Consider the following 72089-nt stretch of genomic DNA (forward strand, 5'->3'; position numbering starts at 1 on the left):
AGAATATAACTACTATAATACTGCCTCCTATGTATAATAATATAACTACTATAATACTGCTCCTATGTATAAGAATATCACTACTATAATACTGCTCCTATGTACAAGAATATAACTACTATAATACTGCTCCTATGTACAAGAATCTAACTACTATAATACTGCTCCTATGTACAAGAATATAACTACTATTATACTGCCTCCTATGTACAAGAATATAACTACAATAATACTTGCCCTATGAATTAGAATATAATTAGCTAATACTGCTGCCCAAAATCATAAGAATAAAACGACAAGGGTCTCTTAAGCTTTTCAATATCTAGCGATGTCATGGTTTCCTGCACAAATTTTAATACAGCTGCATTGAAGTGACCAGGTTTGTGTGTTTTAGTTCCCTGATGGCCGGCAGCATCATCTTGCAGGGAAAATCTGCAAAGGAGAAGACGTGCTCAACCAGTGGTCATTTTGAGGGCTGGTGAGGATCCTGCTAGTTGGACTTTCTGCTACCATATCCATTTTCCAGGCTTAGGTCTGTTACTATATCTATGTTCTAGGCTGTGTTACTCATCTATATCTGAGCTTAAACTGGATTTACACGGCCTGATGTTAAGGCCGATTACCGGGAACAAACATTCCTACGAATGCCTGTTCCTGAAAATCTGCCCATCTAAAGGTGCCACAGATCACCGATGAACAAGCTCTAGGCGTAGATCTGTTATCGTATCTATGTTCTAGTCTTTGATCCGGTACAGTATCTGTTTTCTAAGGTCTGTCATCCTATACTGTATATGCTGTAGATTTGGGTCTGTTGCCATATCTATGTTCTAGGCTCTGGTCTGGCACATTAGCTATGTTCTAGACTTAGGTCTGTTATCATATATATGTTCTAGTCTTTATATATATTTTCTAGTTTTTTTTCCATTGCATTATATGTTCTAGGCTTAGGTCTATTATTGTATCTATGTTTCTAGTCCTAGGTCTGTTACCATATCTATGTTCTAGGCTTACGCTAGTATTACACTGGCCGACTGGCCGATTGTCGGCCAGATCATCGGTAACAAGTGTTCGTAGTAACGCTCATTAGCAATGATCTGGCAGTGTAATACTGCCGTTGATTACCCGATGAACAAGCAAACACTCATTCATCTGGCAAGTGTGATCCTTCAGATTGCTAAAACATCCCGATTTGTCGGCGGCAGATTGTTTCATCTTCTGAAGATCTGCTGCTGCCTAACTAGTCTGCATGGAGACAAGCGATGGTATAACAATCCCTCCTCCCCATACTGTGGAGGAGATGAATGGAAACGCTTCCCTCCCAACAATCGTCTGCTACATCGCTTTATGTAATACAGCCCATAGGTCACTTACCATATCTATGCTCTAGGCTTAGGTCTGATATCCCAAGCTATGTTCTAGTCTTAGGCCTCTTAACATAGCTATACTCTATAGAAGTACATCAAAATGCAACAATGGCGATCTTCGGCAAGTAAGCGCAGATTTCTAGGAAGAGAGACAGGAATAAAGAAAACATGAAAAACACTTTAAGAAACAATAGCTTCATTGGCCTTTTCTCTCTGCAGCCTGAGCTGTCAACATGCCAATAGTCCCTGCACAGTAGTCCTTTTCATCACTGTCCTGTTAGCAATTTAACTAATTCTGCAGTCAATTATCACAGCAGGGCACTGACACAGTTCTATTTCAACTGGAGGATGACTATTGTTTTACAAAATGCCAAAATCTCCAGGAACGAGCCATATGGAATGGGGACTTCTGCCGAGCCAGATGGGACTTCTTAGACTCTGATCATCTTTAAAGAGCAGTTGCCAGCACACAAATCAATGATGTCAAAGGCCGGGATATACTGTACTTCTCTGATTTCCAAAGAGGTTCCATTGATGAAAAAAGTAAAACAGGGAAGAAAAAGTCATTAGCATTTTTTATTGTTTGTGAAAATAATCCTTTATTCAATTTGAAATGTATTTGCTGCCAAGTGTTCTGTAAGACGATACAGAAAAGACTGAAAATAAACACTCCCGTATTGTCACTAGTAAGACAATATTTTTTTATTATTTACTTTTTATTATTTATTTTCTTCTGTGGCACAAGGTCCAAATTTTTTAAATTTATCATCTCCAATTAAGGGGTTGGACCCCCACCGATTAGGTATCCAAGGATAGGACTTCAATGTTCTACTCCTGCAAACAAATTCTTCTGATCTGATTTTGATAAATTTCCTTCTGATTAATCACATCTTTTATAGGGTTTTTTTTTTTTATGTCATGTTTTTTTAGTAACTTTCACTTTCAAGTGAATGATTCTGAAGGGTTGGTGACAAATCTAAGCCTGGAGTTGCTGTGAAGGTGAGCAGTTTGATTGTTTTTGCCATGTTGCGAATCCTGAATTCCAATCCAAATAAAGGGAAACAACTGTATGAGGTTTGTATGTTTTCCCTTTGTTTGTGTCGGTTTCCTATGGGTATTCCAATTTCCTTCCACATCCCAAAAATATACAGGTAAGCTAATTTAGAATTTCGATTGTGAGCCTCAATGAGGACAGGACTGTTATGTGTCATGGTGGTGCTTTACACCTGCCACCAGAGCGAACGTAGGCCCGAGATCACTTAACCTTCTAATGTTGCTCTATGGCCAGCCCATACCAGCCCTCTTCTAGCAGGGTTGTTCACTGGACTCCTCTTCCCCACTGGAGGCTTCAGCCTGTGTTGGGCTGCTAGGCTTGTTTCCCTGTGAGCACACCTGTAGGCTCTTAAAGGGCTAGCACACCTGCTCTGCATTTTCACCAATCAATGACTCGAGATCTGGGGGTACCTAAGGCACCTTTCACCAGGGAGATGTGAAGGTGCGCTATTCTGACCATGTGCCCGTGTACCAAACCTCTTCCTGTATTACTGACTCTGACCCTCCTCTGTCTCTCTTGACCTTAGCATGTCTTCTATATAGATTTTTTTACTGCCTGCCTTGCCGTCATGATAGGTATTGCAACTAATCCCAAGTCTGGGACATGCACACAGAAGAAAAGATGGCCACTGGAGATCTTAAACTGGAGATCATTTGAATTTAAAAAAAAGTTTTAAAAAAATATAGAAAAACTAAAAAATTAAATTATTTCCTCATAATACAAATAAACAAAAAATATATATTTGCACTGCCGCGTCCCAAAACTCCCAAAGTAAGTCATACACACCCAAAAATGGAATCACTGGAAATTACTAATTGCTCCACAAAAATGAGCCCTCACCTGCATTGTATGGTAAATCACAGCCCCTGTGGCCCCTACTGCTGTCTACGTGCTAACGTTTCTCAATGTCCTCCTATGAATAGGGCTGAAGCCATAGGAATAAAGCATATTTCTGCCTGAAATCTATTATTAGCCCTTACATTTCCTATTCTGTCAGCATCTATTGACTCGAGTGAAAAAAGTGCAAATCAGGAGAAGTGAGTCAGTAAAAAAGCGGAACCGTCTAATCACCCCGAGACAAAGATTCAGACGTTCTGATAGAACTCAAGCATCGATTGCATGAAGTGCATTGTCCTCCGCGCAGGACAAAAATATTAAAGGAAATTGAATCCCAATTGTTCTCAAGAAATTACAGTTTGCGTGTCACCGCGCAGGAAGGTGGAGGGGACCGGTTTCCAGAACAAATAATCATTTACATTTATTACATTTCTTCCCATTTCCTTGGCCTGTTATCATCAAAGCAAAGATCCCTGAGACTTGTAGTTCCACAATCAGCTTATGTTTAAAGACTGGACGGGGGTGGGGATAGTGTATTAGGGTTTTCCATGGTTAATATTCATGACATTTTCTTTCAAGGGGTTGTCTTGCCACAGACATTAGTGGCATGTCGCTAAGATATGCCACCAATGTCAGATAAGTGTGAGTCTCTCCTCTGGGATCCACTCTCATCTCCAGAATGAGACCCCCAAAGTTAATGGAGGGCGGACGCGCATGTGAGACCACCATCCATTATTTTCTATGGAAGTTCCGAAAATAGCCAAGCATTTGGCTTTTTGACTTCGCCATTTCTGGCAGACCCATAGAGGTACACGGATTGGTGGCCGTGCTTGCGCAGCGTTTTCTCGGTCTACTTTTATGATACTTCCAAAAATTGCTGAGCTTTGAAAATAGTCCCATAGAAAAGAATGGACCGAGCCTGCACAGAACACTCTTATTCAGTTTCAGAAGCCTGTTCTGGAAATTTGTGCGGATCACAGAGGTGGGACCCACTCCTATCTAACAGTGGTGGCATATCGTATGATATGATATGAGATGATAAAACCCATTTAATTTTCAGGACTCTCCCCCTTTGCAGGAATGACGGTAAGTACTTTGTGTTGGGTTTTCTGCCCATGTTTACTGTATTATATTGAAATGCGCTGTCATGCTGTGGTCAACCCTTTTTACTTGTCATTTAATGTATATTGTAGCACTCACTCATGACACTAGGTGTCACTGTTACAGAACGTCTCAGGGCTTCATGCAGGGAATATGCAGCAGTGTGTGGCTGAAGCCACATGGTGTGAGAGATGAGGCTGCTCTAACAAGATTAGTCGTAGTAGGGAGTCAATTAGCTGGGCAGGGTGAAAACTACCAAAGAATAGAGGACTATTGTGTGGTCAGCAGAGATTCATGGGTTGGCCTAGTTGAAATACAAGCTATTATTGCTACTATACAGTCGTAGCCAAAAGTTTTGAGAATGACACAAATATTAGTTTTTATAAAGTTTGCTGCTAAATGGCTTTTAGATCTTTGTTTCAGTTGTTTCTGTGATGTAGTGAAATATAATTACACGCACTTCATACGTTTCAAAGGCTTTTATCGACAATTACATGACATTTATGCAAAGAGTCAGTATTTGCAGTGTTGGCCCTTCTTTTTCAGGACCTCTGCAATTCGACTGGGCATGCTCTCAATCAACGTCTGGGCCAATTCCTGACTGATAGCAACCCATTCTTTCATAATCACTTCTTGGAGTTTGTCAGAATTAGTGGGTTTTTGTTTGTCCACCCGCCTCTTGAGGATTGACCACAAGTTCTCAATGGGATTAAGATCTGGGGAGTTTCCAGGCCATGGACCCAAAATGTCAACGTTTTGGTCCCTGAGCCACTTAGTTATCACTTTTGCCTTATGGCACGGTGCTCCATCGTGCTGGTAAATGCATTGTTCTTCACCAAACTGTTGTTGGATTGTTGGAAGAAGTTGCTGTTGGAGGGTGTTTTGGTAACATTCTTTATTCATGGCTGTGTTTTTGGGCAAAATTGTGAGTGATCCAACTCCCTTGGATGAGAAGCAACCCCACACATGAATGGTCTCAGGATGCTTTACTGTTGGCATGACACAGGACTGATGGCAGCGCTCACCTTTTCTTCTCCGGACAAGCCTTTTTCCTGATGCCCCAAACAATCGGAAAGAGGCTTCATCAGAGAATATGACTTTGCCCCAGTCCTCAGCAGTCCATTCACCATATTTTCTTCAGAAGATCAATCTGTTCCTGATGGTTTTTTTGGAGAGAAGTGGCTTCTTTGCTGCCCTTCTTGACACCAGGCCATCTTCCAAAAGTCTTCGCCTCACTGTGCGTGCAGATGCCCTCACACCTGCCTGCTGCCATTCCTGAGCAAGCTCTGCGCTGGTGGCACTCCGATCCCGCAGCTGAATCCTCTTTAGGAGACGATCCTGGCGCTTGCTGGACTTTCTTGGACGCCCTGAAGCCTTCTTAACAAGAATTGAACCTCTTTCCTTGAAGTTCTTGATGATCCTATAAATTGTTGATTGAGGTGCAATCTTAGTAGCCACAATATCCTTGCCTGTGAAGCCATTTTTATGCAACGCAATGATGGCTGCACGCGTTTCTTTGCAGGTCACCATGGTTAACAATGGAAGAACAATGATTTCCTTTTAACAGGTCAAGTCTGCCATTTTAACCCAATCAGCCTGACATAATGATCTCCAGCCTTGTGCTCGTCAACATTCTCACCTGAGTTAACAAGACGATTACTGAAATGATCTCAGGAGGTCCTTTAATGACAGCAATGAAATGCAGTGGAAAGGTTTTTTTGGGATTACGTTAATTTTCATGGCAAAGAGAAACTATGCAATTCATCTGATCACTCTTCATAACATTCTGGAGTATATGCAAATTGCTATTATAAAAACTTAAGTAGCAACTTTTCCAATTTCCAATATTTATGTAATTCTCAAAACTTTTGGCCACGACTGTAGACTGAGCTGTGCTAAATTGAAGGGAAGCACAAGAAGGGACTTGTATGCAAGAATATGAGAAATGAATTGGAGTGGTAGAGAGGAAGTTGAGTGGAGGCAGCATGTAGGGGGCTACCTGGGAGAAAGAAGAAATTTAAGAGGTATCGGACAGTGCTTTGTGCCGAGAACATATTCGGTTAGTTGCCGTCAGCTGATGGGAAGCTAATTAGTGGAGTCGGTAAGCCTGAGCAATTTTTTTTTCGAATGATACTATGGTAATTTTGAGATTTGAATTGAATGTGTGCATCTGCATGCAGCTTATGACAATACGCCGGCAGTCAGTGGTGTACATAGAGAAGTAAGGGCCCCATAGCAAGGATCAAACCAGGCCCTCCACACAGGACAGAAGGGTTTCCGCCTAAACCCCTTTCAATTCACCTTGGGCAATTTGGGCACCGCCCTTATTTGCTAAAATATGTTCCTTTAGAGCAGGGATCAGAAACCTCCGGCACTCCAGCTGTTCAGAAACTACAACTCCCAGAATGCTTCAGTCACTTCTGTGGGAGTTAGAAGAACATCTGAGCATGTTTGCATGCTGGGGGTTGTAGTTTTACAGCAGCTGGAGTGCCGAAGGTTGCTGATACCTGCTTTAGAGGGTAGTGTCCTAACCAAGTTTTCACCTCCAGAAGAAGAGGAGATGATCCCAAGTAAGACTGGGCCCCTCTTGCCCTGGGCCCCATAGCAGTCACATGGTCTGCCACTAAGGTAGTTATGCCCCGCCGGCAGTGTTTCGTTTGGGTACCAAGACAGACCAGAAGTAGGCAGAGTCTATATGGTTAGGTGACTGAGGTTACATAAATGGAGCCATTCTAAGAGTAGTGCAATGAAAGCCGTTAGCCAAAATACTGTGATATTATGTGCTCCACCCAATCAGCAGCACAATTTAGAGAGAACTTATCTCATGGCGGCACCGTTATTAAAAGGGTCTTCTGGGATTTTGATATTGATAGCCTATCCTCAGGATATGTCATCAATACCTGATCAGTGGTGGTTTGACTCGCGGCACCCCTACCGAAGAGCCGCTTGAAGAGGCCATGGTCATGCTTATTGGTCACATGGCCTAGGTGCAGCTTAGTCCCATTCAAGTAAATATGATTGAGCTGCAATACCAAACACAGCCACTATCCAATGGGCGGCACTGTGTTTGGTAAAGCTAGTTTCACATCTGCGGCTGCCTCCATGTTCTCAAGTTCTCCAGATCTGGAATTGCTGGATACTGCCGCCTGCCTGCAGGACCCCTTTGACTATAACGAGGTCTGGCAGAGATTTGGCTACTACCTAGCAAATATGCTGAAAATCGGCCAGGCAAAAACGTCTGCATTCAACGTTTTTTGTCCGGTCGATCCCCGGCATTCTCTGCCGGACCAGCCAAACACAGATGTGAAACCAGTCTAGGCTGCAGCAGCACTCACTGGAGCACCGTGGCCTCCTCAAACAGCTGATCGACGGTGGTCTCGGGTGTTGAACGCCTATCGATCTGATATTGATAAGAAAAAAAAACTTTTAACAGCCTTTATAGAACTTTTTATTGAGAACTGTATAGCAGTATTATGTTTTCACAGTATGGCATTTTATGACACTGTAATTTGGAAGTATATGGGTGTATTATTTACGCATAATTGCATGCAGTATTATGGCATCATTACTCTTTGTCCCCAGATATATTTTCTATGCACCCCCCTGTCCTTTAAATTCTTGAAAGCGTACAACTGTATGCAACAGGCAGTTAACATTGCTTCTGCAGAACTACAAACCCCAGCATCTAATTTCCAGATGACAGGCATACTGTATATGGTAGTGTTGTCTTCTCCTCTGTATTTAGTAATTTCCCGTACGTTCCTCTACTGCTGAGCACTCAGCTGATACCTTCCGTCCAGCATCCATAGCAAGGCCAGGATCACTTTCCTGAGCTCCTGCCTCCCACTGTTTACTCCGGGCTGTAACAAAGAACAGGATGGAAGCAGATTTCCGATAAGCAGAGACCCTACACCAGGTCACGGCCTTGAATGAAACTGAAGGGGAAATGTGAGGTAGTGGATTAATAAAGCTGCTTTCAAAGAAGATTTTGTCAGTTTGACACTGCATTACTCAGCTCGGAACACTAGGGGGCGATTTGTGCCATTGTAACCAACAGAGCAAGTGACATCACCAAAGAACGTCACAGATGGCATTCTTGTCCGTGCGAGACTATATCACAAGTCTTAACGAGACACAAATCACTTAAATGCATCAAGGGGTTAAAAGGGTTTTCTGAGATTCCAACAGTGATGACCTATTTTCTGGATAGGTCATCAATATCAGGTCGGCGGGGTCCAACTCCTGTTTGAAGAGGCCAACGACATTCCATTCATCGGTTACATGGTTTAGACGCAGCTCAGTCCTGTTCAAGTGAATGGATTAAGCTGCAGTACCAAGCATGGCAGCTATCCAATGGATGGCACTGTGCTCGCTAAGCTTTGAGGAGGCCGCGGCACTCACCGGAGCACCATGGCCCTGGGTGTCAGATCCTCGTCAATCTGATATTGATAACCTATCCTGAGGATAGGTCATCAGTATTAAACACTCAGAAAAAAATAAAAAATAAAAATATTAAATAAAATTTAAAAAAAGGACAGTAACCCTTTAAATGTGCCCAGCATTGGGATAGGGAGCAATGTGAATGCATTAGATGTATAAAACTATCGAACATGCAAGGGCTCTCACTTAAAGTAATTCGCCCAGAGGTGTAACCTGAAGTTTCTCGGCCCAAATGCAAAGCTGTAACAAGGCACCTCAGCTACTATTTATAATACTGGTGCATTTTTATGTGGAAAGGGGACATTTGAGCATCACCAGGGTTAGGGTGCTAGTGCTACTTCTGCACACCCAATATGTACTCCTCTGAATTTGGGCACCTTTAATTGAATGGTATCAGAATATAACAGTTGATCATATGGCATGAGTTCTTTCCATGACAGTGGCACAAATGCTTAGTGGTTGAAGAATATTATTAAAGGCACAATAAACTTGATGGTTGCAGAACAGAATTAATATCAGAATCATCAATGGGTCACAATCGGTCAGCTCCTGCCCTTCCAACCTTGCTGCTGTGAATGACTGGGACGCAATTCCCTGCCACAACAAGAGTACGGTCCCAAAGCTCCAGTGCTTCCAGTGCTGTCCAGTCTGTTGGTCAGTCTCAGGATAATTAACATCTTCAGGTTCGCTCAAACTTACTTTGCAGCAGCAGCAAAAACACAATTGGTTAAGCTTGTCCACACGCAGGTCAATATTATCTTCACACACACCAGTTTTACCTTGCATCCGTTGAATCACATTCTACACAAGAAGGTCGCATGCCTTGTCATAAATTAGGCACATCTCTGGTCCTGGCTCCTCCCCACCCTCGCCACACCTTTTTTTGGGAAAGTGGCAGGGGCAGTGTAGAAACCTCACTTACGCCAAAATTTGCCGCAAGTGGTGTTTATAAAATTGCAAACATGGGTTTGCAACTTTTTTACCCCAGAGAAAGGGCATAGAGGGAATGATAAATTCCCCGTTTGACTCTTGGTTGGGTCTGGAGGTCTGACTGGGCGGGTCAGGAGGTCTGACTGGGGGTGTTTGAAGGTCTGACTGGGGGTCTGGAGTGGTCTAATGGGGGGTCTGGAGGTTTGACTGGGGGTCTGGAGGTCTTACTGGGGGTCTGGAGGGGTTTAATGGGGGTCTGGAGGTCTGACTGGGGGGTCTGGTCTGACTGGGGGCTCTGGAGGTCCGACTGGCAGGTCTGGAGGTCCGACTGGCAGGTCTGGAGGTCTAACTGGGGGGTCTGGAGGTCTAATGGGGGTCAAGAGGTCTAATAGGGGTCAGCTATGGGGGTCTGAAGGTCTAATAGGGGTCTGAAGGTCTGATATGGGGTTCTGGTCTGAGGTCTGATATGCGGGTCTGGAGGTCTGATATGGGGTCTGGAGGTCTAATGGGGGTCTTATATGGGGGTCTGGAGGTCTAATGGGGTCTGGAGGACTAATGGGGGTCTTATCTGAGGTCTGATATTGGGTCAAGGTGTTACATGGTGGTCTAATGGGGGTCTGATCTGAGGTTTAAAACTGGAAAAGTAAGAAAATAAGATGTCTGTTTGTTAAACTCTGCAGAGACGAGGCGCGGCTGAAAGAAGTCACCATGGCGGTCTGTTCTGACAGGAGAAGAAGAGGAAAGAGAATGTCTACATCAGAGAAGAGAAGTCACTGGATGTAAGAGGTACATATGTGGGGCTGTATGACCCTGTATGTTCTGTAGCGCTGTATGTAATGTTTTCCAAGTATGTCTTTAAAGGGGTTGTCCGCTTATTTTTATTTTTTTGTATGAGCGCTGCCTTCTCTGCTCTGTTTACCTGCTCATCACTGCAAATGCTACGGCAAGCAGGTGAACAGAACAGAGGAAGCAGCTCTAATATGAGCGCTGCCCTCTCTTCAAACAGCTGGGGGCTGGGGGCACAGAGGGCATTACTACTATGGAGGGGGCACAGAGGGCATTACTAATGTGAAGGGGGCACAATGGACATTTCTACTATGGAGGGGGCACAAAGCCAGAGGGCATTATTACTGTGAAGGGGGCACAATGGGGATTTATACTATGGAGGGGGCACAGAGGGCATTACTAGCACAGTGGGCATTACTGTGAAGGGGGCACAATGGCCATTACTGTGAAGAGGGCACAATGGGCATTATTACTATGAAGGGGAAACAGTGGGCCTCATTACTATAACGGGGGCACAACGGGCATTATGACTATGAAGGGGACACAATAGGGATTATTACTGTGAAGGGGGCACAAAGAGGGCATTACAACTGGGAAAGAGGCACAGAGAGGGCATAACTACTCTGAGAGGGGCACAATGTGGTCATAACTACTGTGAGAGGGCACAATGAGGGCAATACTACTGTGAGGGGGGTACAATTTTTTTAAAGTATTGGGGGGGGGCAGAAAAAGGACCCGCCCCGGGTGACAAACACCCTAGTCACGCCACTGCATGCAGCCAGTCTCTTAGGTCTTCTGACCCCTGTCACGGGAGAGACCGTGACAGGTATTTAGGGTATAGTCTTTGAATTAAATTTATTGAAGGGTCTAGTCTGAGGTCTGTATTAATCTTGGTGTCTGGTCTGGGGGATGCATTCATTTTTGGAACTGTTCTGTGGTCTGAATTCATTCTGAGAACTTATCTAAAGTTGAATGCCTCCTCCTTTATTTTCTTTTTATCTGACTGATGTATTTTTTCAGCCCACTTTTCTTCATATGGAATATAACCAGCTTCTGCACTGGGGACTCTACTACTCAGCCACCACAATCTGTAGAAGCTTAATCAGTAGACAAGGGGTTAATCTAGGAACAAGCTAAGAAGTCAAAGCCAGGAAAATCAGTAGAAGCCTAATAAGTAGACAAGGGGTTAATCCAGGAACAAGCTAAGCAGTCATCACCAGTAGAATCCTAAACAGTAGACAAGGGGTTAATCCAGGTACAGACTAAGCATTCAAAGCCAGGAGAATCAGTGGAAACCTAATTAGTAGACAAGGGATTAATCCAGGAACAAGCTAAGCAGCCAAAGCCAGGAGAATCTGCAGAAGCCTAATCAGTAGACAAGGAGTTAATCCAGGAACAGGTTAAACAGTCAAATACAGGAGAATCAGTAGAAGCCTAATCAGTAGATAAGGGGTTAATCCAGGTACAGGCTAAGCAGTAAAAGTCATGAGAATCAGTAGAAGCCTAATCAGTAGACAAGGGGTTAATCCAGGAACAAGTTAAGCAGTCAAAGCCAAGAGAATCAGTAGAGGTCTAATCAGTAGACAAGGGGTAAATCCTGAAATAAGCCTAGGTCAGTTCACAGGAACAGAAAGGCAGCACATTTCAGAGCAAAAAAACAAACTGGAGCCTGGAATAAAAAAAAATCACAAGCACTGACAAGCATTAGCTGTCTGATTTAAATCCCCTGAATAGATTTGGGATTGGAGGCTGAGTCAAGGACCTGATTGGCCTAGCATCCATGCTCACTGATTGGCCAACCAGAAGGAGCCTGAATGCTCGGAATGGCAAACCTCCTGGAATATCTGTGTGCTGGAACGTGGATGAGTAAGTTCAGGAACAGTTTAGGTGGCACATTGTGATTGGCACTGCATTTGACCACACATTCTATGAATACGCACCATGTTCAGCAATGGATGATACACACTATGGTTGGCATTGCATGGAGAGGGGTACTATACGGAGCACAATATAGCTAGCATCTAGAAAAAGAATGCGGTTCGTATTATTCAATCAGTGAAGATCTTACTTCAACTTCAAAGTGAGGTTCTGCAGCAGCTGGTGGATTTATTATAAGGAATAAATTGGTCAGATCTAAAAATAAAAGTACAATTTTCTGAAAAAGAAATTGCCGGCTTGACCAGCCTGTCCCTCTCAGCACCTTGGAGAGTGTAAAGCCCTTCGGAGGAGCAGTAGCTGAATGCTGTGAGTTATACAGGCCTTTAAATATTTTATATTCACAGTTTACACAATTGTAAAAGACGTTTTATAAGGAGCTATTGTGAAGAATCTTCTGATTATATTACCTGCTATAAAGACATCTTCCCCCAGGCGTAAGTGGCAATTAAGACGCAGCCGCTTGTAGTTCATCACAGTTCACAACCTGCGGGCAGGAAAAAGGCTTCTCGTATACAACGTAAGGGAATTGTCTATCTGTATGCAACTTTTATTTTTTTAACTAAATGTGTCCATGAATCCGTCCTGAATAGCTTCCTCATATATCTTTATGGTGGTAAGAACTTTGTTCTTCTGATACAGAGCTCCAAAGCCTCTTCATCGACATATAGTTAAAGGCTATGTACACCTTTGCAGGCATTTATTTAGTTATTTTTTTCATTTTTGCATTGTACTAATTTTTTGCTAAAAAAAATATTTTTAAATTGGTCTTTATTAATAATATGGCAAAATATGACATGCTCTAGTAGAACCCTTTGGATTTTCCATCTTTTCCGCCAGACCAGGAGCTGATGGACTCTCTCTCTCTCTGCTCTCTGACCTTATAAACACTCATTATGGCTCAGTTCTAATCTTACTGATAAGAATGTGGCTTAAATAAGTGGTTAAGAGGTCAGGAGATCAGAGATGATAGCTACACAGGAGCCATCAGGTGACTGGATTGAAAGAAAACAGAAAGAGATGGCTTGCAAACAGACTGATTTTTTAACCCCTGTAACTTAGAAATGGCTGAATATGTTTAATAAAGACCCAAAATAAGTAATATGCAATCATAGAATATGCCCTAGAAGGTGTACATAGCCTTTAAAGGGATTCTGTCACCTCCCCTAAGCCAAAAAACGATTTTAAAGCAGCCATGAAGCACAGCTTACCTGGATTAGGCTGTGCTCTTTTATCTTGTAATCCGTCCAGCAGTTACTCCAAAAAACGACTTTTATTGATATGCAAATGTGTCCTGAAGGTGCCCAGAGGGGCGTTTTGTTCTTCTTAGAGAGCCCAGTAACGCCCCTCTTACAGTGCCCAGCCCGCCTTCCTTGCACTGTCTAACCGCCCCCAGCCTGCCACAGCCTCTCCTCCCCCTCCCTCACGCCGAACGAACTCTCGCACAGGCGCAGTACCCACTGAGGGCTGCGCCTGTGCGATCAGCAGGAGACTGAGGGCAGGAGCTTCATCCTCGTCACTGGGCATGCGCCGAACCCAGTGACGTCCGATGCTCGCTCTTCCCTGCTGACTGAGGGAAGAGCGAGCATCGGACGTCACTGGGCTCGGCGCTTTGGAGCTCTGTATCAGACAAACTGAGTTCTGACCATTGTACAGGTACTGTATAATAGGAAATTCTTCAGCACACATTTGGTACAGTACTTTCAATGATTTGGTTGACAACAGCTTAGTCTCACATCTTTTTCATTTTTCTGGTGCTATCGGTTATTGTTGACCCCTTTAGAGGCATCTATTGACAGTGTTCTGACACCTCGAAAGAATGATATACCTTGGGAAAAGTGTCAAGGGGCCTTACAGATGGTTTGCACTGATTACTGATGAACCAGAAGGGTTCCAGTAGTAAACGCACTATATGTGATGTGCATTGCACTGTGAATCCTTGGTGGCACTGAAGGGTTGAGTCTGGACTGAGTCTGGGTTTAGCATAAGGGTTATACCAGCAGTGTCCTCACGCAAGCTAGTATGTTCCTCTGAGAGGATAAACAGAAGTGAAAGCAGAGCCTCATGGTCAGACACCACTTGTTAAGAGAGAGAAATGCCACTGCTGCAAGCTGGAAGATGCTGCAGATTCCCGAGTGTAGCTAGCTAGAAGTGGAGGTGAGTGACATTAACCATAAAGGTGCACCACCTCGGGGCTAGATTGGGGAATGAAGCAGCTGAGCACTGCAGAAGAGTCAGGGCTGGAGCTGTGGGATATTAAGAGAATGCGTAGCCCCCTCATCATGAGAGCATCCAAGGCCTGAATGAAAGAACGGTCTGAGTCCAAGATCAGGCAGCCTCTGGAACCAAGTAGGTCATGCAACTGAGACAAAACAAGGTAGAGCGTGAGCAGTAGTTGTGAGGATAGATACACCACAACCAGGGAGTACCTGTTGGTAACTGTCCACATAATGCCAGACAGTGCCACGTAGAGGAGATACTGTGGTGCCACCTAAGGAGACTCCAACCAGAGTGTCCATGCCCAGGGAAGTTAGGTGCACCGCATGACATGGGAGAGAGTAAGCAGCTGCCACTTAAAGAGACAGCATTGCTGTTGGAGTCTATATAAGTATTGCATTTGGTAGCTATTAGTGATGAGTGGCAGGGTTTATATTCAAATTCACGATATTTCACGAATATTTGGGAGAATATTTGTCATATATTCGCAAATTCACGATTATTGTTTTGATTGCGAAAATTAGCAATGTAATATTGGCGCAATGCGTGCGAAATACAGGCATTGGTCACTTTTGCTACATTTTCCAAGCGGCTAGAAGTTTCCTGAGACCGGAGACAATGGTCGGCACGGCAGAACATTACAAATGGCTTTATATGCAGTTAGAGTGCTCCAATATATTTGCGATTGCGCTAATCGGCACTAATGATGCAAATATTTTGGCGCAATACTCTGAACTTCACATTTTAGCAGGTCTGACTACATATTACTGATTGGTGCACTATGTATTGTTGTAGCATGTATGTACGGACAGCAGAACCTATCCCACTACCTAACACCCTGCACTGCAAATCAGGATAGAACCTACACTGACTATCTGTATTATATATATAAGCTATCTAACTATCTAATGTAGTGTAGAAAGCACAGAGCACAGCAATGTCACTGCCGTCTCTCTCAGAACTCTGTAAAACCGTAGAAAATGGCTGCTGGGGAGGTTCTTATATAGTAAGGGGGAGGCAGCTTTCCTATTGGTTGCTAGGGATGTTGCTAAGCTCAGACAAAGACATTGCAGCCTTCTCATTGGCCGACAAGCAAGAAGGGAGGTTACTGATGGAAAAAAAAAATTTGAAATTACAAAGATATATCACTAAATATTCGTGAATGCTCGAAGTGCCGATATTCGCGATTCAAATATTTGCGCCCAACACTAGTAGCTATTACACAGATGGATTATTGACAGGGTTGCACATAAAGTTTTTTGTAATTTCAAACACATTGCCACTGCTCTGACCTGCTCAAATTTTATTACAGCAGAGCTGGGTTGTTCTGACTATTTCCTACGGGTATTACCGCCAGTCACTGTGAAGAGTGGTCAGCAGGTGATACCAGCTGTAACGGAGCACCAGACTGCTGGCACAAGTGCAATAACCGAGATCTATACACACATAAAACATCTAAGGTTTCCTTCCATCTATAAAGTTAACTGTACAACATGATTTCCTGTGATAATACCACCGCTATTGTGTAAGCATATAAAATCTGACACTCACTTCCAGTAACACAGTCCCATAAATATAGATATGCTTTCTATAGTATATCACTTTTATCTGAAAACAATCCTCGCCCTCGCAATGAACTGCCGGCCTATACTTTGATGTGTAATATGTGCATTGTGTATAGGGGTCATTTGAAATTTCCTGCAGCTATTTCAGTCAATGTTTTGGTGCTATGTACAGATTCCACATTCTGCGGTAATTGGTGGGCGGCACTTTTATCTTACAAAGCTTCATGGGATCTGCCAGGGGAGCAGCGAGAGAGGGTCATTTACTGCTTTTAGGTGTAAGGGTGCACAGATCAGACAGATACGGTATATACACCATTCTTCTACTACTGCCAAATGAATAGAACGATCCAGAAAAAGCATAGTAGTAGTTATATTCTTGTACATAGGAGCAGTATTATAGTAGTTATATTCTTGTACATAGGAGCAGTATTATAGTAGTTATATTCTTGTACATAGGAGGCAGTATTATAGTAGTTATATTCTTGTGCATAGGAGGCGGTATTATAATAGTTATATTCTTGTACATAGGAGCAGTATTATAGTAGTTATATTCTTGTACGTAGGAGCAGTATTATAGTAGTTATATTCTTGTACATAGGGAGCAGTATTATAGTAGTTATATTCTTGTACATAGGAGCAGTATTATAGTAGTTATATTCTTGTACATAGGAGCAGTTATATAGTAGTTATATTCTTGTACACAGGAGCAGTATTATAGTAGTTACATTCTTGTACATAGGGAGCAGTATTATAGTAGTTATATTCTTGCAAATAGGGGCAGTATTATAGTAGTTATATTCTTGTACATAGGAGCAGTATTATAGTAGTTATATTCTTGTACATAGGAGCAGTATTATAGTAGTTATATTCTTGTACATAGGAGCAGTATTATAGTAGTCATATACTTGTACATAGGAGGCAGTATTATAGTAGTTATATTCTTGTACACAGGAGCAGTATTATAGTAGTTATATACTTGTACATAGGAGGCAGTATTTTAGTACTTATATTCTTGTATGTAGGAGGCAGTATTATAGTAGTTATATTCTTGTACATAGGAGCATTATTATAGTTTTCATATTCTTGTACATAGGGGGCAGTGTTATAGTAGTAATATTCTTCTAAATAGGGGCAGTATTATAGTAGTTATGTTTTTGTACATAGAAGGCAGTATTATAGTAAGTTTCGCCATAGCAATCTGCACCTGCATAGGGTTGTGCGGGCTGAATCCCCCATATTATAGTACTTATATTCTTGTACATAGGAGGCAGTATTATAGTAGGTATATTCTTGTACATAAGATTAGTATTATAGTAGTTATATTCTTGTACATAGGGGCAGTATTATAGTAGTTATATGCTTGTACATAGAAGCAGTATCATAGTAGTTTCATTAGATTCTTGTACATAGGAGGCAGTATTATAGTAGTTAAATTCTTGTTCATAGGAGCAGTATTATAGTAGTTACATTCTTCTACTTAGGAGGCAGTATTATAGTAGATATATTCTTGCATATAGGAGCAGTATTATAGTAGTTATATTCTTGTACATAGGTAGCAGTATTATAGTAGTTATATTCTTGTATATAGGGGACAGTATTATAGTAGTTATATTCTTGTACATAGGAGCAGTATTATAGTAGTTATATTCTTGTACATAGGAGAAGTATTATAGTAGTTAAATTCTTGTTTATAGGAGCAGTATTATAGTAGTTATATTCTTGTACATAGGGGGCAGTATTATAGCAGTAATATTCTTCTAAATAGGGGCAGTATTATAGTAGTTATATTCTTGTACATAGGAGGCAGTATTATAGTAGTTATATTCTTGTACATAGAAGCAGTATTATAGTAGTTATATTCGTGTACATATAAGGCAGTATTATAGTAGTTAGATGCGTGTACATTGGAGCATTATTATAGTAGTTATATTCTTGTACATAATGGCAGTGTTATATTAGTTATATTCTTCTACATAGGAGCAGTATTATAGTAGTTATATTCTTGTACATAGGGGCAGTATTATAGTAGTTATATTCTTGTACATAGGAGCAGTATTATAGTAGTTATATTCTTGTGCATAGGAGCAGTATTATAGTAGTTATATTCTTGTACACAGGAGCAGTATTATAGTAGTTATATTCTTGTACATAGGTGCAGTATTATAGTAGTTATATTCTTGTACACAGGAGCAGTATTATAGTAGTTATAATCTTGTACATAGGAGCAGTATTATAGTAGTTATATTCTTGTACATAGGAGCAGTATTATAGTAGTTATATACTTGTACATAGGAGGCAGTATTATAGTAGGTATATTCTTGTACATAGGATTAGTATTATAGTAGTTATATTCTTGTGCATAGGGGCAGTATTTTAGTAGTTATATTCTTGTACATAGGGGCAGTATTTTAGTAGTTATATTCTTGTACATAGGAGGCAATTTTTATTGTGAAAACAAACAAACAAAAACATGCAATAAAAATACATTCTTACAATACAAAACCCAAAAAATAACAGGCATTGTACACACAATGACTACTCGGCTAGAATGCCTATAGAATTATATTAAACTGATAAAGTCCACATTTGCTGGGGAGGAAAAAGAAGAGGGGGGGGGGAACAAAAAAACAAAACAACACAAAATAACATATTTTCTGTTTTAAACCAAAGACACATTCCTCCATAATTTCCTATTATTCGGGTTACTCCTTATCTCTAATGACTTAACCCACTGGAGCTCAGACATTATTTGGTTTACGGCTGTGGTGTGGTGGAATGGCTCATTGTGTATAGACACGCGGGTTCTCATGTGCCAATGGTAGTATTTTATGACAGAAATGATCAGGTACATTGTCCCCCTGTCTACATTACTATTTCTGGATGGAACAGCATAGATAATGTCAGGATAAGTCAGGGACTGCAGTAATGGGATGTTTAGCTTTTGTGACACCTCTTCCCATATTCTCCTCCCACCCCTACAGTCAGATATGAAGTGCTCCATCGTCTCCTCCTGCTGACAACCGAGAGGACAGTTCCTATCTGAAACACTCAAAAATTTTAGGTTACCCCTAACAAATAGCTTTCCATGCAATGACAACCAAGCTATGTCAAAGAATTTGGCGGGGAGACGTTTCCCATTGAGGAGCTTCAGACTTTCTTGTAAAGTGCTAGTCACACAATCCCTCAAGACTAGTGGAGAACAAAAGAAAGCCCTGCAGATCCTCACATATAGATCTTTCCTTGGCTTACCCTCAATGTAGGACTTCTCTATCTTCCACCTTCTCACACACTTCAGCCCATAGTCCAGGTACTGGGGGAGGTAGTCACTCGTCCATCGACCCCTCTTGAGACTGCCGCCTCGCACCCAAGATTCTGCAAAAGGCAATATCCAGTCCCTGACACTGTTCACCCACAGGGAGCTGTTTTCTGAGTCCAGGCAACCAAAATTAACTTTTAGAAACATGGAGTCAAAGAACACCCTTGGATTCAGCATATCCAACCCACCCTCTCTCCTCTGTAGGTAGGTGATCCCTCTTTTTATCAGGTTCAACCTGTTCCCCCACAACAGTTGGAAGAACAGGCTAAAGAGCCTAGCGGAGAAAGATTCCGGCAAAGGAAAAACTACAGAGACATACAAGAAGACAGGGACCAGGTAAGTCTTCAACATTTTAACCCTTTCTCTATAGGTCAGCCTCCAGTTCTTCCATCGCTGAACCTTTGCATTTCCGGCTTCCAACTTCTCTTCCCAATTTAGTTTGGCGTTATCATCCCTCCCAAATTTGACCCCTAGGATTTTAATATAGGTGGAGGCTCTCACAAATTGTGGCAGATCAAAATCTGGATCACTGTCTGATATCCAAAGAGCTTGACTCTTCTCAAGGTTGACCAGAGACCCTGAGGCCTCCGAGTAACTTCTGATGGCTGCAGACAACATCTCCACCTCACGAGGCTCAGATATCACTACAGTCACATCATCCGCATAGGCAACAACACTCAGGGGCAGGCAATGGGGGACCGGCACCCCCTGAAAATCACACTCCTGCAGTGACCTCAGGAATGGGTCTAGGGCAAATACATACAGCAGTGGACTCAGTGGGCAACCTTGTCTCACCCCTGCCTCAACCCTGAAGGTATCACCCTGCCAACCATTGACCAGAGGAAAGCTCTCAGCCTCGCAATACAAAGTCTTCAGCCAATCGATGAATTGCCCCGGAATACCGTACTTTGACAAAGTGGCCCATAGATACTCATGATCTACTCTGTCAAAGGCTTTAGCCTGGTCAAGACTCACGACATATCTCCCACACCTCAGAGCTTTACATCTCTCAAACATCTCCCTTATCGAGAGGACTGCTCCAGAGATGTTCCGCCCTTTTACTGTGCCAAACTGACAGCCTGACAACAGTGCTGGGGACAGACAAACTAATCTAGAAAACAGAATTTTTGCCAGAATCTTTCTGTCGACATTCAAGAGGGCAATCGGCCTCCAGTTCTTGATGTCACTCGGCTCTTTACCTTTGGACAGCAGAATCAGCGAGGACACTCTCATGGATGGAGGCATCAGGTGACTTTCTAAACAATTTGTATATACATCCACGAGGATTGGGGCCAAGAGGTCTCTGAATGTCTTATAGAATTCTGCTGTTATCCCATCTGGACCTGGTGCCTTCTTCAGATGTAACTTATCAATGGCCTCTTTAACCTCCGCCACCGTCAAATCTGCTGTCAAAGGAGAAAAGTCCAAATCATTAGTATCAGGGAGCGGAGTTGCCTCCAAGAATTGGGTCATCTTGTCACTATCCAAAACCTTCCTCTGAAACAAGTCAGCATAGTAAGATCTCACCACCCCCAGGATACCCTCCCGAGATTCTTGCAAAACACCCTGGGGGTCAGTGAGACCGGTGACAGATTTATTTGCCACTCGCTCCCGGCAATTCTCAAAGGGATCAGGAGACCCTAAGGTCCCATAATCCCGTTCAAGAACCAGGGAGGTATACCTGCTGTACTGATACTGCCTCATCTCAGATTTCAGCCGGTCAATCCTTTGTTGGTCACCCCCTCCCGCCGAATAGAGTGACTCCAATTCTTTCCGCAGCTTGAGATACTGGCCATACTTACTCTTCCCCTTTATAACTGACAGTCTCTTTAAGAGGGATCTGATCTCATCCTTGACATCCTCCCACCAGTCGGCCATATTGCCATAAAAGTCCACTCTCTCTAGCTGACTCTGTATAAGAGAGTGAACATGACTCTGAACCGAAGGGTCTTCTAATAGACTGGAATTAAGTCTCCATAACCCTCTACCTGTCCCAGAACACTTTGTGACACCCAAACAGAAATATAAGGCCAGATGGTCTGAATAAGGGACGATCTTCTCATCTTTCTCACCAATGGTCTCTGTAGGACTCACCAGAGCTAAATCTATCCGACTTCTTCTTTCACCACAAAAATAAGTAAATTTTGGTTTACGACCACCCTGCACAAACACATCTGACAACCCGGCCTGTTGAATGATTCTGTTTAGAACCTTGGAGTCTCTGGTAAGAGGCCTATTAGAGGTCCTGTCACTAGATGCCCTGGCGGCATTAAAATCTCCAGCCATGATGATAGGGATAGATGTGAAGAGATATGGCTTCACTTCATTATAAAGGTTAATCCTTTCAGTCACTGTCTGCGAACCATAGATATTGATGAGACGGAGCCTCCTACCCCGAATAGTAACTTCCAGAATTAGGCACCTTCCCATCAATACCTCTGTCAACCTATGTATAGTTACATCATTGGTGTTAAAGAGGATAGAGACCCCGGCACTTGGTTCTACAGCCAGTGACCAAAAGGATGGACCAGACCGCCATTCACGCTCGGCTTCCCGTAAGAGTCCTAACGTATTTAAACGTGTCTCTTGTAGGAAGAATATATCAGCATCAAGAGACCTTAGATGTTCATAAACCGCATGCCTGGTCCTCCTCACTCTGACACTGTTCACATTACTGGAGAACACTTTAAGGTTGAAGTCAGCCATCAAAGCAAAGCAAAGCACAAGTAGCAGAGATATTACCCCCATCATCATAGATCTGAGTCTGAGTCCACCTGCCGACCACCTGTCTCCATGTCTGATTCGGACAGACGTTTAGCTCGCGGGGGTTTCCTTTTTGTGGGGGGGTCGCCCTCTTGGTCCTCATTAAATTCATCTATCACTCTCTTTAACTCTCTCTCCATCTCTTCCTCAGCGTCTGACTCTGATAGGACACCGTACCTATTTGTTATGGTCATGACACCTGACCCGGGGTCTACTTTCTTTTTGGAAGGTTTTTGGACTGTGGTCCATTCCCCCTCAGGCTTACGGCTGGTTTTGTCTTTCTTCCGTCTTTTCTGTGGATTTATTGACGCTGGGGCAGAAGACGACATGCCCACAACCTGCTCAGTGACCTCCCCGTTCCCCTCAGTGGCTCCTGGCTGGGACTGGTCAGGCACTATGTCACCTATATTGTCACCCATATTGTGCTGAGGCTCGGGCGGTGTCACTGCTGACCCTGACAACAGCGTCTCCTCCTCTAGGTCATCTGCCCCTTCCAGCAAGTCCTCATCAGGGAAGTCCTTACAAACATTATGCCAGGCGTCTGGACAGTCCCTGTGGGAGTGACCGATCCTACCACAGAGGTTGCACCGGATGTTCTGGCAGGTGGCGCTGACATGGCCGATCTCCCCGCATAAATTACATTTTACCAGGGTGCACACACTCGCAATATGACCGGCCTTTCCGCATTTAAAACATTTTCTAGGCTGACCCGCATAGAAGCATACCCCTTTCTCCCGGCCAATAAAGAATGAGTTGGGCAGATGTTGGGTAATGTTGTTAACCTGCCGTAACTTTACCAGGACCTTCCACCCCCCAGTCCATATGCCATCCTCGTCCCTGGTCTTGGTGAGATCTGACATTAGGTCACAGTGTCTTTTTAGCCATACAACAATATCCTGGTAGGGTACCGACTCGTTCCAGAATATTATGGTGACGCTTGCTGTGTCTGGTCTAGAGATGGGGATGAGGCTGAACTTATTCCAGCCATCAGCATCTCTCACCCGGGAGAAATGAGCCCAGAAGCGGTCCAGGTCAGACATGAGTTTAAAACTGACGTCATACCCCTGCCTGTCAGGAAGGTTTATCACTGCCAAGATGTTAGATGGCAGGAAACCCATTTGGTGGCACAGAAGTTCACGGACCACAAACCTTCTGTCAGGCAACTCCTCCTTGGCCCCTCTATGTCTGAACCTGACCACGTTCCTCCTCTTAAAAGCCTGACCTGTATAGTTCACATTAGATGTGAAGGATGGTGACCCACGGCTCCAGGCATTACCAGAGGAGACACCACCAGTTCCACCCTCCTGCTGAACTTGGGGGCGCTGTGGTGGCTGCTGACCGCCTGCTCTATGGGGGTCTGACACTTCTGGTGTAACTAAAGGGGGGAAGTGCTGTGCATCAGACTGTACAGCCCCCTCCCCACCACCATCCTTAATACTCTGTGGGTCACAAGCCTCTGAAGGCTGACCCAATGGTGGACCTGAGTCTAGAGATGACCCCAAATCCCACACAGACTGTGAAGCGCTCCCCTCTGCAGAAACATCATCAGTAACATCACATGCAGTCATATCAACGCAGTCACTGGCAGTATGATCCTGCTGTACAGAGCCCAGACAGTCCTGCTGAGCCATGACCTGTGAGCTCTCTGCTGCACTGCTGCCATCAGGCGAGAGTCCACAGTCCTGCTGCTCTCTACTGCCCCCCAGGGCTTGTGGTGACTGCACTGCTACTGCAGAGTTACCTTCAGGCGAGAGTCCACAGTCCTGCTGCTCTCTACTGCCCCCCAGGCCTTGTGGTGACTGCACTGCTACTGCAGAGTTACCTTTAGGCGAGAGTCCACAGTCCTGCTGCTCTCTACTGCCCCCCAGCGCTTGTGGTGACTGCACTGCTACTGCAGAGTTACCTTCTGGTTGGAGTCCATAGTCCTGCTTCACAGTACAAACTGCTGGAACTTGTGGTACCTTTTGAGGAGTCTCTGCAGGTCTTTGCTGGTGCTGGACACTTTCTCCCACTTCTCTGTACAAATTCCCTTTCTCAAAGGGGAAGCTGGCTGGTCTGAGGACTGGTCTTGCACAGGCCTGCTGGGTGTCATCTGGACAGGTTGGAGACCTGGGTTTAGATGGAGATGGTTCTGGCGCAGGTCTTTCCTCATGTCTTTGCTGGTTCCTGAAGGATTCAGCGACTGGTCCCATCTGCTCCAATACAGCCTCCATGTCCTGCACAGTGTCAGCGAGCTGCACAGCGAGGGAGCTCAGCTTCTTGTCGTGAACAGCCTGATTGTTGGGGTTTGCTGCCTTTAGCTTATACACACAATCTATCTGCTTCTGCAGCTGTAGTTTAGTCTTTTTTAAAGTCTCTAGTCTCTTGACCAGAGCTGGGATCCGCTCGGCCAGACTTAGTTCTGGTGCACGCTGAGTATTGGGGGGCTGTGTCGGCAGTGTACTCACAGAATGGCTCCTTACAGGCGTCCCTCTGCTTGGTCCTTGCACTGGACTTGGTGCAGCCGTGGTCACTGCTGCGAGGTCACTATCTCCAGATTGGTGACTGGGCCCCTGGTTCTTCCCAGTGACCGCACTTGTGGCCCCATGAAGCCTTCCTGCAGTACTCCTTCTGGTCTCATCTGTTGTGTTGGCGACTTTTGCGCTGTTTCCACTTCCATAGCGTGTGCGGTCAGACCGCATCAGGACAGACTGCTGCAGATTCTCCTGCATGGTCTGCTTCTCCAGGGACGTTCTCCTCTGTCTGCCTGCGGGTGGGGTGGATTGCACACCTGCAGCCATGCTCTTACTCAGGGATGTCTCCTTCTTTACTTCCAACATTTTCTTTTCTTCTTTGCTTCCTGCTGCACTGGGACTGGCAACACTCGGAACATTCCTTCCTTCCAAAGAAACTTTTGGATAATTATCCATGGAGTGAGAGGTCTGGGAATTGTTTCCCAGAATAGGCCTTGAAGCCTGGGCCTTGCTTGGGGAGCATTCTCACCCAGAGTGGCCCCGCCCTGGGCTTTCTCCAGACATCCAAAGCCTCAGGAGAGCTACTGACACACGTCCTCACAGCTAGGGGGCAGTATTATAGTAGTTATAGTCTTGTACATAAGAACAGTATTATAGTAGTTATATTCTTGTACATAGGAGCAGTATTATAGCAGTTATATTCTTGTACATAGGATTAGTATTATAGTAGTTATATTCTTGTGCATAGGGGCAGTATTATAGTAGTTATATTCTTGTACATAGGAGCAGTATTATAGTAGTTATATTCTTGTACATAGGGGCAGTATTTTAGTAGTTATATTCTTGTACATAGGAGGCAGTATTATAGTAGTTATATTCTTGTACATAGGAGGCAGTATTATAGTAGTTATATTCTTGTACATAGGAAGCAGTATTATAGTAGTTATATACTTGTACATAGCAGCAGTATTATAGTAGTTATATACTTGTACATATGGAACAATATCATAATACTTTTTGTTCTTTTCCATAGTGGGCAGATTAGATCACAAGTCCTCAATGTAAGATCTGACTAGACTTCTCAGTCTTCACATATGGAGCAGAAAGAACATTTGGGCTCCTATAGACCAGAGTGTGACCAAAACCTCAGCTATGCTTAGTTATGGCCCAGTTAACATTAGAGCTTTAGTCTTGAAGTTAACCAGTGTAGACAGAGCTTAATTATTTTCTATATACTGTATGAGCATGAATATTCCCACTTTGTGCAGGTAGAGCCTAATATATGAAGTGCAACATACAATACCTCTATGGTTTGCACCAAGCGATATCCATTACTGTTCTGATGAAGGATATAGACTTACGTTGAGGACCTGGGGTCATCTGTCGGCACTGAAGCATAAATGCTGCCCTGTGTTCTATATCGTGTGACACCCCGCCCTGCAGAGCCTTCAAACCTTCGGAACCCTGAAGCAATATCTATAATAGGGACCCCAATTTTCACATGCTTTTATATTATGTAGAGGGCTTGATGCACCCTTCCATATATAACCCTACAAGGCTGAATCTCTGCAGGAACATGCAGATGGATTTATCAGGGAATCTATAGGAAGCGACAGATAGCAGATTTTTAAGGGCCAATCTAAACTTTGGAAGAATCTCCTGACAATATAAAGTAGATCACCAAATTTGACTGGACCTCCCAAAATATTTAATGTCTATGGCAATCTTAAAGAACCCGCTAATGAATGCAGTAAATTCCATTAGTCCAGCATCAATATGTCATGCAGGATTATAACAGATTTTGGATAAATAGACATAGAAAATAATATAAACTGTAATATAATAGAGAAAATAATAATAGAAAACAATAGAAACGATAATATAATAATATAACATAATTATTAGGGCCAACCACCCAAAACAACCTGAAATGTTTACACCCGATCCGATGACATCATCCCAAATTAGATGCATCTGGATTATCGGATGTCGGATTACAAGACTTTTGCTATGATAACGATGTAATTCCTGGTATCTCCTTAATTATAACACATGAGAATGAGTCTTTTTTTTTTTTCGCGGAAGCTGGCTAATGTTATGTGACATACGGCTTGAGCTTTTCACACCTCAGGGGGCTATTCTTGTATTTTAGAGGGTGTTGTGTTATTTTACGAGGAACCAGTGCAGGCTTCACACTGGTGATCATCTGCTTGTTTCTGGGCAAACAAACTGATCTGTGTAACAGATGTACCCTGAGGGACTCGCAAAAACCCAGGGGGTAGGTGGGGGGCAGTGGGACGTAGCAGGCATCGTGAGCCGAGACAATGGGCAGCTTTTGCTGGAATGTATTGGATGACAGCATGCAGAGATCCAACAGCCGTTCGCTACCAGCTGTGAAGAGTGGTGGTGGAGGGGGGGGAGGTTGGCATAAATGAGCCGGCGCAAATTGGGATACAACAGAGTACTGTATGCCTAGAGGAGAAGGGGGATGCCAACACCATGAATGACCTATGCATCTCATGCAGCCCATAGCAAGTGCGGTGATGGAGCACGACAAATGCCTGAAGATGGCGGAGCAGCTCTCTGCAAGGAACATTATAAATGAGAAGAACAGCAGCCCCTGGGGATGATGGGGGTGACAAAATGCTTCATGGACCGTTTTATGGAAATAATAGACGCAGTTACTTTATTCTCTCTGAAAACAGCTCTATAGATTATAGGGTTGTACCATCTGGGAAACTTCTGATGTTCCTCTTTAGGATATGCCATAAATGTCAGATAGGTGTGGATCCCACCCTATCTCCAGAACAGGACCCTGAAGTTCTCTCCCTTCCCTGCTATGGAACTTCTGAAAATTGGAAGCCCCATAGCAGTGAATGGCGAGGACACTATTGCTTGATTGATTGCTGTGAGACTTCTGAACAAAGCCGGTGCTGAAGTTCCATAGCAGTAAATGGAGAATACACTGCGCATGCGCGGCCATTCTTCCGTTCATTGCTATGAAACTTCTGAACAAAGCCAGTGCTGAAGTCCTATAGGAGTAAATGGAGAGAACATTGCGCATGCGCGGCCATTCTTCCATTCATTGCTATGAAACTTCTCAAAAAAAGCCAGTGCTGAAGTCCTATAGGAGTGAATGGAGAGAACACTGCGCATGCGTGGCCATTCTTCCATTCATTGCTATGAAACTTCTCAAAAAAGCCAAGTGCTGAAGTCCTATAGGAGTGAATGGAGAGAACGCTGCGCATGTGTGGCCATTCTTCCATTCATTGCTATGAAACTTCTCAAAAAAGCCAGTGCTGAAGTCCTATAGGAGTGAATGGAGAGAACACTGCGCATGTGTGGCCATTCTTCCATTCATTGCTATGAAACTTCTCAAAAAAGCCAAGTGCTGAAGTCCTATAGGAGTGAATGGAGAGAACGCTGCGCATGTGTGGCCATTCTTCCATTTATTGCTATAAAACTTCTGAACAAAGTCAGTACTGATGTTCTATGTGAGTTGATGGAGAAAACACTGCACATGAGCGGCCATTTTTCTATTCCTTGCTATGAGATTTTTTTTAAAAGCCAGTGCTGAAGTCTCATAGCAATGAATGAAAAGAACACTGCGCATGAGCGGCCATTCTTCCATTCACTGCTATCAGACTTCTCAAAAAAGTCAGCACTCGGCTATTTTCAGAAGTCATTATAGCAGTGGATGGAAGGATGGCAGCGCATGCGCAGTGTTCTCTCTCTTCACTTCAGAGCCCTGTTCTTGATATAGCAGCAGGTCCCAGAGGTGGGATCTGGACCTATCGGACATTTATGGCAATTCCTATCGATATGTCATGCCCCAGATGGGCAACCCTTTTAATACAATGTTTAGAGACCTCCCTTACAATGTGCCGGTGAACCCCCTCAGATGCCAGGTACGAATGTTACCTCTGCACCCCCTATAGCATACTTAGCAATGTTTCAGTTGGTAAAATCGGGGAATCTAAGCCCTGCCCCTGGGAACACCCAGACTTTGTCTAGGAACACCCACTTATGGGCGGGGTTTCAGTTAGCCCAGCCCATTTTTGACCCAGGGCAGGACAAATTTGCTGGGAATGTCTCTGAAAATCAGCAAATTCGGGAAAGTTGGCAACTAAGCTACACTACGTGCAGAATTATTAGGCAAAAGAGTATTTTGACCACATCATCCTCTTTATGCATGTTGTCTTACTCCAAGCTGTATAGGCTCGAAAGCCTACTACCAATTAAGCATATTAGGTGATGTGCATCTCTGTAATGAGAAGGGGTGTGGTCTAATGACATCAACACCCTATATCAGGTGTGCATAATTATTAGGCAACTTCCTTTTCTTTGGCAAAATGGGTCAAAAGAAGGACTTGACAGGCTCAGAAAAGTGCAAAGCTTCTGAAGCGTGATCATCGAACAATCAAGCGTTTCATTCAAAATAGTCAACAGGGTCGCAAGAAGCGTGTGGAAAAACCAAGGCGCAAAATAACTGCCCATGAACTGAGAAAAGTCAAGCGTGCAGCTGCCAAGATGCCACTTGCCACCAGTTTGGCCATATTTCAGAGCTGCAACATCACTGGAGTGCCCAAAAGCACAAGGTGTGCAATACTCAGAGACATGGCCAAGGTAAGAAAGGCTGAAAGTCGACCACCGCTGAACAAGACACACAAGCTGAAACGTCAAGACTGGGCCAAGAAATATTTCAAGACTGATTTTTCTAAGGTTTTATGGACTGATGAAATGAGAGGGAGTCTTGATGGGCCAGATGGCTGGATTGGTAAAGGGCAGAGAGCTCCAGTCCGACTCAGACGCCAGCAAGGTGGAGGTGGAGTACTGGTTTGGGCTGGTATCATCAAAGATGAGCTTGTGGGGCCTTTTCGGGTTGAGGATGGAGTCAAGCTCAACTCCCAGTCCTACTGCCAGTTTCTGGAAGACACCTTCTTCAAGCAGTGGTACAGGAAGAAGTCTGCATCCTTCAAGAAAAACATGATTTTCATGCAGGACAATGCTCCATCACAAGCGTCCAAGTACTCCACAGCGTGGCTGGCAAGAAAGGGTATAAAAGAAGAAAATCTAATGACATGGCCTCCTTGTTCACCTGATCTGAACCCCATTGAGAACCTGTGGTCCATCATCAAATGTGAGATTTACAAGGAGGGAAAACAGTACACCTCTCTGAACAGTGTCTGGGAGGCTGTGGTTGCTGCTGCACGCAATGTTGATGGTGAACAGATCAAAACACTGACAGAATCCATGGATGGCAGGCTTTTGAGTGTCCTTGCAAAGAAAGGTGGCTATATTGGTCACTGATTTGTTTTTGTTTTGTTTTTGAATGTCAGAAATGTATATTTGTGAATGTTGAGATGTTATATTGGTTTCACTGGTAAAAATAAATAATTGAAATGGGTATATATTTGTTTTTTGTTAAGTTGCCTAATAATTATGCACAGTAATAGTCACCTGCACACACAGATATCCCCCTAAAATAGCTGAAACTAAAAACAAACTAAAAACTACTTCCAAAAATATTCAGCTTTGATATTAATGAGTTTTTTGGGTTCATTGAGAACATGGTTGTTGTTCAATAATAAAATTAATCCTCAAAAATACAACTTGCCTAATAATTATGCACTCCCTGTATAGCTATGCCACCGTCTAGTCTATGGACCAGGCGACTAGGGTCAGTCACTCAGAGGGTTTAGTGCTTTATACGGGAATTTAGCCCAATGCTACAAGGCTCTGATCACACCAGTTCATTTTCGAAGGCATGCCAGCAAATCTGGGGGCCGTCATGTGTACAATATTTTTATACCAGTCTATATCACTTGCAGAAACCTTGTGATTCTACAATTTATAGGCCTTGTTGCCCATAGCAACCAGAGCTCAGCTTTACCACTATGGCAAAGTGAAAGCTGCACTGTGATTGGTTGCTATGGGTAACAACATCAATTTTGATGAAACGAGGTCCAAGGCTCCTCACTTACTGGGCCTCAGTTGGCAGTAGTTACCTCATAATCCTCTTTCTATCCTTGTAGAGAGAGAGAATTAAAGGGTTTTTTCCAGGTCTTCGATATTGACTAGTCTCAGGATAGGTCATCAATATCAGATCAGAGGGGTCAGACTTCCGAAATCCATGCAGATCCACAGCCTCTTCAAACAGTGACATCAGCCTCTTCCTAAACCTGTGATGTCACATTCATTGGTCACATGACCTAGTTGCAGCTTAGTCTCATTCAAGTGAATGGGCCTGGGCTGCAGTACCAAGAACAGCCACTATATAATATACGGCACTGTGCTGGGTATGCTGTGAGGAAGGACGCTGCATTCACCGGGGTGCCTCAGCCTCTTCAAACAGACGATTGCCGGGTGTCGGCAAAATATGTAATGGTACCCCCTACCTACCATGTGTCATTTATAGTACACTTCTTTGGCCAGGGGTCCGCTGGGCTTCCTAAGACACCAAAGACCAGCAGAGACTGCCCTCTTTGCCCTCCCTCTACCTATTCACTTACATAAATGGAAATCCACTCCCCAGAGCTGCAGTGTAAAACATGGGGAAATATTAAACAGCAGTATCGGCCTCTGATGACTCAGGAGATTTCAGACAACGCAGGTCACGTGGAGCAGAGATAACAGTAGAGCAATTTTGCTTTGCTCGTTCGAAGCCTTTACAGAGCTCAATAATTAAAAGACCCCAGAACATCAATTATTCAGTTCACTAATTACATAAGGAAAACATTGCCTGTAGGTGCAAAATTACACGTAAAAGCAATTAGCGCTAATGCCTTTAATATTGGTTGGAAAGTGATTGGATGAGGCCGGCACAGGAGATTGCTCTCGTGCACTATGTCACTGAAGGAACTGAACCCAGGAGAGAATCCTTGTAAATTGGCGATTTATTGTCAGAAATGCTTATATCCGCCACAGCTCCGTGCACAAATGTCCGAAACGGCTGGGTTAATGGGGAAAAGGTCGATTGTAGGTTTACCGTCTCTTTAAGCCGTTCCAATCAGCAGGCTGTACATGGATGTCATAGTGCGGGCACTGGGCTTGTGTCCAAGTGGTTGAGAGCGGGTTGTGGGTACAGCCGCTCTTCTGGCCATATAGCAGAAATAAGAGAAACCGCTGATCTCTGACATTCAGAGGCGTAACTATAGCGGGTGCAGAGGAAGAGACATCTAGGCCATGGTGACCGACCAAACGTCGTTCTTCAACGGACACCAATGGAAAATAGTAGGCGTGGGCCATTTTGAAGATTTTACATTGTGGATCAGGAACCTCAATGTCTGACATGAACATTAGGCTACATTTACACGACCGTATCCGTTTTGCTGTCCACAAATCGCGGATCTGCAAAACATGGATGCAGTCCATGTGCATCCCACACTTTTTGCAGGCCCCATTAAAAAAACTGGACAAAAATGGGACATGTTCTAATTCTTAATCGGTCCGCGTGCAATGTGCAGAAAATGCGGATTGGACGCGGACCCTGTTCCTCCCTTCTTGGTAGGAATGGGCTGGTCCTGCTTCCCACCAGGAGGGGGAGTTCCAGTATAGCTAGAGGAGAGAGAAGTTACTGTTCAGGTAGACGGGGAGTGAGGAAGAACATGTCAGAGCTCCTACTCCTAGGAACCATATTCCCCTGCGCGAGACCAACACTCCAGAGGGATGTCCAGCTGTAACAGCTGATCTGCGGGAGTCTTGGAATACCATAATTGCCAATGGTCCCAACTTTGCCCCAACTTTGCAGGAACGGTCACTTCAAATTCAGGTTGTCTAAATGTAAGACTCACCCGTAAATGGGCATTCCCGGGCAAGATTGGGCCGTTCTCAGGGGCAGAGCTTAGATGCACCAGGTAGTCTGAGAAGAAGTGCGTCCTTCTTGGGTGACAGGAGTGGAGTCCGGGAATTGGTAAATTTACAGGTTAAAATATGAAAAGGAGGGCGCCAGGTGAGTTTCTGTTCGTTCCCCAGTTAATGTGATTTTTCTTGGAGGGTCTCTATGGACAGTGTGTGACAATCTCAAGAATTATGATATAACGACAGTGAAATTCTACTAATCCAGCATTTGATCAACCAGAAATTCTGATAATTCGGTATTTGTTGCCAACACCAAACTACATGATCGTCTAGAACTTTCCAATACCACAAGTAGCCCCGAAAAGAGAGATCCTCATCATATTATACATTTTTTAGCAAACATCTGCTAAAATATATTTTTCATCCTAAAAATGTACTCAGCCGAAGATAAAGAGGTTCCTGTACGAAAGAGTTAAAAGAAGAAACTCGAAGGGGCAGATTACGAAACTGTCTAAAAAAAAAGGAACTTCCTTGTTGCCCCTAGCAACCAATCACTGCGCAGCTTTTACTTTTCACGAGCGCTATAAGGAATGAGAGCTGCACTGGGGTTGGTTGATGTGAGCATCAAAGAGAATTAATCTTTTCGATGGTTTCATAAATCTGCCACAAATTTCTTCATCAGATCACACGTTTCCACCTTTTTCTCGTAGAATACATCCGCCAGCCATAATTCTGTATGAAATGGTAATGTGATCATTCACGTCCAGCACATGACGTGAACTTTTGCCGCCATCACACGTCTTCTCCCTCCGTCTAACTTTTAACAACCATTTGGTATCATTACTAATCTAAAATGGTTGAATAACAAGAGAAAAGGATGGAAATTACACCGCCGCGATTCTCCGAGAAGACTTTTACCTGGATTTATGGTGCCATTCACGCTCAAAATTAGGGGCATATGTCTTATGTATGCATCATTTATTAGTGCACAGGGCTATTGTAGTGGAAATTAGCCAAAGAATTTGTATCGGGGGCCTCAAATAAAAGGTCATTATACGCAGGATTTTGCATATTAAATGACTAAATTCATCATGGTAGAATATTTAATGTGTTTACAGTCTCCATAAAAGAAAATAACGGTGAGGACAATACTACCGCCGATATTAGGAAATTTAAAAAAAAATAATATATTATTCCTTTAATTGGTCTTTTGATCCAGATATGTAAAAAACCTGGCGCTCGCTTCTAACTCAGAGCTACGTAATGATCTAGAATTTCTCGAGGCAAAAGATCAAATATAAAACTGTTTAATGTATATACTGTATTTCTGTCCCCAAATTGGGGTACAGATAGCAAGGATGGTGGCTAGTTCTCAAGGGACAGTCCCATGAAGTTGGCAGCACAAGGTGCTCGGGTTGTGCAAATCGGAGCGCCTAAAACATACTTGCCAATAAAGACTAGCAAATTTTTCGAAATTCGTTTCAAGTCTGATTCTAACAAATCAGTCAGAAGATTTGATTTGGTTACGAATACATTGAACCTGAATTGAAAGTGCTCAGTTTGCTCTGAAAGGTTTGTTTATGACACTGAGGTCTCCTAGGACTTATATTTTTTTGATATATTTTTGTCTCTCTTTTCTTTAAAGCTCTTTAATTCAAACACAACATTAGGAATGTTAAAGGGACACTGACATATATAGCTATGGGTAAAGGCATGGTTGACGGTGTCAACAAAGTAAAATAAAAAAGCTAAAAAAAATTGTCCCTTATTTAGGAACAAAATCAGTGGCTTGTTCTCAACAAGCAGTCCAAAATTGATGCCTTAATGTGAGCAGGTGCCTGCCTGTGTTTATACACACATGGTAGCATCAAAAAAAGCAATGGCTTTTTCTGAACAAGTCTAAAAATTCTCTTTTGTTTGGGGGCAGCAGTAGTACAATATGGAACCTGATAGACATGAGGTATGTACCCAGGGGCTGACTGGCAACTTTTGGCCCAGGGGGCAAGTAACACCCAGAGGCCCACTGAGCCCCCCTCCTGCTTTCCCATTTCCCCTGCCTCCTCCTGACCCCCCCCCCCCTTGCCACTTTTGTCAGCCATGTACATTCCAACACAGGAAAACAAAATAAACTAGGAATGCTCCGATATATCGGTCGCCGAAACATATCAGCCGAAAATTGAATTTTTGGTATAATGCCGAAAGTGTCATTTTCTGGCTGATACAGTGTTGCATCCGTGTATTCTCTCCTCCCCGCTGGGCGCTGCTCTGTGTCCCCCCCGCCATGACACTTGATGACTTTTGCAGGAGAAACTGTATATTGTGGGGCACAGTGTAGGCTATATGTGTATAACAAACATATTTCATATGAAAACTTACAATTACTTGGCTTGACCCTTGGGGATCTCAGACACCTCCACACTTTGGCCGGGGGTTCGGCGGAGCTGATGTGTTTTATCCTAATGAGAAAAATTTCATAATAAGGATTTGGAGAAGAGGCAGAGGGATAGCAGAGCAGAGAGAGGATGGTACTGCTACTAGGGGACTCAGACCATGGGGGAGTAATAAAGCCCACCATAATGCCCCCCCCCCAGTAGAAATAATTCTCCTTATAATAGTGCAAAAAATACCCCCTTGTAATGTCCCCAATTGAGCTAATGTCCCCATAGTGCCCCCTATAATGTGCCAGTAGCCAATAGCCCCCCTATAATGTGCCAGTAGCTATAGGCCCCCCTATAATGTGCCAGTAGCCATAGACCCAGCACTATAATGTGCCAGTAGCCAGATAGTGCCCCCCTATAATGTGCCAGTAGCCAGATAGTGCCCCCCTATAATGTGCCAGTAGCCATAGGCCCCCTATAATGTGCCAGTAGCCATAGGCCCCCCTATAATGTGCCAGTAGCCATAGCCCACCATATAATGTGCCAGTAGCCAGATAGTGCCCCCCTATAATCTGCCAGTAGCCATAGGCCCCCCTATAATCTGCCAGTAGCCATAGCCCCCCCTATAATCTGCCAGTAGCCATAGCCCCCCCTATAATCTGCCAGTAGCCATAGCCCCCCCTATAATCTGCCAGTAGCCATAGGTCCCCCATAATGTGCCAGTAGCCATAGGCCCCCCATAATGTGCCAGTAGCCATAGGCCCCGCTATAATCTGCCAGTAGCCATAGCCCCCCCTATAATCTGCCAGTAGCCATAGCCCCCCCTATAATCTGCCAGTAGCCATAGCCCCCCCTATAATCTGCCAGTAGCCATAGGTCCCCCATAATGTGCCAGTAGCCATAGGTCCCCCATAATGTGCCATAATGTACCAGTAGCCACTAGCCAGATTGTGCCCCCCTGCCCCCCACCCCCCTCATAAAGTGCCAGCCCAGTAGTAGCCAGATTAGGGGGGGCCCTATAATGTGCCAGGAGTAGCCACTAGCCAGATTGTGACCCTGTGCCTCCCTGCCCCCCACCCCCCTCATAAAGTGCCAGCCCAGTAGTAGCCAGATTAGGGGGGGGGGGCCCTATAATGTGCCAGGAGTAGCCACTAGCCAGATTGTGCCCCCCTGCCCCCCACCCCCCTCATAAAGTGCCAGCCCAGTAGTAGCCAGATTAGGGGGGGGCCCCTATAATGTGCCAGGAGTAGCCACTAGCCAGATTGTTCCCCCCTGCCCCCCACCCCCCTCATAAAGTGCCAGCCCAGTAGTAGCCAGATAGGGACAGAAATAAAGAAAAAAAAAGAAAAAATGTCAGTCAGACTTATACTTACCTCCCTGCTTCTCTGGAATACTCCGGTCCCGCCTCCAGCCAGCACAGATGCAATCACTTTACGGCAGCGCAGCGGCTCAGTTAGGCCGCAGGACCGGCGCAGGTGGCGCGATGACGTCATCGCGCCGATGACGTCATCGCGCCACCTGCAGCGCTCCGGCGGCCTGTTTGATAGGCTGCCGGCAACACGCCTCCCCTGCTCCCCGTCTCCCTGGCATAAAGTGGCTGTTTATTCCGGCCCGGCCGGCCGGGACAGCAAACCAGGGAGGCCCGGGGGGCAATTGCCCCCCGGCCCAGTCCGCCCCTGTACCGTGTAGGGGTAGTAATAGCGTAAGAAGCAGTAGCACAGTATATAATCTGACACACAAGGCAGGAGATGGGCAGCTATGTAGGGGTGGTAGTGGCAGCAGTTACTGCAGCAGCAGTACAGTATGGAACCTGAAAGACAAGGTGGTAGATGTGAAGCTGTGTAGAAGCAGTAGCAGTAGGGGAGTAGCAGAGGAAAGCATACAGGCTCACTACTGTTCCCAATGCCTGCCTTGGTCCCATACAATAGCTATTCAGTGCGCCAGCCCATGGGGGAGGCATGGGGGTTTAAAGGATAGGAGTGGTGGCGATGGAAATGGGGTGGTGGTAGTCCTCATGGTGGATAACGCTGCTCCAGGGCACCCAGATGGCCATGCAGTGATAGGATCTTTTCACTCACAGGGATGATGTCTCCATGGATAAGGATTCTGCTTTCTTTTCTGCTTCAGCTAAAGTATCTCTGGTTTGCACACTAGCTACCACTTCACACATCCTCTCTCTTGGCTTACTTGCCAACAACTCTCTAACCATGAGGGTAGGATCAGCCCACCACCCAGGAACTGTCTCTAAGGGCTGCCAGTTAACTACTCCCATCCTATATATAGCCTTTTGGAATACAGAGTGCATAATAAAGCCACACTAACCAGTTGTAATTCTGAACCTGCATAGTTGGCATACTGTACATTAACCTTTGTCTCATCAAAGTACATTATAGTATTAACCCTTTTCACAGCGAACAGCCAGGTCACTGCACTTACATATATTTTCAGTTTTTATAGATGTATGCCGATCATGGAAATGTTTTTGTTTAATTAAATACCTTTCCTTGTAGGGTAACCTCCGCTGATGCTCCCACCATGGTTGTTTTTATTTTTTCAAATACCCCCTACATGCCCCGCTGTGTTCCCCGCTGTTTTCACGCCCAGTATGTTAAAAACAACCAGGGTGGCAGCATCAGCAGAGGTTACCCCACAAGAAAGGTAAATGCACCGTTGTTCATCCGCGGCCGTGATCCGTGTTTCCTGTCCGTCCAAAAAAATAAGACCTGTCCTATTTTTTTGACGGACAACGGTTCACGGACCCATTCAAGTCAATGGGTCCGTGAAAAAACACGGATGCACACAAGATTGGCATCCGTGTCCGTGATCCGTGGCCTTTGGCAACTTTCACACAGACGGATCTGAAGATCCGTCTGCATAAAAGCTTTTTCAGAGATGAGTTTTCACTTCGTGAAAACTCATATCCGACAGTATATTCTAACACAGAGGCGTTCCCATAGTGATGGGGACGCTTCAAGTTAGAATATACTGAGAACTGTGTACATGACTGCCCCCTGCTGCTTGGCAGCACCCGACCTTTTACAGGGGGCTGTGATCCGCACAATTAACCCCTCAGGTGCCGCACCTAAAGGGTTAATTGTGCGTATCATAGCCCCCTGTAAGAGATCAGGTGCTGCCAGGCAGGAGGGGGCAGACCCCCCCCTCCGTCCCCAACATTATATTCATTGGTGGCCAGTGCGGCCTCCCCTCTCCCCCCCCCAGTTAAAATCACGTTCCGAATCCCCCATCATTGGTGGCCAGTGCGGCCTCACATCTCCACCCCCTAGTTAAAATCACGTTCCCCCATCATTGGTGGCAGTGGAGAGTTCCTATCGGAGTCCCAGTTTAATCGCTACTGCAGTCCTGGTTGCCATGGTCACTAAGCAATTTTTAGAAGCATTATACTTACCTGCGAGCTGTGATGTCTGTGTCCGGCCAGGAGCTCCTCCTACTGGTAAGTGACAGGTCTGTGCTATAAGCAATGCGCTGCACAGACCTTTCACTTACCAGTAGGAGGAGCTCCCGGCCGGTCACAGGCATCGCAGCTCGCAGGTAAGTATAATGCTTCTACAAATTGCTAAGTAACCATGGCAACCGGGACTTACCGATGGTTACCGATCGGAGCCCCAGCGATTAAACTGGGACTCCGATAGGAACTCTCCACTGCCACCAATGATGGGGGAACGTGATTTTAACTAGGGGGGGGGGAGATGTGAGGCCGCACTGGCCACCAATGATGGGGGATTCGGAACGTGATTTTAACAAGGGGGGGGAGATGTGAGGCCGCACTGGCCACCAATGATGGGGGATTCGGAACGTGATTTTAACAAGGGGGGGGGGGAGATGTGAAGCCGCACTGGCCACCAATGATGGGGGATTCGGAACGTGATTTTAACAAGGGGGGGGGGGAGATGTGAGGCCGCACTGGCCACCAATGATGGGGTATTTGGAACGTGATTTTAACTAGGGGGGGGGGAGAGGTGAGGCCGCACTGGCCACCAATGATGGGGGATTCGGAACGTGATTTTAATTAGGGGGGGGGAGAGGCCGCACTGGCCACCAATGAATGTAATACAGGGGAGGGAGGGGGGGGGGTCTCATAGGTGCGGCACCTGAGGGGTTAATTTATCAGATCACAGCCCCCTGTAAGAGATCGGGTGCTGCCAGGCAGCAGGGGGCAGTCATGTACACAGTTCGTAGGATATTCTAACTTGAAGCGTCCCCATCACCATGGGAACGCCTCTGTGTTAGAATATACTGTCGGATATGAGTTTCACGATGTAACTCAAATCCGATGGTATATTCTAACATAGAGGCGTTCCCATGGTGATGGGGACGCTTCAAGTTAAAATATACCATCGGATTGGAGAAAACCCAGATCCTATGGTATATTAACTCCTGACTTTACATTGAAAGTCAATGGGGACGGATCCGTTTGCAATTGCACCATATCGTGTCAACGTCAAACGGATCCGTCCCCATTGACTTGCATTGTAATTCAGGAAGGATCCGTTTGGCTCCGCACGGCCAGGCGGACACCAAAACGACTTTTTTCTTCATGTCCGTGGATCCTCCAAAAATCAAGGAAGACCCACGGACGAAAAAACGGTCACGGATCACGGACCAACGGAACCCCGTTTTGCGGACCGCGAAAAAATACTGTCGTGTGCATGAGGCCTTAGATTCAGCAGGCATGTCCTTCCCCCAGGCCTGCTTAGCTAAGTCTCTTGTAGCCAGGGGTTGGGATTATACCATCACCCTGGCAAATGCATGAAAATGACTGCCATTTAACTATATTTTGCCCATACATAACCATTTGCAATTGTAATGCACAAGTAAAATGAGAATAGTTTTACATTTGAGCGCTTAGGCAACAAATCACAACATTTAAGTCCTTGGCAGTAATCTTCTGGGTCACTGCATTAAGTAAAATACTTTTGTGCCGCCATCCCCTCAAGTACAAGATGGAGAAATCCCAGGCATTAGATGTTTCTGGAGGTAGTCAGTCTTTTATAATTTAATATTCCTGAGAAAGTGTAGACGATGCTGACAGTAAACAATGCAGGATTACACACCGAATCTAATGCTAGGACTCGGGCCGCCAAATGAGACTTACCTTTCTCCTAGTGTTCCTTTACTAGACAATTCAAGTCGACATTAGGAATGAGGAAAGATAAAAATGAATTCTTGTTAAAACTTGACTGTACCCTTTGTACATTGTGAAAAGAATGCCAGAACCCTCCTATTCTCCTAAACTTGGCTGTAGCGCAAAAGCAAGATACTGTGATTACACAAGAAGCCGTCACAATGTAAGGATTACACCGCCTGATGGACAGACTGCTACGGGATTTGCAAAGTATGAGCAATGGGTGAACACACAGCACAATGGCTTCATTCTAATGCATTACATCTGCAGCAGAGATCTTCAACCTCTGGCTCTCCAGCTGTTGTGAAGCTAATGTGGTCTGCTGGGAGTAGTAGTTTAATAACAGGTGGAGAGTCACACGATGGAGACCTCTGATCTAAAGTATTGATCCCTGGAGATTCACACATGCCAAGCTTTGAGAAGAAACATCTGGGGATTCTGAAAAGTGGCACACAAAGTGGAATGCTGCATAAAATGTCCAGCATTATGCTCCACCCTTTTTTATAGGACCTACCCTCAACCTATAGCATTTGAATGACATATGGTACTTTTGACACTCTTTATCACACTAAAATAAATGCAGATCACTTAAACACAGTGAAGGTCGGACTGGCCCACTAGAGTACCAGAGCATGCTCCAAAGAACCCAGGCTCTAATACTATAGTGGGTCACAAAACCTTTTAGACTTTATTGACGATATAGGGGTTGGTCCCAGAGAAATGTTTCCTCTGGTGATCCCAAGGAGCCCCAGTTTGACACTGAATACAGACTCTAGAACCTCCCCCACTCTAGGTAAAATCCAGACCACATAGAAAAATAAAGACACCAGACCAGACCCATAAATAATTACAGACCCAACCCTTCAGACTTTCTAAATAAACACAGACCCCAGACCAGACCCTATAGAAATACACAGACTCCAGACCAAACACTGTAAATAAATACAAATCTTCTAAATGCCCCAAACAAATACTGATGCCAACCCCTCAGACCACCCAAATACAGACCCTACAGAGTGTGCCTAGACTAACAGAGGTCCCAAACCAGACTCTCTAAATAAATACAGACCCTCTTTGATACATACTGAAGACCATACCCCACTTTATACAGGCTCCAAAGCAGTCCCTACTTTATGCAGACCCCACACCAGACCATCTGTCATACAGACATCATACCAGACCAGCTCCTTAGACTGCCAGAGAATGAAGAGTAGGAATGGGGAGAGTTGTGTAATAGTGACTTTGTTTTCACGGACTCTGGAAAAAGGGTCCTATTTTTGTGGACAGTCCAGTAGTTCCTGGACGGTTCAAGGTCCAAAGTCACAACAACAATGACTTGGTCCATGTTCAATAAATGAAGGATAAGGGGATAACATTTTTGGATATGGTCTGTACTCTGTTAGGAGTCCTGGTATCTGTATTAGTTTAGGGGTTTGGTCTAGAGCAGGGGTGCACATGTGGCCCTTGATATCATTCTGTGTGGCCGTCACCCATCTGGTGATAGACATGTATCTATATATCTATATCTTGTTGCTGCTCACATGCATTTTTTATGTATTCTCCCATTAGATGGGAATCCTGGAGATGTAACCAGACATTTATAGTATATACTGTATGTACAATACGCCATAAATACAGTATATCAGATGGTAATACCCCTATAGATTTTATTTTCTGCCCTTGGGATTCCTTCAGTCTGACAATGTGGCCCTCCAACAAGAAAAGGTTGTGCACCCCTGGTCTAGAGGCTGTATTTATTCTGGGGTTTGGTCTAGAGGCTGTATTTATTCTGGGGTTTGGTCTAGAGGCTGTATTTATTCTGGGGTTTGGTCTAGAGGCTGTATTTATTCTGGGGTTTGGTCTAGAGGCTTTATTTATTCTGGGGTTTGGTCTAGAGGCTGTATTTATTCTGGGCTTTTGTCTGGGGTCTGTATTTATTTAGAGGAGTGTATTTGATTAGGGAAATTGGGCTACACGTTTACTTAGAGGGTATAGTCTGGTGTCTGTATTTATTTTAGGATTTGGTCTGAGGTATATATTTTCTTAGGAGGCCTAGTGTCAACATTTATTTACTCTTGCAGCATTGGACTAAAGTCCCTTGGACCCACCAGAGTAAATTATTCTGAGGGCCCACCCTCTGTGAATAGCGGACTGTAAGGGTCCTGTTTTATTAGGGGTCCATTATAATCAAATCTTGGGCCCACCAGACAATCCTCTGGTTCTCTGGTAGGCCAATCCGACCCTGGACTATTTTCTGGGCTTTGTATTTATTTAGTGGATATATGTTAGGTCTAGTCTGGGGTCTGGAATCTGGATTCATTTTTAAGGTGTGATGAACGGGATCATTGCTTGTGATTCGAATTCAGTAGGTTTGGGTGCCATATATAGAAAGACAAAAAGTAAAAAAAAAATATGTATGTGCTTCACAAACCACTTACTACCGTACTTCACTTTCCTGAATTAGCCTGATGTTACTTCTCAAAAGTTGGCAAGTATGGTCATATGGGCAACATCTTACCTTCGGTCGGTGCTAGATTCTATAAAGACCCAAATTTCTCAATGAAATTGAATTAGTTCTTGTTGATCCTACACATTTGATGTGAATTATAAAGGACAGGCTGGGGACTCGCAAATCAAAATTTTAAATTTGGGAAATGTCATTGACTGATGAGAAGACCAAGCTGCCAAGTACTTCTATATTGAGAGATGCTATTATGTAGAAAATAAGAGTCTCTCTCGACTTTAAGAGCATTGCTCATTTGCCTAATGGAACTAGACCCGTCAGGAAAATAAATGGAGAGCTTGCAGCTATTAGAGACTTGGCAACATTTGAGAGGTTCAGTAGGTGTAATGTGAGAATCTGAAGATTTCTGAGCCATTGTGTGGGGATTTCAGGGACTAATATATGGATGACTTGTTTATAGGGTAGGTCATTTGTCACGGTTCATTTGTTACCTCCACACACAGGTTCCGGAAGTAAGCGGTGTACTAGCTCTGTACACTGTGTATTGGCCAATCTCCGTTACTGCAGCTCAGCTAGCATTCACTTGAATAGGAGCATTAACTGTACCTGAGCATGGCCATTACATGTACAAAGTTGGGGTGTTCCAGTTGGGTGGCATTCATGGGTTATTCATGGGTTTGGGGGTAGGAGGATTTACTATTCTAAATACACCTGAATTCCGGTTAAATTCTGCCAATAAACTGGCATACATTCTTTGCACCAGGGGCATAGCTACCATGAAAGCAGGGGAAGCCACTGCTACTGGGCCCAAACTCAGGAAGTGGCCCAGGAGGAGGACAAATGGGTTTATTTCCAGGACCCAGGGAGTAATGAGTATGGTGCTCCTAGTCCTAGCACTGGTATTACTCACCACTCTCTGTTCTTCTTAATATGGTGCCTGTACTACACTATGTCCTAGCGGCGCACAGCTTCAGGATAGGGCATAGTCCCTTAACACTGTGCAACGTCATGTCACAGTGTAATGCGCGCCTAGACACAGGCTACACGAAAAGCGGAGGCGCCCGCAAGAGGAGGAGAAAGATTTATTTTTGGTCCGGTTCTGAGATCTGCATTAAAGAGATCGGGGAGGGGGGGCATTCAAAAATTTGCTGTGGGGCCCAGTCAGTTTTGGTTACGCCTCTGTTTTGCACCACACTTTTTTTTTTTTTTTTGTTTTAGACACTTTTTGCATCTTGCTCAACAAGGGGATGAGGCTAAATGGAGAACAGGAGTGGTTAAGGATGCTCCACGGTGCACCAAAATGTTTGTGTAAACTGATCCAACTAATAGTTGGTGTTAAAGCGATCACGAAAATTGTTTTACATTAACTGGGGAACTAACACAACATGGTGACCTCCTTTTCATCTATTCAGCTACAGATCTCCTGATTCCTGGGCTCCTCTTCTGTCATTCAAGATGGTTGCACCATCTCTCAGACTCAGATCTGATGCGGACTGCGCATTTGGCAGTCCAAGACACTCCCTGTATGTCCAGCCCTGCTCTTGGATTGGCCAGAACTGTTCATGTGAGCAGTGCTGACCAATCCAAGGGCAGCAAGGAGTGTCTTGGACGACCAAATGCACATTATGAGAAGTAGTGCAGCCATCTTGGATGATAGAAGAAGATCCTAGAAATTGGAGAATTTTCAGATCAAAAAAAATAGTAGGGCACCATGTAAAGTATTCTGTTCATTCCCCAGTTAATGTGAATTTTCATTCAGGATTATCTCAAAAAATTTGGGACAATCCCTGCAGATTTGAGACTATTGGCCACTATGGATATTCCATTAATGTCTATAGTGGGAATACCCCTTTAAATGATCACTAAATTACTGCCTGCTCCCTCCTGTTGGTATAGGACCCAGAACTGGAAGTAATAGGGAGGAAGAGAAGCATATGGGCAGGATTAGACAAAGCCACCGGAATAATAGGGGATGCTCTGATGGGCCAAAACTTTCATGCAATAATGGTTCCCAAAGGTCTAGCAGTAGATGACCCCATTTGACAGTGACTTAGGAGCAATGACTTACCGCTAGAGTCTATTTCTTTTTCTATGAGTCACAAATAACCTATTCGTTATTAATAATTATATGTCATGTGTGTTCAAAAATAACTACAAAAAGTACAATGGAATTAACTGCAGATGTGTATGTGTTCTGTATAGATGGAGGGTGAGCCTCAGAATCATTTCCTATGGTGGGTCCCAGGATCCTCAATGTGTCGTTGGAGAGACCTCAGAATCATCTCCTATTGTGGGCCAAATGAGCCTCAGTGTGATGTCAGTGAGAACTCGAAATCATCTCTTCTGGTAGGCTCAAAGACCCTCAGTGTGATGCTGGTGAGACTTCAGAATCATTTTTTCTGGTAGGCTTAAAAAGCCTCAGTGTGATGTTGGTGAGACCTTAGAATCATCACCACTGCTTTGGGGCCAAGGAACCTCAGTGTGATGTTAGTGAGAATCATCTCTTAATGGTGGAACCAAATTCATCTCTTCTGGTGGGCTCCCCAGGGAACACTATATGGGTATATTTTGAGATGTCGGCATAGGTCTTATTTCAAGAATTACCTAGAGCTATGGACTCTGTGAATGGGTTAACCTGAAAATTAAATGTTCCCATGAATACAGCAAAACACATCTCCGTCCTGTTCTATTGCAAACGTTGTCTAGAAATAATGCAAATGGAGTGGCCTGGCAGTGACATTGTGGCGCTTTCAAAGGATAAAGATAAAACATTGTCCTATAATTCCGTTAAAAGGCGTTTCTGCCTTAGTCAGTGACTTTTCGAGGTTGAATTATACAAGTTAAAGCTCAATAATTCAGCTCGGCGAGCCTCAGCTCTTTGCAATCTGCTGTAATATCTTCTGGATATTTATTCACATTCACACCACCTATATGAAAGCAGTAATAATACTAGTGTACAGCTAATCCCATAGAGAAAGGCAGAAAGGCAAATGTTTGCACACAGTAAATCCTTCCATATTTGCCTGCGTGTTGGGTGTTTTTATTTCTTTGACTGGGATCATCACCCCCAATTGTATTAATTTTTTTCCAAAAAGGTGGCACAGATAAGAAGTGGGTGAAGTGGGCAGAGGTAAAGAGCCTAATCTGCCAAACTTGGCATTGCGACTTTATTCATGCAAGATATACTGTATATCTGCACAGCCAATGCCTTCTTTAAAAATGAACGATTGTGCAGGTGTAGTTCCTGGTGCAGCGAGCCTCAGGAGTGGTGGGGAGGATGGGAGTAGTAGTACTCATGGTTCAGAGGCTCCCTGGGTCGTGCAGTGATAGAAATGGTACACCTTTTCTTCCCTTCGGGCCACTCACAGGCTTTGGGGTTCTCCTGTCTGGTGTTGGTTGAGGTGCCCTTGGTGTTGAGGCTTGCTATGAGATGCAAGGCAGGGTCCCCTTGGGAGCTGATGCTGTTGGTGCAGTGTAGAGTTGCATGAAAAAATTAGGGCAAGTGTGCAGAAGAAAGTAACACAAAATAATGCACTATAGTAATAGATGCAAGCATAACATATGGACTAAGCTCTCACTCTAATGATAAAATCTGAGACTATTAGCCAATACATTTTGATCAAAAAACATCTGTGTCCACCTACCCAGCGCCAAGGTGGTCTCAGTTCACGCAAGTCCTACACTAAACCTACGTATGCCGTTATGCATTTACTGTATGTTCAGAAGTGCAGACCCTGCACATATAGTGTGTTGCACCTAGTTACCGCTATGTGCATCAGCAACCACTGAGAGGAGGAACACACACCACCTATATGTACCACCTTAATCAAGGTTGCCTCTTAGATAGGTGGGGCAAAAGTGCACAAAAATGCTACTCCCAAAGAAGGAGCGAAGTGTGCAGAAGAATCAAGTTTAGATACATTATTTACTGTTCTCAGCATGCAATGACTACACAATTCTTATAGATCTCACAGGTAACACAGCTGCAGTAATAGTTAACAGGCCAAGGTGGCAAACTTTTATAACACTGCAACCACAGTGTGTAACACTTCTTTATCAATCTGCAACCACAGGACAGCCCCCAATGCCAGACTAAACTCTGCACCTTTTTTTCTGGTAACAGGGGCTTGCACTACTTGGTCCATTTACTAGACCAAACACATCTATTCAAGTCTACTGGTCAATAGACAGCACACGGATGCCATCCATGTTCAGTCTGTATTTTGTGGAGACAACATGGAAATCCCCTCCTCAGCCGAGCCTTATGTAACACCCCAGAGTTGTGTTACTACATGCCTCTACCCCACTACTATCTTCTAAGAGTCATTATACTGTCATCAGTAATTTTGCTGATGTCCTCCAGAAATGTGCATACAAAACCATATTAAATATAATTGTTCATGTAATTGGCCTGGTTACCAGTAGGTGGCAGAAACACATTGGCAAGTATAGTTTAGAGTCTAGTGAATCTGAGCTGGAATGGATTATTCCAGCTTAGCTCCCCCTCTGTGTGGAGAAGTGGGCTGTTCCCACATCCTGCAGCATGGGTGGAGAGGGACGTTAGAGTTAGTGTAGCCTACCCCCTGCTAGGGGTAGGGTGTGTGTGTGAGGAGTTCCCCTGCATAGGGAAGACATCAAGGTCCTAGTCTCGGCTGAGACTTGGTCACATTCCCAGTCTGAGCACCTTCAGCTCAGCTGGATGAGAAAAGCAGACACTACAGACAAACTCCAGAGTTCCAGGAAGAAAGCATCCCCTGAGAATCCATCTGTGAGAGAAGTCCAGAGACCTAGGAGAAGCCTATTCCTTCTCAGCTAGTCTGTCCCCACAAACCAGAAACTATCAGATAAGTGCAGAAGATTAATCCTGCCACAGTTACAGAGCCAATGATTGCCAAAACCTGCTGGGACCAAGAGACCAAAGCTGTATACTGCTTGGATGCAAGTTATTTCAAGTAAAGCAACGTTTGAACTTCATCTAAGGTCTGGACATCATTTCTTCTGCAAAGTTTTACTCTATTACTCCTACTATAACTTCACTTAAATGTATTGCAAGTGAGCCAGGAGCCAGGAGTCCGGCAATACCCAGGAGACACCGTGACACAATTATCACTACCCTACAGAGACACTATAGGCCATTACACCACTGTGGCATTCCTAATCTGGGATGTGCGTTATAACACCTTGGACGGGCCCTAGGATAGTACCCTGTGCACGCTGCAATCGGCGTCACAAACTAATACTGAATATTATCCACCTGTATCCTGGCCATTGCACGTGCACATGAAATACGGACGACACATGGAGGGCATAAAACAGACATATGGAGAAAAAAAGACCCTACACGCACATCATCATGGATTGAGTTGCAACTAGGCCATGTCACTGATGAATGTGATGTCACTGGACTAGGAAGAGACTGTGGCATTCACACCTCGCAAAGGCTCCTTCAAACCAGTGAATGGTGTGGAGGTCAGGAGTCGGACCTCCACTGATCAGATATTGATGAGCTTTCCTGAGGACCTATCCCATGACAATCCCTTAAAGGTAGTCAGATCAACCAGGCGTCAGTTATAGTGATGTCACGGTACCTTCTGTGACAGAGGTTAGAAGATCGAAGAGACAGACTGCACGTGAGGCTAACTGACAGTCTCTTGATTCTCAGTGTTATGGTTTGGTAATGATTAGTGTTGAGCGAGTATGCTCGGCCGAACTGCTGTTCGGCTCGAGCATAGTTATGTGTGGCACATCCAAGTGCTCGGCCGAATACTGCGGGTGCTCAAGTACAATGAAATTGCGGAAATCAAGTGAGAAGCTTTAGCTCGAAAGGTGAAGGTAACACAGCGTCTATGCTCACACAAGCTAACCCACGTGGAGCAAACATCTAGCGCTGCAAACACGATACCTCCTAAATTGAAAGGAGGAACCTGAGCAAGCCTCTCCTGGACAGAAGAAACCATCCGCATATAAGACCGGAGATCCATCCATACCGGTAAGACTGTTCACATTTGCAAAGCCGATATAGTAGCCCAGCCAAAGTCGGTACAGTACTTTAGCCTAAATCCTGACTGCTAGCGGGACGCCGCTAGGTCAGGTATATGGTGTGTATTTGCTGTTCGGCAGTCCGTTTGCAAACTGCAAAAAACTATTGATCACCAACTGCATAGTGTACGGGCTATTTACACTTAACGAATATCCAATTGAAGGATCATACTGGCGGCACTTTAAATCCCCCCTCTCTTGATACATCGAGGGTCAATTCAGGACTGTGCATGCTACAAACTGTTTATTTTATTCTCCACAGGTGGATACTCAAATACTGTGCATGCTACAAAGCAACATAGTCTCCTTATTTTTTTAGGTGGATACACCAATACTGCGGAAGCAATAGATTTTATCATCATCATTTTCTACAGGTTGTCAAATCATTACTGCCTCCACTGTAACCAATGCACTTTGTCCTTCCTTTATATTGCTGCTATTTGGACACCTTTCGTTCAAACTACTGATGTTTAATGCCCTCGACTAACACAGAGTTATATTTTACACCTCATAGTTCATACCTTATTGTAATTTTACGTGTCTAATACTTTGTTTTTATATTAATAATTAAAATATTTACTAATTAAAGTAATTGATCCCATATCCTAGGTGTGCCCAGTCTTCTTATTTATATTCCTTTATTCCATTCAACAGTGGGGTGACACTGTGGGACTGTGAGCACCCTTTTTGTAGGATCAACATTCCTGTGCATCTTCTTCACCACTTATATAATATTCAATAACCTTTCTATACAGTTTTGTCATGTAAAACTAATTTGCATAAACATGGGCATATGGGAAAGACATGCAAATGAGCAGAATCTGCCTTGTTTTTCAGCTGAAAAACCATTTGCATGGAAAGTTTGTGATCTACATTACTCATAAATAGCACCATCTATTGGTTTCATAGTCTTATGACAAGAGTTATAGTATTGTCGTAAGACTATGAAACCAATAGATGGTGCTGTTCATGAGTCATGAACAGCGGCATCTATTGGTTTCATAGTCTTATGATAATACTATTACTCTTGTCATAAGACTATGAAACCAACAGATGGCGCTGTTCATCTTGTAAGTGGGGCACACTGCTCAACAGAGTCCACACACTGTGTATCACTCAGCCTATAATAGCCTGCGCTAACACTGAGGTGTATATTGGATTGCTGCTATCATTCACACATCTTCTAGCACTTTATCTGCGGTAATATAAGCTTGCTAGGGTGTATTTGAGGACTATTGCCCTGCTTGTAATGACTCATGAACAGCACCATCTATTGGTTTTATAGTCTTATGACAAGACTATGAATCCAATAGATGGCGCTGTTCATGAGTAGCGTAGATCACGAATATTCTAATTGCGAATTCTAATTGCGAATTTTCCATGCAAAAGGCTACAGTAATAATCTTGTCATAAGACTATGAAACCAATAGATGGAGCTGTTAATGACTCAGCGCCATCTATTGGTTTCATAGCCTTATGACAATACTATAACTCATGTCACATGTGTTTCCCATATGCCCATGTTTATGCAAATTAGTTTTTACATGACTTCCATGGTGCTCGGTAGAGCACACGAGCATACCGATGTGTTCGGCCAGAGCACCTGAGCACTTTGGTGCTCGATCAACACTAGTAATGACCACACCTCTTGTCAGGTGCAGCCCGTGGTCATTACTGCATTCCCTACTTTTGGTCTCATACTTCATACCATGTGGTTGATATTCTCTGCTTGGATTTGGAAGAGTTGGTGTGTGGACCTTACCTATGTTCCTGCTCATCCATTTTCTATAAGATAAGTTGTACTGCTCTTTGTATTTGGTTGTTCCCCTGTGCATGTTGTTACTAGGCCTCAGGGAAACGCTGGTTCGTTCACCTGGGAAGGAACCAGTAGTCTCATTCCCTGCCACTACCTAGTGCATTTCAGGGCTCCTAGGGTCTAGGTTATGGCGTATGTATTTTCCCACCTTCAGGGTCTATACATACTGACAGGAGTCAGGGCCAGGTTTAGGGGCTTCCTAGGAGGTGATCTTTTCCCTCTCCCTAGCCTTGAGGCCTAGTTATGTGTCCCTCCCCTGTAATCGTGACAAGTGATGTCACTGGGCAGCATACGTAGTACAAGAGATATAAACAGAGAGACTAGCTAGTATAATACTCATGTAACTGGCAATGAGGCCAGCTTAGATGGTGTTTGTGCAAGGCAATATATAGCTAGTATGTGACTTGTACATGAAGGACCCAACATGTTGCTCCATTAAACAGATAATGCATTGATCTCAGTAGAAACAGTGTAATACTTAATTTCCCCTGTGGTGGCGCTGCAGGGAAATCAAACACTTGTTGTCAAGTTCTTTCACACATTACATTTGATCGCTGGAGGTCCCAACAGTGGAGATCTTCTGAGAAAAAAACTTTCATCTTAAACAAGCAACCCCTTAAAATACCAGTCCAGTGAGGTGCGATATGATTGGAATTTAACTGTATGTGAAATATTCTCAATACCTTTGTTCTAATGCATCCAGTTATTTCCTTTCCCAAAGCTCCAGGGGACAAAAGTATAAAACTACAAGCAAAAATTTATGAGGAGCAATAAATAATTGTCATTTAATTGAGGTTTTCTGAGTTTACGGTGGATAAAGCTGCGTGACGGGCAGTGAAATATAATATTCCCTGCAGGCCCAGCATGTGAAATATGTCATATCTGTCAAGCTTACACACAGGGACCTCTGTATCTCACACAAAGCTTCAAAGTTGGGATTCTGTTTCTTGGAAATAACACGGCTTGTTCTTCTACATGACAGGCAGCGACAACTGGATTTTAAGGATTTTTCCTTCCTAGAATGTTAAGCAATGATGCTTTCATGATTGTACAATATATTCCAAGCAGTCTCAAAGGTTCCTCAGTGCAGATACAAAACTAATCTGTTGGTTTTAAAATAAATTCCAATGTAAAAATTATAAAAAAATTCTATAAAATTTAATATACAAAGAAAAATCATGTAAAAATCTATTTTAAACAATTCATTTCTGAATTATTTTTGCACAAACCGAAGCGCCATGGTGACAACCACTTATGCCCCTCTATAGTTGGTATCAACCATCTTGGGCACCGGAATAAATAAAGTTTACAATGCATTCAGAAAGTCTTCAGACCCTTTTACTTTTTTCACATTTTGTTATGTTGCAGCCTTGTGCTAAAATAAAATAAAAATCATGTTTCCCCCTCATTCTGAACTCAATACCACATAATAAGAAAGTGAGAACTGAATGTTAGAAATCTTTGCTAATTTATTGAAAATTAAAAACTAAAATTGCATTGACATAAGTCTTTAGACCCTTTACTCAGGATTAGTTGAAGCCCCTCTGGCAGTGATTACAGCCTCCAGTCTTCTTGGAGATGATGCACAAGGTTTGCACACTTGGATTTGGGGATTTTCTGCCATTCTTCTCTGCAGATCCTCTCAAGCTCTGTCAGGTTGGATGGGGATGGTCGGTGGACAGACCTTTTCAGGTGTCTCCAGAGATGTTTCATTGGGTTCAAATCAGGGCACTGGCTGGACCATTCATAGCCATTCATAAAGTTGTCCCTAAGCCACTCCAGTGTTGTCTTGACTGTGTGCTTAGGATCATTGTCTTGTTAGAAGGTCCAGAGCTCTGGATCAGGTTTTCATTAACAATATCTCTGGACTTTGCTCCATTCAGATTTCCATCAACCCTGACCAGTCTTCCTGTGCCAGCCACTGAAAAATCCCCTTAAAACATGATGCTGCCACCACCATGCTTCACTGTAGGGATTGTATTGGGCAGGTGATGGGCAATGCCTCGTTTTCTCCAATCATGATGCTTAGAATTGAGGTAAATTTCAAGCTTGGTTTCATTAGCCTACAGAATCTAGTTTCTCACTGTCTGAGATTCCTTTAGGCAGGCTTTCATGTGTCTTTTCCTGACAAAAGGGTTCTTTCTGGTCACCCTGCCATAAAGCTCATATTGGTAGAGTGCTGCAGTGATGGCTGACCTTCTGGAAGTTTCTCTCATATATTAGTAGTAATTGTTAAGAGAACTCAGGATAAAATACAAAGAACTCAGGATAAAATATTTTCAGGCTAAAATAGTCTTGCCCGCGCCATCCTAACGTGAAACCAGACTTATCATGCAATGCCTCTTATTCAGATCCAACCAATTAACATAGCCATTTCTTTGGTAAAACTACTGTATTGGTGTCTAGTAGTTCCTCTTTATAGTAAACAGAGTGCCATCACTACTGGTTCAATAGGGATTATAAATATCTGGGATGGGAGCCACAGCGTTGAAACAGCAGTGTTTTTATTTTTGTTTGTTTTTACACACATTTCTGCCTCTATGAAATTTTTCAATTTGTAAGACATCCCCTTTAATGAACTCGATTCACTTTCCCTCTGGCATCATTTCAGGGTATATGGGCATTACCAGGCGCTTTCTATAGTCATAACAGATGACTGGAAACAGGGCTGCACATGGAATAGAGTGAGCCCAATAGCAAAGATCATACTGGAACCCCATTATTGTGGTAGGTTTTGTCACCAAGAAAAGAGGGGCCCTGCTATTTTCATGACCTTTGGGCCAATTTCACCATAACTCCAGTTCCTCTACAGAAGAGAGTCCTGCATAAGGGAACTGCACTAATCAGAACTAGTTTGCAATGGTTTCCAGCAGCCAGTTGTGTGGCCTTTGTGGTATATATGCCCTTGACTGCAAGGGATTGTAGAAGTTGGACCCATAACAATGACTAAGTCTTAGAAGTTGGAACCCCTCACAATAAGTCTCTTCGGAACCTACCCATTGAAAAGGGTTGGTCCAAAGTGGACATCCCCTTCTATGAATCTAATTTCTCTTTCCTTGACCTAATGCAATTCTGCTGTTTGCCTCCTACTAACTTTATCTTACTAAACTTTATGGTCTTCAACAAGATGGTTAAGTTTTATACAACAAGAGTCACCATAATATCCAGCCTTTAACAGGTACCACTAATTACTTTAGAGAAGAACACATTACAGAGTCCATATGTCATCTCTGGTTTCATCACCATTGTTGTCCTACTCTAGGGTCACATCTGTGAATAACTTCTCTTCTGTTTCTTATGACAAAATGATGCAACATTTTTTAGATATTTGGCAATATAAATTGGTTGAAAACTTTTTTTTTTACTATTTCAATTTCAACTCGGCACACAATGGTCAGTAGGTTTTCAATTGTTGTAGGTCCTCACTCAAAAAGAGTTGATTTGGATGACTCAATGCAACAAGGACTTATTTCAACTTACCTTAGAATGGTTGCCCTGCTTAAACAAAACCATTCTTATACACTTTATTACTTAATTCTCAGGTAATAGAGGGGGTGGGGTCATCTGTTCAGGATCCTCATCTCATGGCCGAAGTGGAGAGTAGTTACATGAAGCGTCTCTCTCTTTCTGGAGAACCTTTCTGGTTATTACACATCAACCCACTGTGGTGGTGCTGAATGTTATCTTGGCAGTTCCCTTCACAGGAATCTGGACTTCGCTGCAGGGGTACCACCGGGCTTCTACCTCCTTGAGTAATCTCTGTGTTATTGACAGCTGACCCACAGGCAGGGCCGGATTGGGAACTAAAAGTGGCCCTGGAAAAAAAACATAAAAGTGGCCCTTGTTGTAGGTGGGTCCAAATTGACAGAAGGCAAGGCAACATAATTACGCAGGGCCAACATATTTAGGCAGGGCCAGCAATACCATATTGCAGAGCAATATACCACCCCATCTGAACCAAATACCACAGTGCAGCACAAAATGCTGCCACCTGCGCCACAGTATTGAACTGTATCACTGTCCTGAAGATGTCAATACAGTTGAATTCAGGAGGGCACCTGCAGCTGCTGGCCAGGTGCGTAGGAGAGAATCAGATCATTATGTACCCAGTTGGCAGCCGTGAGGCGGGCTTGAGTGGCCCTCCTAGGCATCGGTCCACCGGGAAATTTCCCTGTAGGTTCTATGGCCAATCCGCCCCTGCCCACAGGGGTCAGAGATACTGGTGTAGGACACCATGTGGTTGGGCAGAATTATAGTCAGGGACAGGCAGAGATCTGTCTGAGGTCTGGGAAGGCAGCATACAAACAATATGATGGTCAGACACTAGTCAGGTCAGGTATCAGAGGGTTAGAGTACCATAAACAGGCAGAGGTCTGTACACAGGCAGACAACAGGATACAGTGCACCTAGCAGGAACTTAGCAAGCTAAGGAACCTAATTGTTCGGACACCCTCCATAGGGGAAATACCTTCCATAGGGGAAGGCGCTTGAAGTACCCTAGCCATCTATTGGCTGGTGAAGATTAGGGTTCAGTCGGGATGGCCCTTCAAGAGTACTAGGAAGTGTGCATGCCCACCCCAGGGCAGCAGTGGAGAGACTTTGCAGGAAGCAGGCCTCAGCCTGCATGGAGTGCCAAATCAGATCTGGCAGCTGGACCTGCCGAAGGAGAAGACAGTGGGAGGTGTGTCCAGGCTGACAGGTGAGGTGAGTAGAGCAGTGGTGTCTTTGCAGTGGCATATGTGGAATTCTTAAATTGGAGAGATTAGGAAATTCTCCTAATGTATACATCTGATGGAATGCTCCGATGTGATATCATCAGACTATGGGGCACATTTATTAGGACCGATGTTTTAGAGGATAGATCAACAGTATCAAAATCCCAGAAAACCCCTTTTACCCTGTGTTATTTTTAAATTTGTGGGCCCAATGAGGAACTTGACTAGTGGTCCTCTGATTGTTTTACTAAAACATTTCATGACTTCTATATTGCTATATATTATCAGTGTAATACTGACAGGCAATATGTTGATAGATATAACCATGATAGGTTTTGCTAGGCCCCTATATACCATGGCAACCCATCACCTTCTCCCATTCATTTAGTGAAAGGTACAAATGGTGATTAAAATAAAAATTATGGCTGGTTATCAACCGCATTGTGTCTGTTTATCTACCGGCCACCACGTCTGGTCCTACTCTAATTTCATGGGCGTGTGTAAACATTTCTCCAATCAGCCAAAAAAGAAGCAAACTTTTTAGGCTGATCAGATGTGTTGTGCAGGTAATAAAATGCTCATTTTTCTGCCCCGTATTAAAAGGGAATAGGCCGGCAACAATTGTAAAAGGTTCTTTTGAGCAATTATCTTAATCGGGTGCTGATCGACTTGCTATAACGTCAATTGGGCAGAAATCTCTAAAAGAACCCTTACCCTAGAACGTTCTGATATATCTTGGATGGCTTCGCTTTTCTGGGCTGCTGTCCCAGTGTTAAATCTGCCTCCTGTTTTGTAATAGCAGTAAAGAGCAGTAAAAATAATTACAAGAGTCGCCTAATATTCTTGCCACTAAAACAGGCCATAAAATGCTGCAATATCTCATTATTTGTTTGGCCGTGCCTGTGACAACAGATAAAGGTTTGGCAGTATTTTAGAATTACTGCTTATAATGGTCATTATTTACTATGATAATCCCTTAAAGTGAATTTTACGCTGGCAATTTTGTTGTTATATGTTTACGGGTATTGAAGTTCTGTTTTTCAGCTACAGAGAAACAAATCCTTTGTATAGACATAAAGACAAATAAATGTGATTTATCCATTAAAGTTTATAATAAAACTGTATGTAGATTGCTCCTAAGCTCCCCCTAGTGGTGGCTGCAGGCAGCAAGAATGTTCTCATGATCTTAATAGGTGGATGTTCCCTTTAAACTCTATGGCTTATCAGGACAGGCTATCAATAACAGACCGGCAAGGGTCCGACACCCCACATCTCCCCCAATATGCTGTTACCTTGTAGCTCCATAAGCAGAATCCAGATTCGGAACTACAGAGCTCCATCCACTGCCCAGTGGACGGAGCTGGTAGCTGCAATGGTGCTCCAGTTCATATCAATTGCAGTAGTGATGCAGTGTCAAGCTCCATTCACTACACAATGGACGGAGATGTGTAGTTCCAGCATAAGAGCTATGGTAAGGGTGCAGGGTGCTGGACCTCTGCCGACTGTCACCGCCAGTTCTGTGAGAAGGTCTGGCAGATGTTCTTCTCTACCTCTTGTATGATGTTCTTTGTTTTGGTTTCACTTTCTCATCTCCTTTCCTTCTGCCAGGTGTCACTTATTTAGACTAATCTTCTTCCTTTATATTCCCTCCCATATTCCCTCCCATACTGCCTCACTTTGCGGTTTATACTACTTCCTGGATGAAGTGTTCACTGCTGGAGGCTGTTTCTGCTGTTTGCTCAGATAAGTCCTTTACTTTATTTTGTTTCCTTGCTGGCTTGATTCTAGGTGACCCTGACTCCGTCCGTATTAAGTGCAGGGAGCCGGTGGTCGTGTCTCCTCACTATTATAGGGTTTTCAGGTATCACACACGTGGGAATGCAATTGTCTACCATCGAGACCCTTGCATGTGCATAGCAGTCAGGGAGAGCTCTTAGGGTTTTATAGGGCTCACCTATAAGCTCCTTAGTTTGAGATCAAGCCAGTCGCTCGTTTATTCATAAGTTCCAGCTATCTGCAAACTTCACCCGTGACACCGACCTGATATCGAAGTCCTATCCTAATGCAGGTCATCAATATTGCAATCCTGGACAACCCCTTTAAGCACGGTGGTGATACACCTTTTTATGGAGCTATAAAAGAACCTAAACTAAAATTTACCCGCTTCTTGGGTGTCTGGCTATTAGAGTCAGCCAAATACCCAGAATCCCTCTTTGATTATCAGACACACAGTGCTTAATGGGGGACAATTTTCAATAGAATATGCAACGGGCGCCTCCCCCGAGGGCCCTTTAAGAGGAAAAAGTACTTGTTTTTGTGACGCCAGTTGCAGTGAAGCAAGAAGGGCACAGGGCCCCTTTTTAGTGATGTAGTAGATGGTACCCAGGTGTAGGAATGCCAGAGTGGTGTAGGGTGGCGCTGTAGAAAAACTTAACTCTTCATGCCATATTTGTGAATAGCACTGCAGGGTTAAAAGGGGGATACCTTAAACATATTGTATTCCCTGTCATTGCGGTAGAATAATGTGACGGCGTCCTCCATGATGGTGGGCTGTGCACGCACGTCTGTGGTTTGGGGATCATAAGAGTAACTTTGGTGGCCGTGAGTCTTTCCTTGAAACTAAATTTACAGGATGAGGAATTGTGATTTGCAGATTTATTATAATTGATTTGGACAGATTTATTTTCCAGGAGCGGAAGAGAAATAATATTATTATTCTATTATAATTCACATGCGAGATTATATCAAGCTGTTGGGAAAATACAGAGAGCTGCACGTTTTCATCTTGCACTTATAGATATTACCCAAGGGGACAAATAAAGTATTTATCGACTTGTCTGTATTATCCTATAAAAGTCACAGAGGAATCGATGTAGCGGTTATTATTACTGGTGCGCGTCACCTCCAGGCTCATCTCTAGTATCTGCTATAAAAGCAAGAAGTATCCAATATTTGGTTTACTTGTAGCGTATAGACATAGCAGAGCTGGAGAGGCTCCAGAGGAGGGCAACTAAAGTAATAATTGAAATGGGGGGACTACAGTACCCTGAAAGATTATCAACATCAGGGTTATTCACTTTAGAAAAAAGACGACTGAGGGGAGATCTAATTACTATGTATAAATATATCAGGGGTCAGTACAGAGATCTCTCCCATCATCTATTTATCCCCAGGACTGTGACTGTGACGAGGGGACATCCTCTGCGTCTGGAGGAAAGAAGGTTTGTACACAAACATAGAAGAGGATTCTTTACGGTAAGAGCAGTGAGACTATGGAGCTCTCTGCCTGAGGAGGTGGTGATGGTGAGTACAATAAAGGAATTCAAGAGGGGCCTGGATGTATTTCTGGAGCGTAATAATATTACAGGCTATAGCTACTAGAGAGGGATCGTTGATCCAGGGAGTTATTCTGATGCCTGATTGGAGTCGAGATGAATTTTTCCCCCCTTATGTGGAGAAAATTGGCTTCTACCTCACAGGTTTTTTTTTGCCTTCTTCTGAATCAACTTGCAGGATGACAGGCCGAACTGGATGGACAGATGTCTTTTTTCGACCTTATATACTATGTTACTATGTATAATTATCCTATCCTTGCAGTAGTGGAACTCCCACCCCATCTGAGCAAGCAGAGCTGCAGTGTAAAGTTTAAGGGGCAGAGAAGTAGCCTGAGCCTCTGATGAAATAGGTGGAGTTCAGTCTACCTTAGCTTCCAACAGACAATGCAGCTAAGGTGTATTCATAGATACATTGTAGAGCAGAATTGACATTACCTAACACCTTTGTCGTATTCTGTAAAGTTGAGGGTGGGTTCACACTAGCGTTAGGGATTCCGTTATGTTATGGCTTTCCATTATAACAGGGTTATAACGGAAAATAACAAAATGCCCAGACAGAATGCAAAACGGAAGCCTTTAAGAGGCATTCCGTTTGCTTTCCGTCCTAATAGAAGTCTATGGGAAAGCATAAAGGATCCGTCTGGGTCCACAGGACTTTGTTTTCCGTCTTGCATAACGGGACCCAGAGGGATCCTTTATGCTTTCCCATAGACTTCCATTAGGACGGAGAGCAAACGGAATGTCTTTTAAAGGCTTCCGTTTTGCATTCCGTCATAATACAAGTCTATGGGCAGGAGAACGGATCCGTCCTTCCTTCTTATGGATTCCGTTATTTTCCATTATAAGTACCATGTTAGTATGAACCCACCCTGATACAGTTTTTTTTTTTTAGCTTTTTTATGGTCTCTGGTCCAGCTGGTTTCTATTCAGCTTTCAGGGCAAATAGCGGTGTTAGTTGAGGAAAACAGCCATTGAGTGTTACCTCCCATGTATGACGTGCATTTACATTTATGTCAATTTACAGGAAGGGGTTACAGGAGCACTCATGGAAAACCTAGAGCAGGTGTAGGAGCACTGCATGCCAAAAATTGGTAGCAAAGGAAGTGGGCACAGCCTGATTATCCTGTGTGTTTGTCAAGCAGAGAGCACAGCAGAGGATAGAGTAGTGCACCGGGCCCCCCGAGCGGCAGAGCTTCCATGTGGGTTGCATGACTCCCGGAACAATCAGGTCACTAAAGTGAATCCGAGAGGCAGAGCTTGCAGGGAGTGACCAGTCAGAGAAGCTGCAAAGCTATCAGTTACATGAGTCTGCAGAGTAGTTCAGCAAAAAGCAGGAGGCATCTGGTGTAGCAACAGTATGATTAATACATCAGAAATAGGGCTGTGATAACCCAGTACCGAGACTGTGCTGTGTGTAGAACTGCAGAAAATGTTAAAGGAGACAAACACCAGTCACCTCCCCAATGTATATCTAATCTGTTTCAGATTCTACGGTTTCTTACTTACTTTTTTACTTAAGTGTTCAATTATAACTGGCTAAAAAGTCATGAAGCGATAAGTATATTACAACACTTCCTACGACCTCCTCAGCCAGTTGGGCCACATTACACAGGGCCGGAGAGGACCTATCATGACACAAGGAATTTATATTTGGTGTTTTTTGAAACCTTGTGTAATAAAGCTCCCAGTAAGGTCCTGCTCCAGGCATAAAAACTTTGGGCAAGAGGAAAGAGGGGAGTTTGTGCCAGTTTCGGTTGATGAATCTCAACCTATAGGTGCCCATACACTATAAATAGCTGTTAGCCAAGCAATCATTCAACCAACAGCTATTCTCAACTCTCCCAGACGTGTGCACACTCAACATGGTGAACATGTGCCGACCCCATGGTCCGTGTTGAACGAACGAGGACTTGGCATACTGTGAGTAGTGGTGTTATTGTCTACTGGCTTCATCTGCTAAAAAGATTCCTGCATAACCTCTCTTATCAGGAATACCACTGCCATCAGCTCTCAGTAATTAAGAGTCTGCAGTAACAATCCTGGAGGCTGTCTCCTTTGCAAAAAGGTTAACTGATGTGATGTTATATTACTGCTAAGTTAAATGTTGTGATTTGTTATATTTGTGTACCTAATAGGATTATATAGACAATTAAGGGTTAAAACCTTGGCTCGTCGTGTTAGGGTGCTGTGAGATGGACTTGGGTCCGCCCCCCTGGTTAGTCAGTGGGGAGTCTGTTCTTAGCTATGCTTCAGTGAAGACCTACATGTGCTAGCTCCTCAGAGCTAGGCAAACGTTCTGAGAATACCCATCTCTGAGGCTTCTACAGCCAAGTTAGCAACTTTATTAAAAGTGCTACAGAGAAAAGGAAATCAGAAGGTCCAGAATGAACAAAGCCGCACAGGAAGGTATTGTGCTCGTTTTGGCCCACTGTAGCGTGGGGGAAGCTGGGGGTGCCTTTGCCCCGGGCTCAAAATTTTAAGGGGCACCAGCAGGGCCGCACCGCCAATTAGGCAAAGTGAGGCAATCGCCCCAGGCGGCGCGGCCCTGCTCACAAGAGGGGGGCGGCAGCAGGGCACAGGGAGATGAGCGCTTCCATTGTGGAAGCGCTCATCCCCATAGTCATCTGTATCACCGTCCTCAGGACAGCGATACAGATGGAAGTGCTGCGGGGCAGGGGAGAGGCATCTCCCTTCCCCGTTCCTCTGATAGGAGCACTATTACTGCCATGTGTGCTCTAGCAGATAATTATTCCTATTGGTGGGACTTTTGGGAGCACTATTACCATGGGGGCACCTTGGCACACTATCAGCTTACCACAATTATTTTTGGGGGACGTTATGTTTACACTATTAGTGTCAGGGGCACTGTTTGCTGGGCGCATTTATTTTAGGGCACTGGGTGCCAATAATTATTAAAGGGCACTATCTGCATGGTACTAGTATTACCAGGGGGTTTATCTGTTTCTGCAGTATAATATTGGGTTTATCTGTTTCTGCAGTATAATATTGGAGAGCACGACAGGCAGAGTATTGGGGATGGTAGGATGATTTGTCCAGAAGATGGGAGAATGATGGAACACAGTGGAAAAGGAAGGCATGGCATGTCTGGCACACAGTGTTGTGGCAAGGGTCCATCTGACCACTGATACCTGGTCTGCAAAGCACGGTCAGGGCAGGTATATCACCTACACTGCGCATTGAGTAAACCTGCTGATGGCTGCCAAGCATGGAATGTGTGGCTCTGCAGAGGAGTTGGTGACACGCCACGACTTGCAGGCAGGCCTGCTGCCACCTCCTCTACTCCTCCTACTCCTTCCTCTTCGCTAACCTCCTCGGCTGAGTCCTCTTCTGCTGCTGCATCTTGCTCCACATCAACTGCACCCCCCAGATCCTCAGGGGCTATGCCACATCCCGGATACGACAGTGTCACGCCATCTTGGGGTTGACTTGCCTGAAAGCAGAGAGTCACACCGGACCAGCACACCTGTCCACCCTGAATGCACAGGTGGATCAGTGGCTGACTCCGCACCAACTAAAGATCGGCAAAGTGGTGTGTGACAACGGAAGCAATTTGTTGGCGGCATTGAATTTGGGCAAGTTGACACATGTGCCATGTGCCAAATCGTACAACCCTTTGTGCATAAGTGCCCAGGCTTACAGGACGTCTTCAAGCAGGCCAGGAAGGTGTGGCTGTCGGGATTCGAACCTGTGACCAGCCACATCCCAGGCTGTAGCTCTGCTTACTAGGCTACCATCCTCTCTGAACATTCCTCCCTGAAGCCTATTAGTTAACCTCAGTCTTGCCAAGCCTTGCTCATCACCCTTGATTCCCCACACCTGGTACTTCCCTATATAAGTCCAGCCCCTTGCACTCCAGTTTGCTGATTATTGAGCTCCTGAGCCTTGATCAAGCTTCTCCTCATCTGCTGCTCTTGCTACTACTGGAAATCCACTGCTGACCAGGAATTGACTACCGACTACTCTTCTGCTTTGTCCCTACCTACTGAACTGCTACCACCGTTGCCATCCGGATTGTCTGACCACGCTTACTGCCGCCTGCCCTGACCCACCGCCTGCCTACCAACTACGCCTCTGCCAGACTTCCTGCACCTACTACCTGCCTGCGGTCCTTGCCACTGGGCTCCACTCCTACCTCCAGCCAGCTGTCCTCTGACTCAGGTGAGCCCGTAGGACTGTTACAGTGGCCATTTCAGGCGTTCCTACACGGCCATGGCGCACTTTTTAGACATTCAGCGGCAAAACAACATTCCAGTGAGGCGCTTGATTTGCGACAGCCCGATACGTTGAAATTCAACACTCCTAATGTTCGACCGCGTGTTCCAACAAGAAAAAGCCGTCAACGAGTATTTGTATGACCGGGGTGCTAGGACAGCCTCTGCGGAGCTGGGAATTTTTTTGCCACGTTACTGGACGCTCATGTGCAATGCCTGTAGGCTCATGCGTCCTTTTGAGGAGGTGACACACCTAGTCATTCGCACCGAAGGCACCATCAGCGACATCATCCCATTGGTTTCCTCCTGGAGCGTGCCCTGCGAACAGTGCTAAATCAGGCCGTAGATGAGCGTGAAGAGGACGTGGAAGAGTTGTGATCACCATCATCACCACCAGAAACAGCCTTATCAGCATCGCTTGCTGGACCTCTGACGGTAACGCTGGAAGAGGAGTCTGAGGAAGAGGAGTCAGAGGAGGAATGTGGATTTGAGGAGGAGGAAGACCAACCACAGCAGGCATCCCAGGGTGCTCGTTGTCACCTATCTGGTACCTGTGGTGTTGTACGTGGCTAGGGGGAAGAACAGACCTGCAGTGAGATCAGTGAGGACGAGGAATGGGACATGAGGAGCTCGGCATCCAACCTTGTGCAAATGGGGTCTTTCCTGCTGTCGTGCCTGTTGAGGGACCCTCGTATAAAAAGGCTGAAGGAGAACGACCTGTACTGGGTGGCCACACTACTAGAACCCCCGGTATAAGCAGAAAGTGCCTGAAATGTTGCCGAATTACCGGAAGTCGGAAAGGTTGCAGCAGTTCCAAAATAAATTAAAAAATATGCTTTACACAGCTTATAAGGGGGATGTCACAGCACAACGGGAATCTAACAGGGAAAGAGGTGAAAGTAATCCTCCTCCTACCACGACCACGCCGGCAAGGACAGGACGCTTTACAGACGTGTTGTTGATGGAGGACATACGCAGCTTTTTAAGTCCTACGCATCACCACAGCAGACTACCTCGCCTTAACTGCAGATATCGACACTCTGAGGAGCGATGACTACTGGGTGTGCAGGCTTGACCTGTGGCCTGAGCTATCCCAATTTGCGATAGAACTTCTGGCCTGCCCCGCTTCAAGTGTCCTGTCAGAAAGGACCTTCAGTGCAGCAGGAGGTATTGTCACTGAGAAGAGAAGTCGCCTGGGTCATTTAACTATCACTGAACTACCTCAGCACGACCATAGGCTTTGAAAAAAACCCATCGCCTGCAATCTCCCAAATGTGCGCACGAGCACAGTCATCACTACACTAAGATTGACGCATAGAGGAATACAATTTATGTCATGAGTGTGTCAACTATTGACAACTGTTTGCGGTTGTCTAAAATCTATTCCATACACGTCTCCTGATAGGGGACGTAACAGGGATTAAACTGATAGGAATAGTACTACTTAACACACCACTCATATCTGGTGGCACAGTACATTGCACGGCGCACGCGCAGTGCCCCAAATTGGAAGTAGGCGGACCGACCAAGCATCTTTTTCCATCTCCCGGTTCAAAAAATCTATTCCATACACCGGCCCCTGATAGGAATAGTACTACTTAACACACCTTATAATAATAATAATACTAGTGGACGTAACAGGGATTAAACTGATAGGAATAGTACTACTTAACACACCACTCATATCTGGTGGCACACACAGTACATTGCACGCGCAGAGCCCCAAATTGGAAGTAGGAGGACCAACCAAGCATCTTTTTCCATCTCTCGGTTCGTAAAATCTCTTCCATACACGTCCCCTGATAGGGGACGTAACAGGGATTAAACTGATAGGAATAGTACTACTTAACACACCTTATAATAATAATAATAATAATACTAGTGAATGTAACAGGGATTAAACTGATAGGAATAGTACTACTTAACACACCACTCATATTGGGATTGCACAGTACATTACACGGCGCACGCGCAGTGCCCCAAATTGGAATTAACCACTTCAGCCCCGCTAGCTGAAACCCCCGTCATGACCAGAGCACTTTTTACACTTCTGCACTACACTACTTTCACCGTTTATCGCTCGGTCATGCAACTTACCACCCAAATGAATTTTACCTCCTTTTCTTCTCACTAATAGAGCTTTCATTGGGTGGTATTTTATTGCTGCTGACATTTTTACTTTTTTTGTTATTAATCAAAATGTAACGATTTTTTTGCAAAAAAATGACATTTTTCACTTTCAGCTGTAAAATTTTGCCAAAAAAACGACATCCATATATAATTTTTTTGCTAAATTTATAGTTCTACATGTCTTTGAAAAAAAAATAATGTTTGGGCAAAAAAAAAATGGTTTGGGTAAAAGTTATAGCGTTTACAAACTATGGTACAAAAATGTGAATTTCCGCTTTTTGAAGCAGCTCTGACTTTCTGAGCACCTGTCATGTTTCCTGAGGTTCTACAATGCCCAGACAGTAGAAAACCCCTACAAATGACCCCATTTCGGAAAGTAGACACCCTAAGGTATTCGCTCATGGGCATAGTGAGTTCATAGAACTTTTTATTTTTTGTCACAAGTTAGCGGAAAATGATGATGATTTTTTATTTTTATTTTTTTCTTACAAAGTCTCATATTCCACTAACTTGCGACAAAAATAAAAAAATTCTAGGAACTCGCCATGCCCCTCACGGAATACATTGGGGTGTCTTCTTTCCAAAATGGGGTCACTTGTGGCGTAGTTATACTGCCCTGGCAATTTAGGGGCCCATATGTGTGAGAAGTACTTTGCAATCAAAATGTGTAAAAAATGGCCTGCGAAATCCTAAGGGTGCTCTTTGGAATGTGTGCCCCTTTGCCCACCTTGGCTGCAAAAAAGTGTCACACATCTGGTATCGCCGTACTCAGGAGAAGTTGGGGAATGTGTTTTGGGGTGTCATTTTACATATACCCATGCTGGGTGAGAGAAATATCTCTGCAAAAGACAACTTTTCCCATTTTTTTATACAAAGTTGGCATTTGACCAAGATATTTATCTCACCCAGTATGGGTATATGTAAAATGACACCCCAAAACACATTCCCCAACTTCTCCTGAGTACGGCGATACCACATGTGTGACACTTTTTTGCAGCCTAGATGCGCAAAGGTGCCCAAATTCCTTTTAGGAGGGCATTTTTAGACATTTGGATCCCAGACTTCTTCTCACGCTTTCGGGCCCCTAAAAAGCCAGGGCAGTATAAATACCCCACATGTGACCCCACTTTGGAAATAAGACACCCCACGGTATTCCGTGAGGGGCATGGCGAGTTCCTAGAATTTTTATTTTTTTTGGCACAAGTTAGCGGAAATTGTTTTTTTTTGTATTTTCTCACAAAGTCTCCCTTTCCGCTAACTTGGGACAAAAATTTCAATCTTTCATGGACTCAATATGCCCCTCAGCAAATACCTTGGGGTGTCTTCTTTCCGAAATGGGGTCACATGTGGGGTATTTACACTGCCCTGGCATTTTAGGGCCCTAAAGCGTGAGAAGAAGTCTGGAATATAAATGTCTAAAAAATTTTTACGCATTTGGATTCCGTGAGGGGTATGGTGAGTTCATTTGAGATTTTATTTTTTGACACAAGTTAGTGGAATATGAGACTTAGTAAGAAAAAACAAAAACAAACAAAAAATTTCCGCTAACTTGGGCCAAAAAAAATTCTGAATGGAGCCTTACAGGGGGTGATCAATGACAGGGGGTGATCAATGACAGGGGGGTGATCAGGGAGTCTATATGGGGTGATAACCCCCCTGTCATTGATCACCCCCCTGTAATGCTCCATTCAGACGTCTGTGTGATTTTTTACGGATCCACTGATACATGGATCGGATCCTCAAAACACATGCGGACCTCTGAATGGAGCCTTACAGGGGAGGTGATCAATGACAGAGGGGTCATCACCCATATAGACTCCCTGATCACCCCCCTGTAAGGCTCCATTCAGACGTCCGTATGATTTTTTACGGATCCACTGATACATGGATCGGATCCGCAAAACACATGCGGACCTCTGAATGGAGCCTTACAGGGGGGTGATCAATGACAAGGGGGTGATCAATGACAGGGAAGTGATCAGGAAGTCTATATGCGTGATCACCCCCTTGTCATTGATCACCCCCCTGTAAGGCTCTATTCAGACGTCCGCATGTGTTTTGCGGATCCGATCCATGCATCAGTGGATCCGTAAAAATCATACGGACGTCTGAATGGAGCCTTACAGGGGGGTGATCAATGACTGAGGTGATCAGGGAGTCTATATGGGTGATCACCCCTCTGTCATTGATCACCCCCTGTAAGGCTGCATTCAGAGGTCCGCATGTGTTTTGCGGATCCGATCCATGTATCAGTGGATCCGTAAAAATCATACGGACATCTGAATGGAGCCTTACAGGGGGGTGATCAATGACAGGGGGGTGATCAATGACAGGGAAGTGATCAGGAAGTCTATATGCGTGATCACCCCCTTGTCATTGATCACCCCCCTGTAAGGCTCCATTCAGAGGTCCGCATGTGTTTTGCGGATCCGATCCATGTATCAGTGGATCCGTAAAAATCATACGGACCTCTGAATGGAGCCTTACAGGGGGGTGATCAATGACAGGGGGGTGATCAGGGAGTCTATATGGGGTGATCAGTGGTTCATAAAGGGTTAATAAGTGACGGGGGGGGTGTAGTGTAGTGTAGTGTTTTGTGGTACTTTACAGAGCTGCCTGTGTCCTCTGGTGGTCGATCCAAACAAAAGGGACCACCAGAGGACCAGGTAGCAGGTATATTAGACGCTGTTATCAAAACAGCGTCTAATATACCTTTTAGGGGTTAAAAAAATCACATCTCCAGCCTGCCAGCGAGCGATCGCCGCTTGCAGGCTGGAGATCCACTCGCTTACCTTCCGTTCCTGTGAGCGTGCGCGCCTTCACAGGAAATCTCGCGTCTCGCGAGATGACGCGTATATGCGTCCAGGAGGAGTAAAGCAACCACCTCCCGGACGCATATGTGCGTACAGCGGTCGGGAGGTGGTTATGAGGACCGACCAAGCATCTTTTTCCATCTCCCGGTTCCTAAAATATATTCCATACACGTCCCCTGATCAGGGGACGTAACAGGGATTAAACTGATAGGAATAGTACTACTTAAACACACCACTCATATTGGGATTGCACAGTACATTGCAAGCCGTACGCACAGTGCCCCAAATTGGAAGTAAGCGGACCGACCAAGCATCTTTTTCCATCTCCCGGTTCCTAAAATCTATTCCATACACTGGCCCCTGATAGGGGACAAAACAAAGATTAAACTGGTAAGAACAGATTTTTTTTACTTAAAAAAAAAAGAGGACAGCCTCTGCGGAGCTGGGTATTTTTTGGCCGCGTTACTGAACGCTCATGCACAATGGCTGTAGGCTTATGCATCCTTTTGCGGAGGTGACAAACCTGGTCAGTCAAACCCAAGGCAACATCATCGAACTCATCCCATATGCATTTTTTCTGGAGTGTGCCCTGCGAAGAGTGCTGGATCAGGCCGTAGATGAGCATGAAGAGGAAGAGTGGTGGTCACCATCACCACCAGAAGCAGCCTTGTCGTCGTCGATTGCTGAACCTGCGGCAATGCAGAGAGAGGAGTCTGAAGAAGAGGAGTCAGAGGAGGAAGGTTGCTTTGAGGAGGTGGAAGACCAAACACAGCAGGCGTCCCAGGGGGCTTGTTGTCACCTTTCGGGGACCCTTGGTGTAGTACGTGGCTGGGTGGAGGAAGAAACCTTCAATGACATCAGTGAGGACAAGGAACGGGACATGGCTAGCTTGGTTTCTAACCTTGTGCAAATGGGGAGTTTGCGGTTGTGCAAATGGACTGTTTGCGGTTGTTTGCGGTGCGTTAAACGGGGAGTTTGGTCTGTCACTGTGAAGCGGGCGTAACCCTTACACTACCTGATCGATACAACATCATACCTGATCGTATACACACACTGGATGTTTTAAAGCACGTTATTCCAAACAATTTAGGAATGTTAGGTGATTTATGCCCTTTATGAATTAAAACCCGACTCTGCGTCAACTACATAATTTTCCATGGGAGTTTTGCCATTGATCCCCCTCCGGCATGCCACAGTCCAGGTGTTAGTCCCCTTGAAACAACCTTTCCATCACTATTGTGGCCAGAAACAGTCCCTGTGGGTTTTAAAATTCGCCTGCCTATTAAAGTCTATGGCGGTTCGCCCGTTCGCGAACATTTGCAAAAATTCGTGTTCGCCATTCGCAAATGGAAAATTTTATGTTCACGACATCTCTAACAATGCATCTGGCTTTTGCAATCCTCTGTAATCGGCAGCTACCACTTTATGAGGCTGCTCAACTTCCCTGCAGTGGCCACTGCTGGTGAAGTGTAGTATTACATGGCGCCCATTCAGTTCAGGAGGTTTTGGCCTGATGGGACAAATGGGACAACCCATTTAATAACAGTTAGTACATTCCATTTATGCTTGAATATATTTTTTTAAAGAGGAATATAACAAGTTCTACTGTAATTACATATAAGCCGCATCGAGAACAGCACAGATGTAATCCTCCCTTGTGCATAAACTAAACAAAAACATTCACAAAAAGAAAACCAATACAGGATGTCATGACACGCTGCAGGTGAATAACTCCAACCACCGATCAAAAGGATTAACCAGTGAATGATGCTAATAAATTTCCATGAATAGCCGGCCTTTGTGAAGATAAGGTCACACCGAAGCTTAGCCGCAACGACCATTAATTCCTAGTGACAAAAGCAGGTATTTAGAGTTCATAGCAATTACACTTGAATCCGGTTCCTCGGGGGGAAAAAAAACAAGAAAAAAACCACAAAACAATAAGGATAGTAATTTGTGCCGTAAAAAAAATCACACGTTTCTCAGTGGAATGAAAGGAGCTTTTCTTTATTATCTCTATAACATCAACATTTTACTTCAAGGTGGAACTGTTCCCATGTATTGAGGGAAAAATGAGACATGGACGTAATGTTTAGCAAAAACGGAGCAGGTACTAAAGAGCAAACAGGCAAAGTTTACAGCAAATTTACAACTAAATAGCTAAAAGTTTCTTATGCTTGTTATGCCTTATGGATATTGCTTTTCTTACAGTTTTGGATAAGGCTTCTCTTCCTATTAGAGAATTATTTTGAAACCATCAGCATTCATTTGGGAGGTTACGGAGAGCCATATTTGGTCAACAAGTCCATCTCTCAACAATTAGCAGATATGGTATGTGTATCCATATCTAGAATACATTCAAATAAATCCAGAAAAATCCAAATATAGGTGCAAAAATTATGCAGATGAAATTGATGCCAATATGACTAAAAAATGTGATAGAGGCAGTACTGATCATTGACGAATGTGAACTGGCAATATGGCTGCAAGTCAACAGTAGAAATTAGTAAATCACTCAAAATTCGATTCAGGTTCTTTTTGGATGAATCTGTCAACCGGTGATTCGGGTCTGAATTAATACTACCCTAATCGAAAGGGCTACAATTGACCTGAAACTTGTGTATGAAACTCTGAGGTGTCTAGGGACTTTATTCATTTTCTCTCTCCGCCAGAATTCGCCCAATTCAAATGACCAGAAATTCTGATCTACCTCAAATTTTTACAAAAGTAGGGTTGAATCCTATTAGTTTAGAATTCATTCATTCATCCAAAGTTTCCAGGATAACCAAACCCCCAACGTGTCATAAGGCCCTAATATAAAATGGAGTGCTCTTGTCATCACTGGGTGTTGTCCATCCATATTCAAGGACTGGTAGACGTCCAGTGTGGTAAATCTGGAAAAATCAAGAAGGTCTGGGTTCCATCAGGCAATCAGAGTTCTGTCCATAGCGTGCCCTAACCGGAGAGAACCTGTGTGACCCTGACATCTTAACCATGGAGAACGACAAGGGCCACCCCGTCTGGTTCCTTACCCTAAAATGGTTAAGCCCTACTGTGAACTATTGCTGTCTACCATGCCATGTTTGTGCACTAATCAACAGACACCTCAGGAGACCTGTGAGACAGACATGGATGCCTGTACCCAAATAATAAATGTCTGTAAAGTGCTGTGGAATATGTCAATGTGATGTAAGTGAGTAAAAAAAAAATTACATAAATGAAGTGGAGCAAATAGTAAAATGGCCAACCCAGTACCTAGTTTTCAACCGGTTATTGCTGCCGCAGGGTCAGTACACCAGGGCATGCCAAAAGCTGTGTCCTGTCCATTATGTGGAGGACCAAGTCCTAGATAGAGATGGCCTTGCGGTTCGCCCGGTGGTCATTTTGTGGTGAACCTTACGCGTTTGCGATTCGTCAAACATGCAAACATATGGCAATTTCCTCCGGCACCATATTCTTTTGCATTGCGCCAAACTTTCGTCCATGACACATCCATCAGGTGGAACAGGACAGCCAATTGAGACATTTCAGCCCATGGACACACCCCCGCCCTATCACAGAACCCGATCCCGAGCCATTTTACATTCTGTGTTTTGCTAGTGTAGGGAGAGGTTGCTTTGTGGACCAGGGACAGGCTGTTAGGAACACCAAACGCTGGCTAATAGGGCCACAAAAGTTCTTTTAAAGACTGGTATAGGTGTGCTATCGATAGGTGTGATATACTAAGGGGTGTGATATACCTGTAATATACTTTATAACAAAGAAAGTATATTATAGTGCATTTGTATTGTGCAGCAGTTGTGTGCTGTTCTGCTGCGTTACCGCAGCTATACAGAGAGACAAATGCTATTGGAACAGCTAATTGCAACAGGTGTGATATACCTATAATATACTTTCTAACATAGATAGTATATAGTGCATTTGTATTGTGCAGCAGCTGTGTGCGGTTCTGCTGCGATACCGCAGATATATAGAGAGACGGGCGCTATTGGAACAACTATTTGCAACGGGTGTGATATACCTGTTGCACCCAAAAAAACTGATTGTGAGGGGTGTGATATACCTTCTTCCGCAAAATACAGATTAAGGGCTGCAATATACCTGTTGCCCCAAATAAACAGGGTGGTGTGATATAACTGTTGTGGCAAAAAAAAATATTCAGGGGTGTGATATACCTGCTTCCACAAAATACTGATTAAGGGTTTTGATATACCTGCTTCCACCAAATATTGATTGAGGCCTGCGATATACCTGCTTTCACAGAATACTGATTAAGGGGTTTAATATACCTGCTTCCACAAAATACTGATGGAGGGCTGCAAGATACCTGCTTCCACATAATACTGATTAAGAGGTTTGATATACCTGTTTCCACCAAATATTGATTGAGGCCTGTGAGATACCTGCTTGGGAAGTGGGAGAAGGCGCGTGCGATTACTTCAAAGGATGCACCAGAGTTGGTT

At 44.2% G+C, this 72089-nt stretch overlaps 1 long non-coding RNA gene across 1 annotated transcript; it reads right to left on the reverse strand.

Annotated features, from left to right (window-relative positions):
* Nucleotides 1-7826: 7826 nt before the first annotated feature.
* On the reverse strand, nucleotides 7827-40097 carry LOC122922370. The gene is made up of 3 exons (XR_006387132.1): nucleotides 40053-40097; nucleotides 12858-12934; nucleotides 7827-8291 (listed from the first exon to the last, which is right to left on the reverse strand). It is a non-coding gene; the product is annotated as an uncharacterized LOC122922370 (long non-coding RNA).
* Between the last annotated feature and the right edge of the window lie 31992 nt (nucleotides 40098-72089).

The sequence above is a fragment of the Bufo gargarizans genome, unplaced genomic scaffold (assembly GCF_014858855.1).
Source record: "Bufo gargarizans isolate SCDJY-AF-19 unplaced genomic scaffold, ASM1485885v1 fragScaff_scaffold_289_pilon:::fragment_2:::debris, whole genome shotgun sequence".
NCBI classification, from domain to species: Eukaryota; Metazoa; Chordata; class Amphibia; order Anura; family Bufonidae; genus Bufo; species Bufo gargarizans.